This window comes from Gossypium hirsutum, chromosome A10 (assembly GCF_007990345.1).
Source record: "Gossypium hirsutum isolate 1008001.06 chromosome A10, Gossypium_hirsutum_v2.1, whole genome shotgun sequence".
Lineage (NCBI taxonomy): Eukaryota > Viridiplantae > Streptophyta > Magnoliopsida > Malvales > Malvaceae > Gossypium > Gossypium hirsutum.
Window position 1 is genome coordinate 11,502,066 of NC_053433.1, and position 72,089 is coordinate 11,574,154.

General features: G+C 32.6%; 3 protein-coding genes and 2 long non-coding RNA genes across 5 annotated transcripts; 2 read left to right on the forward strand and 3 right to left on the reverse strand.

Moving 5' to 3' along the window:
• Nucleotides 1-18,820: 18,820 nt before the first annotated feature.
• LOC107897275 (uncharacterized) lies at nt 18,821-19,756 on the reverse strand. The gene is made up of 2 exons (XR_001684096.2): nt 19,543-19,756; nt 18,821-19,456 (listed from the first exon to the last, which is right to left on the reverse strand). It is a non-coding gene; the product is annotated as an uncharacterized lncRNA (long non-coding RNA).
• Nucleotides 19,757-23,787: 4,031 nt separating this feature from the next.
• On the forward strand, nt 23,788-24,312 carry LOC107896092 (uncharacterized). The gene has a single exon (XM_016821231.2). It carries the CDS (start codon nt 23,904-23,906, stop codon nt 24,114-24,116), a length of 213 nt encoding a protein of 70 aa, XP_016676720.1. The 5' UTR covers nt 23,788-23,903; the 3' UTR covers nt 24,117-24,312.
• Nucleotides 24,313-33,967: 9,655 nt separating this feature from the next.
• On the reverse strand, nt 33,968-34,774 carry LOC107895699 (uncharacterized). Its single transcript, XM_016820935.1, has one exon. The coding sequence runs from the start codon at nt 34,772-34,774 to the stop codon at nt 33,968-33,970; it is 807 nt and encodes a 268-aa protein (XP_016676424.1).
• A 5,517-nt stretch (nt 34,775-40,291) lies between these two features.
• LOC107895698 (interactor of constitutive active ROPs 4-like) lies at nt 40,292-40,897 on the reverse strand. Its single transcript, XM_016820934.1, has one exon. It carries the CDS (start codon nt 40,895-40,897, stop codon nt 40,292-40,294), a length of 606 nt encoding a protein of 201 aa, XP_016676423.1.
• A 3,508-nt stretch (nt 40,898-44,405) lies between these two features.
• Nucleotides 44,406-45,308, forward strand: LOC107897274 (uncharacterized). Its single transcript, XR_001684095.2, has 2 exons — nt 44,406-44,791; nt 45,041-45,308. It is a non-coding gene; the product is annotated as an uncharacterized lncRNA (long non-coding RNA).
• The last annotated feature ends 26,781 nt before the right edge of the window (nt 45,309-72,089 follow it).

A 72,089-nucleotide genomic window follows, 5' to 3' on the forward strand; every position in this document is an offset into this window, starting at 1 on the left:
CAAGGTTTTGATGAAATTAATTTGATAATTTGAAAGTTTAAAAGCTTTTAAACAAAGTTCACGTTGAAGAAAAAGAAGAATTAGGGATTTAATTGAATGAATTTTAAGTTAGAAATTGAAAAAGGGATTAAATTGTAAAAGAAGCTATAAGTTTTGTGTTTTAGGAAATTAAATTGAAATAAAATTTAAATTGGGGTTTTATAATGAACATTAGATTGTTAGGGTGAACATGGAAGGAAATTGAGTAGAAATGAAGTATAAATTAAGTTAAACAAATAAAGAGTTAATTAGGATTAAATGAGAATTAGGGAATAAATTGAATAAAAATTCAATTAATTATTAAATTAATGCTGTAATTAATAATGTAAATTGTTATTATTATTTTTTTCGTAGCTAACAAGGAAAACGAGGCATCGGCATCCAAAGGAAAAGAAAAGATCGTTGAGGAGTAAACTCATGTTTCGGCTTTGTATTACTATAACTCAAACTATTTATTAAATGTATATTGAATTTATAGTTATGGAATAATTAAGATAAAGTAAGTATTATATTTAAATTTAAATATAAGTATGTGTGAAAATTAATTTGTATATGAATTAAGATAATAGATATTTGAATTGATTGAGTATTGAAAATTTTTATGTAAATGAAATTGAAATTAGAAAAAGTAAAATAATACCCTATTAACTTGTCGGACTAGATTTGATATAAATGGCATGCCATTGGATTTGTGATGTGATGAGGAGATTGTAGTTCGGCCGAGAAGATGTTTTTGTTATTATATACTTCGGTTTATCCGAAAAGGTGCTTAATGCCTTACTGGTGTGTTATGGAGGATTTATAATATTCTGGGTATGTTTGGGTTGGACATTCTGGTGTGTTTGGGTGAAATCCGCGTATCTGTCAGAGTCCGAGCCTTGTTAATAGGGTAAATAATTGAAATGAAATTTTGAAAATAAGATTATTTGTTTTGCCACTATTGAAAAGTATGAGAAAGAATGTATGAACTAAAATATGAATTGAGTTGGTATGAGAAAAATGAATTATGAATTTAAGATTTATGAAGTAAAATATTATATATAAATTAGTTTAAATAATTATAAAATTTATGGTTGATGTTTGTAATTTATTAATGTTAAATAGTCTTGATTTATAGTAATACAATTGAGTATGAAATACTCAGCGTACGGTTATTTTCATGCGCAGGTTATTAGAGTTTCAGATTCGGTCTAGCATCCAAAACAAACCCGACTCCAACAAAAAGATTTTGGTGATGTATTTCTTCCTTTGGTTAAGTGACATGTACTAGGTAGTTGCATATAAATTATATGTATACATTAAGTTAAAAAAATTATGTTAATGATATAAATATTAGTTATATGAATGTGAAACATTGGTGTTGGTTGTTTTGGTTTGAATTTGCAGGGGGTTTTAGGTAAAAATAAGCAGAAATGTTGCCGAAATGTTTATAAAAAAAAATTTCGAAACACTCGAACAAGTCCCGTTTTACTTTTAATACGTGTTTGAACTTCGAGAGTCCAATATAGGGACTTAATTATTATATTATACTATGAAAGTTGTATTAATTGTAAATTATTCGTAAGTTGTTTGATATGTCCAGTAATGCCTCATAACCTCGTTCCGGCGACGGTTTGGGGTTAGGGGTGTTATAGTTGTTGGTATTAGAGCTATCAGGTTTAGCCGATTCTCGGGCTAAATTGGGCTCAGAAGTGAGTTTAGAAGTACATGCCACTATCGAGTCGAAATTGAGTCGGGATTTTTGGATGCTAATATATTTATTTGATTTTGTTTTATAGATAAAATGTCAGATGAAAGAATAGATAATGTTGAACAGTAAATATATATTGGAAGTCGAGAATTAGAAGAAACTAAATCTGCTACACATAGTGTGAATCCGTTAGATAATCAACCTCCGAACGTAGGGAGAGAAAGAAATGCCTCACAACTATTGAGAGATATAGCTGATGCATTACAACATATAGTGAGAACTATACTTGCTACTACATCTGTACCTACTGTCAGACAGGCCCCGATTAAAGAGCTACGAAAATATGGTGCCACGAAATTTCAGGGATTAAAAGGAGATGATCCGTCCGCTGTTGAAAATTGGATGGAAACAACAAAAAGAGTTTTACAACAATTAGACTGCACCCCCCGAGAGAGTCTGATATGTACTGTATCACTGTTACAATGAGAAGCGTATCTTTGGAGGGAATCTGTGGTTAGACATTTGCCGGATGATCAGGTAACTTGGGACTTGTTTCAAAAAAAATTTCAGAAGAAGTATATTGGGGAATTGTACATCGAAGAGAAAAAGTAAGAGTTTTTAGTGTTGAAACAGGGGAATATGTCAGTACTGGATTATGAGCGAGAGTTCTCTAGATTGAACAGGTATGCTTTAGAATATGTTCCAACCAAGGCTGATAGTTGTAAACGATTTCTACGGGGACTGCGAGATGAAATCAAGATTCAATTGGTAAGTCTCAGAATTACTGAACTTGTTGATCTGGTTGAGCGAGCAAAAATGATAGAACAAGTACTGGGCCTGGATAAAAAATTAGAAATTGGTAAATCAGCTGGGAAACGTATGGGAACTACTAGTTCTAATCCATTACCGAAGAGATTCAGAGAATCAAGAAGTGACTGGAGATCCAGTTTTAATTCAAACAGAGGTGGTAGAAGCAGAGGTAAACAAATGACAATATCTACTGGCAGTGTGAGGGGTCCATCTCGAAGTATAGAAATTCCAGACTGTGAGCACTGTGGAAAGAAACATTTAGGTGAATGTTGGAGGATAACTCGATGATGTTTTCGATGTGGGTCCACAGATCATTTCATCCGAGATTGTCCCGAAGGTGAAAGTGCCACACCTGCAGCATCTCAAAGATCAGTACCTACTATTCGTGGCAGAGGATCTAGTAAGGGTGGTTCGGGTTCTGTGTCTAAAGGTGGAGGTGTCAGAAGAAACAGTGATATAGTTACACAACAGTCAGAGGCCAGAGCGCCGGCCAGAGCGTACGTAGTCCAGACCCGTTAGGAGGGTGATGCACATGATGTTGTTACAGGTATGTTTCTATTGTATTCTGAGCCTATTTATGCTTTAACTGATCCGGGTTCGTCACACTTATATATAAATTCAAAACTAGTTGAATCAGGGAAGTTAGAATCTGAAATGTCTAGAGTTTCTATAGAAGTGTCTAGCCCTTTGGGACAAACGGTGTTAGTAGATAGAGTATGTCGAAGGTGCCCGTTAATAATACATGATAAAATGTTTCTTGTGGACTTGTTAATCATGCCTTTTGGTGATTTTGATATCATTTTAGCTATGGACTGGCTATATGAACATGGGGTAGTTTTGGATTGCTATAAAAAGAGGTTTAGTATTCAGACAGAAAATGGGGATAGAATTGAAGTGAATGGCATTCGTACCAGTGGTTCGACACGCATTATTTCAGCAATGAAGGCTAATAAATTACTGCAGCAGGGTTGTCCAGCATACTTGGCATACGTTATTAATTCTGATTCAGTTGGGAGTCAGTGCAGTCAGATTAAGACTGTATACGAGTTTCTAGATGTATTCCCAGAAGAATTACCGGGCTTACCACCTGATAGAGAGGTTGAATTTGTTATTGAGGTGTATCCAGGTACAACACCAATTTCTATACCTCCGTACCGAATTTCGCCCACTGAGTTGAAAGAATTGAAGGTGCAATTACAAGATTTACTAGATCATGGATTTATTAGACCAAGCATTTCACCCTGGGGAGCTCCAGTGTTGCTTGTTAAAAAGAAAGATGGTTCTATGCGGTTATGCATTGATTACCGACAGTTGAACAAGGTGACAATTAAAAATAAGTACTCGTTGCCTCGCATTGATGGTTTATTTGATCAGTTGAGAGGAGCTTCTGTGTTTTCGAAGATTGACTTAAGGTCGGGTTACTATCAGTTGAAGGTAAAAGAAAGTGATGTACCGAAAATAGCTTTTCGTACGAGGTATGACCATTATGAGTTCTTGGTAATGCCATTTGGGTTAACAAATGCCCCATCTGCTTTTATGGATCTCATGAATCGTATCTTTCAGCCGTATTTAGATTAGTTTGTGGTGGTTTTTATTGATGATATATCGGTTTATTCAAAGTCAGAGTCAGGACATGATCGGCATCTGAGGATTGTGCTACAGACTTTACGAGAGAAACAGCTATATGGAAAGCTCAGTAAATGCGAGTTCGGGTTATCAAAAGTGGTATTTCTGGGACATGTAGTATTTATAGATGGAATCCGAGTAAATCCAAAAAAGATTGAAGCAATTATTCAATGGAATGCACCGAGGAATGTATTTGAGGTACGTAGTTTTCTTGGTTTAGCTGGGTATTACAGAAGATTTGTAAATGGATTTTCGAAGATAGCTTTGCCGATGACCAAGTTGTTGCAGAAGAATGTTCCTTTTATTTGGGATGATCAGTGTCAGAAAAGTTTTGAAACATTGAAGCAAATGTTAACTGAGGCACCAGTTCTGACATTGCCAGAATCGGGTAACGATTTTGTAGTGTATAGTGATGCTTCTTTGAGTGGTTTGGGTTGTGTATTGATGCAGGATGGGAAGGTAATAGCCTATGCATCTCGTCAATTGAAACCACATGAAAGGAATTATCCAACTCATGATCTTGAGTTAGCAGCTGTGATTTTCGCATTGAAGATTTGGAGACATTATCTTTATGGTGAAAAATGCTACATTTATACTGATCATAAGATTTTGAAGTATCTTCTTTCTCAGAAAGAATTAAATTTGAGACAAAGGTGTTGGATCGAGCTTCTGAAAGATTATGATTGTGTTATAGACTATCATCCGGGAAGAGCTAATGTTGTAGCTGATGCATTAAGTAGAAAAGCTGTAATTGAATTAAGAGTAATGTTTGCACGGCTTAGTATCAGTGATGATGGGAGTCTTTTGGCCGAATTGAGAGTAAAACAGGTAATGTTTGATCAGATTAGATCAGCTCAGTTGGAAGATGACAAATTATTGAAGAAAAGAGAGATGGTACAGAATGGCACAGCAGAAAATTTTAGTATTGATGATTGTGGATGCTTGAGGTTTCGAAATCGGATTTGTATTCCAAATACTTCTAAGCTTAAAAAGTTGATTCTACGGGAAGCTCATGATAGTTCATTTGCTATGCACCCCGGAGGCACGAAAATGTATCAAGATTTAAGAGAATTATACTGGTGGCCAGGGATGAAAAGAGACATAGTAGAATTTGTAAGTAAATGTTTGACTTGTCAGCGGGTAAAGGCAGAACATCAGGTTCCTACTGGATTGCTTCAGCCTATTAATATTCCTGAATGGAAATGGGATTGCATCACGATGGATTTTATTACGGGATTACCGTTGTCAGCAAGCAAAAAGAATGCTATTTGGGTGATAGTTGATATACTTACCAAGTTAGTACATTTTATAGCAGTCAGGACTGATTGGTCGTTGCAGAAGCTTGCAGACGTGTATATTTGAGAAATTGTTAGATTACATGGCATTCCGATATCAATAATTTCAGATCGAGATCCTCGGTTCACATCGAGATTTTGGAGACAGTTACATGAGTCGTTGGGTACTAGACTTAGTTTCAGTACAGCCTTTCATCCGCAAACCGACGGACAGTCTGAACGGGTAATTCAGATATTAGAAGATACTTCGGGCTTGTATTATTGATTTTGAATTAGGTTGGGAACGTTATTTGCCATTAGCTGAATTTGTCTACAATAATATTTTCAATCTAGTATACAAATGGCCCCGTATGAAGCACTGTATGGTCGAAGGTGTAGATCACCTATATGTTGGATAGAATTGAATGAAAGAAAAGTGATTGGGCCGGAATTGATTCAAGAAACAGAGGAAACAATTAAAAAGATCAAAGACAGATTAAAGGCGGCTTTCGACAGACAAAAGTCTTACGCCGATTTGAAACGTCGAGACATTGAATATTCAGTCAGAGACAAGGTATTTCTTAAAGTTTCCCCATGGAAAAAAGTATTGAAATTTGGTCGGAAAGGTAAATTAAGTCCACGTTTTATTGGGTCGTATGAGATTGTGAAAAGAATTGGGCCTGTTGCCTACCGACTAGCTTTACCTCCAGAATTATAGAAAATTCATGATGTTTTTCATGTTTCGATGCTTCGGAGATATAGATCAGATCCTTTCCATGTTATTCCTACTGAAAATATTGAAATTCGGTCTGATTTGACTTATGAAGAAGAGCCGGTTCAAATTTTAACACGGGAAGTGAAAGAATTAAGAAATAAAAAGGTTCCTTTAGTGAAAGTCCTATGGAGAAATCATAATGTTGAAGAAGCGACTTGGGAACCAGAGGAAACTATGAGAGTACAACATCTTCATCTCTTCTCAGGTAAATTTCGAGGACGAAATTTATTAAGGGGGGAGAAATGTAATGACCCAAAATTCACGGGCATCGGAAAAGTGAGTTATAGGGCCTCCGTCTTAGTGAAATAAGTTCGAAAATAATTATTAAAAATATTTATGAGCCTAGTGGTGTGTCTAATTAGGATTTAATTAGGTGAAATTATCTTAATTTAGATTAATTAGCATAAAGAACTAAATTGAAAAAGGGGTAAAAGTTTAATTCTAAAGTAATAGAAAATAAAAAGGATCAAAATGACAATTAAGCCATTTACATAAATTGAGGCGGCAAATGGAAGAAAAATCAAGATTTTTCTTGAATGTATGTATTATATATATTAAAATTATTATTATGGTTTTATAATTATTATGGTTATTTAATGAATATTATATTTTAAATAAATTAAATAGTTGATAAATATGTGGTAATAAAATATACATGTGCAAAAATTATATTGGTACATTTGTAATTTAAATACTAAATTACTTATAATTTAAGTAAAAGATATTTGTTAATTAAATAATTAAATTATTAAATAATTGTGTGAAAAAAAATATTAAAAAAATAAATGGTGACAAATGTATGGTATTGATGGTGTACACTTGTGTATATAATTAAATGCGTAATAGATATTTAAAATAAATATATTATAATATATGTTAATTAAAAAAATAAAGTAAATGAAAGAATGAAAGAATGAAATAAAAAGAAACAAAAAGAATAAGAAACAGAAAGCATTCGAAAAACAGGGGAAGAAAAGGGAAAGAAAAGAAAAGGGGAAAATTGAATTTTGAAGCTTCAAACTTGTTTGGTAAGCTAAATTTAGTCCTTTTCTCTTAAATTTGATGTTTTAGAAGTCTTAAAACAAGGTTTTGATGAAATTAATTTGATAGTTTGAAAGTTTAAAAGCTTTTAAACAAAGTTCATGTTGAAGAAAAAGAAGAATTAGGGATTTAATTGAATGAATTTTAAGTTAGAAATTGAAAAAGGGATTAAATTGTAAAAGAAGCTATAAGTTTTGTGTTTTAGGAAATTAAATTGAAATAAAATTTAAATTGGGGTTTTATAATGAACATTAGATTGTTAGGGTGAACATGGAAGGAAATTGAGTAGAAATGAAGTATAAATTAAGTTAAACAGATAAAGAGTTAATTAGGATTAAATGAGAATTAGGGAATAAATTGAATAAAAATTTAATTAATTATTAAATTAATGCTGTAATTAATAATGTAAATTGTTATTATTATTTTTTCGTAGCTAACAAGGAAAACGAGGCATCGGCATCCAAAGGAAAAGAAAAGATCGTTGAGGAGTAAACTCGTGTTTCGGGTTTGTATTACTATAACTCAAACTATTTATTAAATGTATATTGAATTTATAGTTATGGAATAATTAAGATAAAGTAAGTATTATATTTAAATTTAAATATAAGTATGTGTGAAAATTAATTTGTATATGAATTAAGATAATAGATATTTGAATTGATTGAGTATTGAAAATTTTTGTGTAAATGAAATTGAAATTAGAAAAAGTAAAATAATACCCTATTAACTTGTCGGACTAGATTTGATACAAATGGCATGCCATTGGATTTGTGATGTGATGAGGAGATTGTAGTTCGACCGAGAAGATGTTTCTGTTATTATATACTTCAGTTTATCCGAAGAGGCACTTAATGCCTTACTGGTGTGTTATGGAGGATTTATAATATTCTGGGTGTGTTTGGGTTGGACAGTCTGGTGTGTTTGGGTGGAATCCGCGTATCTGTCAGAGTCCGAGCCTTGTTAATAGGGTAAATAATTGAAATGAAATTTTGAAAATAAGATTATTTGTTTTGGCACTATTGAAAAGTATGAGAAAGAATGTATGAACTAAAATATGAATTGAGTTGGTATGAGAAAAATGAATTATGAATTTAAGATTTATGAAGTAAAATATTATATATAAATTAGTTTAAATAATTATAAAATTTTATGGTTGATGTTTGTAATTTATTAATGTTAAATAGTCTTGATTTATAGTAATACAATTGAGTATGAAATACTCAGCGTACGGTTGTTTCCGTGCGCAGGTTATTAGAGTTTCGGATCCGGTCTAGCATCCAAAACAAACCCGACTCCAACAAAAAGATTTTGGTGATGTATTTCTTCCTTTGGTTAAGTGGCATGTACTAGGTTATATGTATACATTAAGTTAAAAAATTATGTTAATGATATAAATATTAGTTATATGAATGTGAAACATTGCTGTTGGTTATTTTGGTTTGGATTTGTAGGGGGTTTTGGGTAAAAATAAGTAGAAATGTTGCCGAAATTTTTATAAAAAAAAATTCGGAACACTCGAACTGTAACACCCTGAAAATTTCTACAGTAAGATATTATCCTTAATATAGTAAAATAAGGAAATAAAGTGACAAGAAGAGGAAAAATTGAGTTATGTCACTGGAAGTATATTATGATATACTGATTTAAGAAAGGACTAAATTGTAAAAGTGAGAAAAGTTTTGTGGCCCAAAAGTAAATACTCAAAATTTGAGGGATTAAAATGTAAATATGAAAATTTAAAGGACTAATAGTGCAAATATTTAAGGGTGGAATGATCTAGAAACCAAGGAAAATTGATGAATTAGGACCAAATTGAATAGGTGAAGAATTATGAGGGACTAAATTGTAATTTTACCAAATTAAGTGATGACTAAAGAATGGAATTTTAAAAGATCACTAAGGGCAAAATGGTCAATTGGAAGAGAGAGAAATCTAGAGACAATGATGATGTTGGAGATATTTTAGATAAATTAAATAAATAAATATTAGTTTATTAATACTTTAAATTAATTTTTAAATGATATTTTATTATTTTATTATTATTTTATTTAGTATATATAAGGAAAGAAAGATGAAGAATCATCATCTTTTCTTTCCCATGCAAACCAACGTGAGAGAGAGGAAGAAAAAAAAAGTTTTTTTTACAATTTGGTCCTTCCACCAAAAATTTACCATTTTCACCTAGAAATCAAAAGAATTTCAATAGCTACTAAGAGAGAAAAATGTTAAGGAGACCATGAGGAGTTAGAATATCAAGTTGGATTCAAGAAATAGAAGCTGGAGGAGAGAGAAAATCAAGTTAAAGATTAGTATCAATAGAACAAGGTAAGTACATCAAGATTTCAATATGTTTTTAAGTTTGTTATTATTGACAAAGTATGGAAATAATGTAATAGTAGAGTTTTCTTACATAAGGTCCTATATTCTTGATATGTTAGTGAAGAGAAAATAAGAGAAAGTGATGAGAAATGGTGTAGAAAAATAAGATAAGGGTGTTATAACATGGTAATTAATATCTTGAACTAAAATAGTTTTAGACAGCAGCAGTAGTCTAACTTTGAAAAATCATAAAAAAATTGTATAAATCTAATTATAGGATGAATAAAATATGAAATTAAATATTATTAAGTATAGTTTCTTATAGAAGAAATGCTATAAGTAATGGAATTGTAAATCATGAGATATGATGAATTTTGTGAGACAAGGTCAGAATGATTTCGGGTTCCCCTGTTCTGACTTTGTAAAATCATAAAAAATTGGATAAAAATAATTATGGACTTAAATTTGTATATTTATAATCCTGAATGAGTCTATTTTCAATAGAAACAAATGGGAACATCATTCGAATTCTGTATGAGGAGATAATTAATTTTTAGTGAAGAAGTGTCACAACTGTCAGACAGCAGAATAAGGGTGACTTTAAAGAATATACTGTACTTATTGGCTAAACCAAAAATTCTAAAAATTTTATGGAAAGAAGATATATGAGTCTAGTTTTAGGGAAAATTATCAGATCTTAATTTGAAGTTCTATATCTCTAGATATAAATAATTTAGTGATTATGACGTAGATAGACAACTTGAATATTCATAAAAGTAAATAATAAAAATTATAGATAATGTTACTTACAAGTGTGTATATACATTAAGGATGTGGAATGGAGAGGAGGAGGAAAAATATGTATGAATATTCATCTAGCATTGTAATACCCCATACCCGTACCTGAGACCGGGATAGGATACGAGGCATTACCGAAATTTTCAGAATAATCTCAATTAATTTATATTATTTAGTATTCATTTCATGTTTCATGTAACATCCTTTTCATATATTCAATTCAAAATATCATATAAAATACGATACAATACTTAAATTGTCATATTTACTTGCTCATTCAGGGTATCCGAACCTACCTGACTAAATTGCAGAAATACCAAGATTTAGGGGCATATTGGTAATTTACTATTTTTTTCAAATTTCACCCAATCTTAAATTGATAATTTCATTTAATTTATTAATTTAGATAATAAAACAATTTATTCCCTTCAATTTAGTCATTTTTGACATTTTTACAAAATTGCCCCCTAAAGTTTTACTTTTATTCAATTTAGTCAATGAGCTTAAAACATGCAAATTAGCCATGCTAACTGAATATTCATATATATTTTTTCCTCCTCCTCCTCTCCATTCCACATCCTTAATGTATATAACATTCTTGTAAGTACGATTTCACAATTTACTTATTAATGCTCACATCAATCTGTTCACACGAGTCATAGTCACTCAATTATTTATAATTTGAGCTACAGAGCTCAAAATTAAGATCCGTAAATTTTCCCTAAAACTAAACTCACATATCATTCCACCTTAAAATTTTAAGAATTTTTTATTTAGCCAATTAGTACATTTTATTCATTTAAGTTTCCCCTGTTTCACTATCCAACAGTTCTGACCTCTCTTCACTAAAAATTAATTATATCACAGTACAAAACTCGGATAATGTTCCCATTGATTTCTATTGAAATTAGACTCATTAAGGATTATAAGAATATAAATTTGAGACTCTAATTAATTTTCTCCAATATTTGGTGATTTTCCAAAGTCAAAACAGGGAACCCGAATTCATTCTAATATTGTCTCACAAAATTCATTATATCTCATAATTTTCAAATCCATTGCTTACACTCTTTCTTCTATGAAAAACTAGACTCAATAAGCTTTAATTTCATATTTTATTCATCTTCTAATTCGATTTATACAATTTATGGTGATTTTTAAATGTTAATCTACTTCTGCTGTCCAATATTGTTTTAGTTCAAGATGTTTATTACCATTTTTCCTCTAAATTTCAAAGGTCATACAATTCAGTCCTTGCTCAATTAGCCCATCTATTAAGCTAATTTTTCTCAATTAACATTTTATTTCATCATTCTAAACTATTACACAATCTTTAAAAATCATAATTTTAACACTAAACCTTAATTCACAACTTTTTCACAATTAGGTCCTAAAATCAATTTCTATTGAAATTACTTGATAAAATCATCAAACAACAAAATCAAAGCTTCAAATTCATTTTATTTCATCATAAACAGCTAACACTTATCAATGATAGCTTTTAATTTTGTTCATAAAATCAAAAACTAATGAATTAAACACTTGGACCTAATTGTAAAAGTCTCAAAAACATAAAAATCTCAAAGAAAAGGGTAAGAATTGAACTCACATATGTCAAAGTATGAAAAACCAGCAGCTTTCAGACCTCCCATGGCGTTTTTTCTGAAGAAAAAATGATGATATCTCTAGATTTTTCAAATTTGTCTTGTTTTATATGTTTAATTTGCAAAATTTCCCATTTTGCCCTTATTTCTCCTTGTCTTTTTTGCTGATTTTCTTGCCCAACCGTCCAGCCCATACAATTTGGGTCCAATTTCCTTTTAAATCCCTCCTTTTTAATCACTTAAACTATTTAATCATAATTTAATAAATTTCACACTATTTTCAATTTAGTCCTTTTTAATTAATTGACTAACCAAACGTTAAAATTTTCTAACGAAACTTTAATACTAACTTAATAACACTCCATAAATATTTATAAAAATATTTATGGCTCGGTTTATAAATCCGAGGTCTCGATACCTCGTTTTCAACCAAATTTACCTGATTAATTCTTTTAAAATCGCAAAATTCACTAATTAAAAACAATTTTTTTAAGTTCGCACTTGGCCTATAATTATTATTTGTTAAAATTTCTAAACATACTCGTCGGATTTAGTGATCTCGAATCACTGTTTTCGACACCACTGAAAAATTTGGCTGTTACAAGCATGGCTAATTTGCATATTTTAGGCTCAGGGACTAAATTGAATAAAAGTAAAACTTTATGGGCAATTTTATAAAAATGTCAGAAATGACCAAATTGCATGAAATGGATTATTTTATTATTTAAATTATAAAATTGAATGAAATTATTAATTTAGTTCAAGATCGGGGGAAAACATGTTTTAGGGATTAAATTGAAAAGAGTTGAAATTATGGAAAATTCTAATATTTTTATAGAATTCATGGACTGTTATCAATATGTATGAGAATAATAGCTGGAAATAATGATTAAATTGCAAGAATTTTATTTTCCTGACCCTAAGGATGAAATCGTCATTAATTAAAAGTTTAGGAGCAAAATGGTAATTTTGCCTAGGGCATTAATTAAATGCATTAGAATATGAAATGAATGAAAATGATGATCAAATTTATTTATAAAGATCCGGACGACTCAAATACGAGACTTGATCGTGGAAAAGAAAAGATATCGGATTAATGAAATTATAAACACAAACAAGCAATGAGGTAAGTTTGTGTAACTTGAATTGTATTTTTAAATACTTGAAATATGTGGTTATGTGATGAAAATATGATTTGAATGTTCAATTCATGATAATTGATGAAATATTGATAATATTCGATATAAATTGAAAATAAATCCCGGTTGAATGGAATGAAATTCAATGGATCATTGGAAAAGGAATTGACGATAAAAAGGATCTAGCCCGAACGGGTGATCCTATTCTGAAATAGCTCTCCCGAAGAATACGTGTAAAATGGATTTAGCCCGGATGGGTAATCCGAATTAGGGTCTGAATTTAGCCTGGACTGGTAATTCAGATCCAAGCTCATTAGAGTAATTGTCGTTGCAGGGGATTTAGCCTAGACTGGTAATCCCGACAATACTCTATGAGTTTATATTACAGGGGATTTAGCCTGGACTGGTAATCCCACTGTAAGGATGAGGTTCGCGGGAGTGTGCTTTTTGAAATGAAATGTGTAAGACCATGGTTGAAAGACACCATGGCAACATGATATAAAATGTGTAAGACCATGGTTGAAAGATACCATGGCAACATGATATGAAATGTGTAAGACCATGGTTGAAAGATACCATGGCAACAGGATATAAAATGTGTAAGACCATGGTTGAAAGATACCATGGCAACATGATATGAAATGTGTAAGACCATGGTTGAAAGATACCATGGCAACAGGATATAAAATGTGTAAGACCATGGTTGAAAGATACCATGGCAACATGGCGGGAATGAATAAGACCATGGTTGAAAGATACTATGGCAATGTAACATGAAATGAACAAGACCGTGGTTGAAAGATACCATGGCAACCTGACAGAAAATGAGTAAGACTATAGTCGAAAGACACTATGGCATCATGTCAAAGATAAATAAGACCGTGGATGGGAGACGCGATGACATCTATTGAACAATTGATATTCAGGTAATATGTATCAGATGACGAATGGTTATATGAAATGGTTGTGTGAAATGTTTACAAGAACTGGTCATATGGAAATGTATGTACAAAATAGTTGTATGAAATAATTATGAAGATAGATAAACGAAATAAGAATAAGTACATGGAATATAATTTATGTTAAGTTCGATATAAACTTTACCGGAACAAATATACATAAAATAAATGGAAATGATGGAGCATGAAATATTGATATAATGAAATGATTGATATATACTTATGAAGAAACGGTAAGAGAATGATATGTTTCTTGACATGTACATATATGATTATTTTTGATATGTTGATACAAGGAAATTATGTAAGTAAAGATAATTATTAAACTCAAGCATGACATGTCGAGAAAATAAGTATATCAATGTTGAATTTATATGAAATATGTGCAAGTATACTAACAATGATGTTGTTTGACGCTTAAGCAAGTGTCAAGCTATTGATTGAATGGTAACATGTTTAATTATAAGAAGCATTGAAATGATAAGTACTTAGATGAAAATATTTAAGATTTTGCGAAATTTTTTATGATCCCGATTTAATTCCGGTTGGTTTTTAATGTATGTTTGGGGCTTCAAGGGCCCAATAGAGAGACGTTATGATTAATTTCAAAATATGAATAATAAATGACTTAGAATTATCTGAAAATGTTTAATAAACTTCGGTAATCCTCGTACCTATTCCAGCAATGGATACGGGTAGGGGGTGTTACACGAACAAGTCCCGCTTTACTTTTAATACGTGTTTGAACTTCGAGAGTCCAATATAGGGACTTAATTATTATATTATACTATGAAAGTTATATTAATTGTAAATTATTCGTAAGTTGTATGATATGTCCGGTAATGCCTCATAACCACGTTTCGGCGACGGTTTGGGGTTAGGGGGTGTTACAGTGTCGCCCAAAAGTGAACGGTTCAGTCAAGCAGCCAAAGAGAACATTAAGAAGATCGTAGGAAAAATGACTGAGACTTACAAAGATTGGCATGAGAAGTCTAACATCGATCAAAACCTCTACTGGGGGAACGCATTTCTCTTTAGTTTATGGCAGTTTTTCCCATTGAAGTCAAAATTCCTTCTCTTCGAGTGTTGGCTAAGCCGAAGATGGATGAAGTAGAAAGGATCAGATCTCGATATGATCAAGTGAATCTGATTGAAGAGAAGAGATTAAGATCCATCCGTCATGATCAAATATACCAAAAAAAAGTAAGAAAAAAGAAGACGTGAGATTACCAAAAAATTCGCCTTCGAGAAATCCATGATAAGGACCTTGTAAAGAAGCCTTATCTGGGAAAGCATCAATTTTTGACCAGGAGGGATAACAAGGATTTCCCTAATCCTATGAGTTCAAATAAAGAAATATTTCATTTAAAAAAATAAAAAGAAAAGAAAAAAGAAGAAAAAGGAGAGGCCAAGGCAAAAACCCGTAAAAGGGCGCCTTGTGACCAAAGGGGATTTTGAGTTGAAAACCTAAGAATGGGAAAATCAAATTTTGATCGAAGGTGGGGCATGCGGTAGTCTTACTATGCCTAAATTAACAATGAGGAGGGATGCTACATCTTGGGGCATCAACAAAGCATTCTGGATCTTCGAAACACATATCAAGTTCAAAGGGGTCATCAAGAAGTTTTGTGCATAGAAACTTATGCTGCGATATCTGGGGCACCTATTTTCATCTTATTCATTTTGTATCTTAGCAAAATTTGCTATCTTGATTAATTTATTCATTTCAAGCTTTTCTCTCAATAAATTCCAGTCTGTTCATTTTATAATCTTTTTCAAGCATTTTTACATTGAAATAACGATTAATGGACTAATGACATTCAAAAATGAGTTCTGCATGTTGCTCTGAAATACTTATAAATAATACAAGGAATTGGACCAATTAGTTTGAACTACCCAAATTCAAGGGTTAGAAACGTTGGGGAAAGAATAGCCCAAATTGGGATTATTCTTCAGATTTTCTGTCAGGGATACCAGCTGAAGGAAAAGACAGAGTAATACGTCAGTTATAAACCTCGATGAACAACGAGTAATATCAAATTAAGCATTAAAAATGACATTTTTTGCATTCATGCAAACATTATCCATACACATCTAGTTAGGAGCATTTGATTCATTCATGACATCCTAATCATTTGGCATAAGCCTAGGCTCAAGAAATCGATTCTACAAGTCATGCCCCTCGAAGGACAGTGTAGCAAGATCGATTGAAGCTATGAATTATGGCGAATCTTATCTCCCTGAAGTTGCATTGGAGCAGGCTAAAGTTACAAGTCTTATCCCCCTAAAATTGTAGTGGGGCAGACTGAAGATAGCAAATCTTATCTCTCTGAAGTTGCAGTAGAGCGGATTAAAGCTATAAATCCCGTACCTCTAAAGTTGCAGTAGGTCGGATCAAATCTACCATGGCGAATCTTATCTCCTTGAAGTTGCAGTGGAGCAGATCGAAGCCACTAACTTTATCTCCCTGAAGTTGCAAGGAATAGGTTAAAGTTACAAGTCTTATCCCCTGAAATTACAACGGGACAGACTGAAGATAGCAAATCTTATTTCCTTGAAGTTGCAAGGAATAGGTTAAAGTTACAAGTCTTATCCCCTTGAAATTACAAAGGGACAGGTTAAAGCTAAGAGTTACAAGTCCTATACCTCTGAAGTTGCAGTGGGTCGGATCAAATCTATCATGGCAAATCTTATCTCCTTAAAGTTGCAGTGGAGCAGATGGAAGCCATTAACCTTATCTCTCTGAAGTTGCAGTGGAGCAGGTTGAAGATACAAGTCTTATCTCCCTGAAGTTATAGTAGAATAGATTAAAGCCACAAACCTTATCTCCCTGAAGTTGCAGTGGAGTGGATCAAAGCAACAATTCCTATACCCCTAAAGATGCAATGGGATGGAATGAAGCTACTCGAAGAACAGAAGCACCAAAGAAGTCAAGATTCGACGAGACTAGGCAAAATTGGCCCTTTTAAAATCTTTGCTCCATTCTCGTTACATGACAATGAGCAAAGAGGGGCAGCTGTAATAGCCAATTGTGACCCAATCTTTAAACCCAATTCCCAACTAAAACCCATTACATATTAAACCAAACAACCCAAAATTTGAAGGCCAAAGTGGCCCAGAATGTTTAAACATTTGGAAACCCTAACCCTAGCCCCAACTTTCAGCCGCCGCTCCTCATCAGTAGAGCCACCACGCTCGTTGCTTCGTCGCACGCCTTTGATGCCTCTCTGACACCTGTAGACAAAACCTACACACAACAACAAAGGAACAAGCAGAAACGACAAAAAAATAGCAGTAAACAGTCTTGTAAATCGATTATAAAAACCTGAAATTTACCTTTGTATTTTTTTTTAGCCACAAACAAAATGCAGAGACTATTAACCTAAAAGAACCTTTGAAGGTGATTGTTGTTTTTTTATTTACAAGGGTTTTTCATCTAGTTCTTTGTTTTGATTTTATTTATTTTTTTTTATATACGAAAATAAATAAAAAGGTAAAGAGAAAGGTAACCTCACCTTGATCTTCCCACGGACTCATCGCCGGATATCTTTTCTCCAATTGCCGAAGTCGAGCCAAAGGGGGAGGGAGGACCTTTCTTTCAATTTCTTTGGGGTTGAGAAGGCACGGCCTTCGAGTGTGCCTCAAAACAAGGCTAAAAAACCCATCTTAGAGCTTTGTCGCAACCGAGTACGGTGGTGTTGCGACGGGCGGTGGAGAACCCGATCGATGGAGAGCCAAAGGGGGGAGAGGATATTTGGAAGCTATCATTTTTTAAAAGAAACAGTAGACTGATTTTTTTAAAATTTTTTTTCTTTTATGGAACATGCGAAACGGCGTCGTTTAGGGCCGTTTCAGTGGCCTTAAAAAGGCACCGTATAGGGCCATCCATGCGCAACCCGCGACCCGACCCGAATGGAAGATCTGCGTGTTTTGTAGCCTTGGGGCTATTTATGCGGCGAGTCCCTCCGTATTTTTGCGTCTTTTAATTCAGTCCATTCCTTACTTTTACACTTCTTTTAATTTATCCATACAGTTTTTGTTTTAATTCATTTTGGCCCTAAAAAAGGGCGGCGTATAGACGGGTCTGGGGCATTTGCAATTTCGCCCCTTTATGTTTTCGGTTTGTTGCGAATCGGCCCTCTATATTTCTTAAAATTGATTTTTATATATTGCTTATTTTAAATTGTTTTACATACCTTATTTTTAACTCTATTTATTTATTTTCAAATGTTTTATTATTATTTACTTTAATTTTTTATACATTATTTCATACTTTTGTGTGTGTATATACATATATATATTATCTATTTTAAAGTCCTTCATACATATATCATTCTTTCTTTCAAAAACGAATCGTTTTGTATATTGTCGATTTTGACTTTCTTTTTTTTCACATTATTTATTTTAAATTCATTCACTATCATTTTAAAATCTATCTTGCAATTGTTTTATTTTAGTTTGCTTTCAACTATTTGTTTTTAAATTGTCTTATTTAATTCATTTGTCCTTGATTATTAATGATTAGTATTTAAATGGTGCATATTGTGAAATTATTGCCATTGCATGTACTTTAATTCGCTTATACGTGTTCATATTATTGTCATTCGCGTGTGTAATATTTTATTCATGTATCATCGTTCCATGTTGCACTATATTTTTATTTCATATCATCACCTCATGAATCAAGCCTCGTTACATTTATCAAATAAATCATTTTATTTTAATCCAAACAAATAATGCAAGTCATTTAAATATCGTACTTGCTATTATTCAAAAACAAAAATTTCGAAATAAGGCAATGTTTCGTGTTTTGGAACATCGAGGAATTGTGCCTTAACTTATGGGTGTAAAGCCCAATTTTGGCCCGGGCCTGTACAAAAAATAAAAACAAAAATAAGTGGAAGTCCAAATATTATTTACAGTCCATTTTAAACAGTCCAGGGCCCAAAATTATAACCTAAATTACAAATGGTCCATAGCCCAAACCCAATACAAGCCCAAATAAACCTAGACCCAAAATTATATCAGCCCAAACGGCCCAAAATACTTTAGAAACAGAAACCCTAGGGTTTCTACCCCTAGCGCCGCAGCCAAGCTCCAGCCCACAGCACCGTACGACTCCCTGGCGCCACAGCCAGGCCCACGCCTCCGTACGCCAGCCTACAGCTGGCCCCGTACCTTCGTACCTGCAGACCAAAGAAGACAAACGCACAGCGAAACGAAACAAAAAAAAAAGAATGTTGTATTTTTTTATCATTTTATTATTCCTTCGGCTATAAAGCCCGGAAAAGAATCATCTGTAAGGTTACGTACACAGAATAGAGAAAAAGCAATCAAAAATAGCAGAGGTGATTTCTTTGTTCCCCGAATCGCTTTAGCTTTCTGTGAATCATTTCGTTTTCTTCTTCAGTTATTCGTTGTTGTTTTTGTTAAAAAATAAAAAGAACAAGATAATAGCAGGATCATACCTTGCGAATCGGCCATTGGTTCTTCTTTGCTTCGTCGGAATCGAAGGCGAAGAGGAATCTCGAGGCCGTATAGCATTTCAAAGGGGCAAATATTCCTGTTGTTGGCTGCGAAGGAGTCAAGGCCAAGTGATTAGGGACTATGGGTCGGCTGAAAGTTTGAGAGAGCAACATAGGGTTTCATTTATTTGTAAATGGCTGTAAACTTTTTTAGGGTCTGTTTTGCGATTATAAGGACCCTTTAGACGTTACCGTTTTAGGCCAATATTAATGGCCTCAAAACGTCATTGTTCAAGGAGCTACAACCCGATGACCCGACCCGCACATGGTCAAGATCCGCGTGTTTGGTCATTGAGGGATATTTGTGATATAAGTCCTTCCCCTTTCGCACCGCATTTCAATCAGCTCATATTGGTGTTTCATTTGTTTTTAAACTTTTCCTATAATTTGCGCATGAACTCTATTTGGTCCGCACTTCGATGCTGCGTTTTAGGGTCGGAATATTTCCAGATTTGGTCCCTGCGCATTAGCGCACGTTGCGCGCTGGTCCTTTTTTTTATTTTCACAGTTCATTTTGTTTATAATTTGTCCCTTTCATTTTAATTCTATTTTAATTGAGTTTTTTTATTTTTATTTTTTATTATCTGATAATTCATTATTATTTTTAAAAGATCACTTAACGTTCATTTTTAATTCCTGTTCATTTATTTGTATATTTTGAGCTATTTTGATAATTTTATTTTGTCTTTAAAAAACATTTTTGTAAGTTTTTTTTTCATATAATTTTAAAATTTTGCATAATATTTAATTCAAATCATTTTATATACTATATTATTTTGATTGAGTCTCCTATTCATCATGATTTTGAAAATTCATCTAGTTTTTTTTGTGTGCGTTAACCCTTTTGAATAACTTTATTTTATTTTATAAAATCATTATTTTGAAATTTATTTTTATATCAAATTATTTTTACTATTTATATAATATTTTGTTCAAATGTTTTTTTATGTATATTTGTATATATATATATTATTTTAATAGAATTTTCTATTTAAAATACTTCTTACTTTATGACTCGCCTAATGTTTTTATGTATATATGAAACTATTTTAGGAACTTCATCTTTGTGTTTATAAAATTATTAGTTTGGAATGATTCTTTATATTATATTATCCTAGTATTCTACATAGTATCTCTTTTAAATATTTTTATGTATAATGGTACGTATATAATTCATAGACCAACTTAATTTTATGTGCATTATTGATTTCATGCTACTTTTCACAAATAATTATTCTAAAATCTATTTATATTTATGTTTGGTAAATCTATTATGCGTAATTATATCATATTATGTATTTTTACTATTCTTTCATATTTTAAGTTATTGTGTATATTTTTGACTTTTAAACAAATGTTCTAACACTTTCCATATTACTTGATTCAAATGTCTTCTTTTTGCAACATCTATTTTTAAAAAAAATTAATTATATATATATATTCTTAGTTTTTCTACAAACTATCTTAAATTCTAACATGTGTTGTTTGCTCATCAATGCATCATTCTTTAGAAGTTGTTTTGTATCATATTAATTTTATATTGTTTGGTATTTCATGGGTTAATTATTTTTATATTATTTTATCTATATTTGTTATATTGTTGTTCTCCATCCATGTTTAGAACTTCGATTACATTTGGCTTGGATTAATTATACTTAATTATTAGTTTTGTTAATTTGTTAATTATTAGTTTGTTAATTGGCATTGTATTTTATGAATGCTTATTAACCCATGTTTTCATTTTTCCTTTAGTCTACAAATGTTGCATTATAATTTTCAACTTTTTTTAAAAACTAGGTACTCCATTTTATTTCAAGTCAAATTAATGCGTTGTAAGCTGGTTTTACAATTATTTGTCTGAAATTTCCTTAAAAAAAAGGCAATGTTTAATGTTTGGAAATTCGGGGAATCGTGCCCTATCGTGCTGGGTTTCGATTTCCCGTTTGTTCAAAATAATCGAATGTTCCTTTAGAATTTCACTCGTATTTTTTTCAAATTCTGAAACAAGGCAATGTTCAATGTTTGGAAATTCGAGGAATCGTGCCCTATCGTGCTGGGTTTTGATTTTCGGTTTGTTCAAAATAATTGAATATTCCTTTAGAATTTCACTCGTGTTTTATAAATTCTAAAGCAAGGCAATGTTCAATGTTTAGAAATTCGAGGAATCGTGCCCTACCGTGCTGGGTTTCGATTTTTCGTTGGACTAAATAATTGGGCATCCTTTTATAATTTTCAACATATAAACTTCTGGAAGTCAAAATTTATCGTGTTTTCGAGGGTATAAAGGACCGTGTCCTATCGTGCTGGATGTGATGCTGTATACCTTTGAAACAAGAGAATTTTGTTGACCAACTTAAGCCATTCGAATGTTTTAGAAGGAATCATATTTCAAAAAATAGCTTTAAATCTTAGACATAAGGACATCACTTAATCAGTTTGGTACCAATTTTGGGCGTAGTGAGGGTGCTAATCCTTCCTTATACGTAACCGGCTCCCGAACCTGTTTTCTCAAATGTACGTAGGCCAAAATTGATTTAAATGGAATAAAATATTTTATTAGGTGATCCAATCTCACCTAAACAAAAAGGATTGGTGGCGACTCCACAATTCGTTTTAAAAAGTCGATCCCCGTTTTTTTAAATCAATAAAAAATGGTTTCGACAACCGGGTTTCGATTTTCTCGTTGATCCTAAATGGCCAAATATCCTTTTAAGTTCCAAAACACATGAAATTTCAATTAAAATTAAAGATGAACTTGCGCTCGGGAGTTCATGGTATCGTGTCCTAACTTACGGGATGTGATACTCCGATATCTCAAGACGAGGAAATCTTTAGCAACCATTTTGATCTAATTCAAGTGCCTTTTAAAATATGAAAATTGGCAGTGAGTGAGGATGTAAAATTAAAAAAAAATGTGATTTTGGTTATTTTTTCTTTATTTTATATGGGAAGAAATTATTAAAATAAAGAAAAAAAGTAAAAGGCACACTTTTTTTAAGTTTTATATTTTCATTCACCACCAAACTTCATATTTTAAATCAGTCCATATTTTTCTTATTTTTTTAATTTTTTTAGATTTTTCTGAATTTTTTTGACAATTTTTGCAATTTCAATATTTTTTAATTTATATGTATTTTTTAACTAGAAAAATATTTTTTCAAATGTGGAAATCTTATATAACTTTCTATATGTCTTTTATGTATTTGTTAAAATTTTTTGAGATTTTCTGAATTTGTTTGCCAAATTTTTTGTATTTTCTCTCTTTTTGTGTTTTATGTATTTTAAAAAAATAAAAATAAATATTTTTTAACTTCTGGGATATTTATGTAACTCTATATTTTTCTGATTTTTTAAAAAAATTTAGAAATTTTCTGATTTTTTTCCTAATTTTTTATATATCCATTTGTGAGTTTTGTTTTAATGTATTTCAAGAAAATAAAATTTGATGAAACGGTACACTCTCAACAAGTCGCATCATCTTTTTGAATTTTATTAAGGACTAGGACAAATTGTTAACAGAATGAAAATTTCAAGTATCAAAATGCAAAAAATATTTTAGATATCAAATTGATAATTAGATGCAACTTTTTGTGACAAATAATATATTAACCCTTGAAAATTAGATATATTGAAACTTTAAAAGCTATGTTTTATTAATCAATCATGAGACCAATAAATAAATGATTTCTCGACAAAAAAATAATAAATAAATAATTTAAAACATGATATAATACATACACGCATACAAAAGACCTTAACTTTATCGTGCCAACCCCCCACCCTAAAAAAAAAAAAAAAAAAAGTTACCTTTACGCAATCAGCTGCTTTTCATTTCATTTCGTTCATTTTTGTATATACAAGAAAAGACTTGAAGGGATTACAATACTAGGTTTCCAACTCAAACTTGCTATGACAAAAGGGATTGCAAATTTTCAACCTCAAATTTTGAACCCAATTTTATTAAATATCATATATTTTAAGAATTTAACTATATGAAACCAAAAAAAGCTAAACCCCAGATTCATTTCTTTTATCTTTGTTAAAGCAATAAAGCAATGAAATTTTTTCTTTCTTCATGAAGCAACATTTTACAATACCTTACCTCCCTTTTGAACTCAAATCTCTTCTTCCTCGCTAAGTTTAGCATCATATCCCTCTCCTTTGCCAACAAGAAATTTAATTCCATTCATCCCCTACATAATGTATTCCAAACGCCTCTTCATTTTTTCCCATCTGTATTGGAAGAGACCAGAACTCTCAAAGAAAAAAAAAACTAGAGATCCCTTTGCATCGATAGCAAAATCATGAGTGCGGATTGGGGACCTGTGTTTGTGGCGGTAGGGTTGTTCATCCTATTGTCGCCAGGGCTGTTGTTCCAGCTGCCGTCGAGGACTCGAGTGATAGAGTTCGGGAACATGTGCACAAGTGGAATAGCCATCCTCATTCATGCCATAATATACTTCTGCATAATCACCATCTTGGTCATTGCAGTTGGTGTTCACATACACATCGAATGATCTATTAAACCCTCAAACACAAGGCTAGCTTTTTCTTTTTCCTTTGATGTTCTTTTTACTTTCTTTGGAATGACTATTGCCGACGGAAGTTTTCATTTCTAACAATATTATTTCTGATGGAAAATCTCGGCGGTAATAGTTTTTTACCTACAGAAATTCCATAGGAAATAATAATTTCGTCGGGAATATTTTTATCAGATTGATCATTATGATACTAAGGAAGGAATTTTAGTTTTCTTCAATATTTTGTTCATTGTTGTTTGCTAGAGAAGGTGTAATAGTGAAGCTTATTTTCCATTTTTATAAAATATAAATAAGTTGAATAAGGTCTTTTCTACTACTTTCTGTTTGCCACAAACACTAAACTGAGCTGTTAGCTGTAGCATATATTTTCTGGAAAGGCTGTCGTTACTCCCTTCCCACCTGCCTTTTGCGTAGTTAAGCTCTTCAAAAACTTTAGAAGTTCCTCATTAAACCACTTTAAAGAACTGAAAATTTTAATGCTAAAACTGGAGGGATAGAATAATCATGAGGATCAATTTTTCAATAGTTGGGTTAAAATGAAAGGCTAATTCGATGAGATTAATATTTATACTCTATTCTCACCTTTCCTGTAATATTCATTCTTTCATCATATTAAAGAATGAGCTAATCCATGCGGCAAGCAATACATATTTTCATATTTGTCCATCCAAAAAATGAAATGTTGGATATGAATGGCAGAGATAAGAGACAAAAAAAAATTAATTAGTAAAAAGTATTTTTTACAAGAAAATATAAAATATACTCTCTCTTTTTGTTTTTTGTTTTCGTAAATAAAGAGAGAAACAACGAAAGGTCACATATGCACATCTTTGGTATCGTTGTCCTTTACATATCATCATGTAGAACCCGCAAAGCTTCCTCCGGAGGTTGTGTACAAATTCTGAGTCCCAAAGACCGATTAAATGCAGATGACGCCAATGCATCAGTTATTCTATTTCCCTCTCGATATACATGCCTTCACCTTTACCACTTAGTTACGCTTCAACATATTCTGGATGTCCCGAGCCACTGCATTCCTATAGTTGTCAGACGGACTGCACTTTAACAACTGGATAGCCTCGATACTGTCAAGTTTCAGCACCACCTTGCTAAACCCCACATGCCATGCTTGTTTCATGCCATCGTGTGCACCCAAAAGCTCAGTTTCAGTGATTGAACAAACCCTTAGGTCCAATATGTTTAAATAATCAAGAAAACTGCTAAAATAATCTTACATATTTTTAAAAAAATTTAACTTCTGGGATATTTATGTAGTTCTATATTTTTTTTCTGATTTCCATTTTAAAAACTTTAGAATTTCTCTATTTTTCTTTATATTCCCATTTGTGAATTTTCTCGGTGATGTGGTGCACTCTCAGCATGTGACATCAATCACATCACATTTTTTAATGTTGTTAAAGACTAGGGTAAACTGTTCAGCTAAGCTAATACTAAATAATTTTATGTACGTTTTAATTCTTTCAATTCGATGGATCAACGCACTAGCTTTTATTATGATTTTTAATATTTAACATATTTTGGGTAGCTCAAATTGAAATTTTATTATATTTTAAATATTCATTTGCATTTTATTTTTCTTCTAGTATTTTAGAATACCTCTTTTATCATTTAATATGGTCTAATTCTGTTTAGTTTAATTTCCCTTTGGTTACCGGCTCTCGAACCTTGACAAGGCTATGCGGCAAACCTCCTAACCATTGAGGACAAGAGGAAAGCTAGTACTTATTCAAATCCATTTCAATGTCTCCCGCTATAAAATGGATGCAAGAGCCTTAAAATCCAGTACTATTCAAAAATTTAGAGTTTAATCCTTTTACCTTTTAGATTTTAAATTTCAAGTACAACTATTAATCGTGTTAAAACTATTCTGTTAAATTCAACGTTAATTATAGCATCACTTTTCTAATAACATAGTTATCATGTGATTTTTTTTTTAATTTTAAAATGTCACACCAATAAAATTAATAAAATAATTTTAACACTACTGTTAACAAATGGCCCTGGATTTAAAATCTGAAAAATTCATAGAAATAAAAGTATAAGGACTGAAGTCTAAATTTTCTAATAGTACAGTGACTTATGGCATATTTTATCCTTATATATTTTATTATTAGCTATGAAGTTAGGTGAAATTTAAATTATAATTTTTAAGAGATTAACGTTTGTATTATAATTTTTAAGAGGTTAAAGCACAATTTTATTATTATATTAGTTTATTATTTTAAAAATTTTATATAATTTTTTTAAGAAAACAATTTTACCATTATAATAATTACTAAGTAGTAATTGAATGGGAAGATATCAGGAAAAGGTTCATATGTTGAAGAATTAAGCCCATTACATTAGAAAAAAAAATACTGGCCAATAAATAAGAAATAATTGAGTGGGAGAGCCAAATGAATCAAAAAATTCATGTTTGGTTGGGGAAGGGATCATCGAATTTTTTAAATAAATAAAAAAAAAGAATGGAAAAATAATCTACTTTCATTAAGTGATTTTTTAGATAATTGAAAAGAAAGGATCTTGAATACTATTTGAAATTCAAAAGAAAATGAGGGTAGAAATAGCATAAGCTTGGGATAGTCTTTTACTTACTCAAGTAAAAAGGGATTCTGTGTTAATAACCCAATCAATTCTTATATTACCTTCACTAAGTTATTTTAGATTTTGTTAACTATCTCTCAATCCAATGATAAAATTATTATATTGTTAGGCATTAAAATTTAGATTTAATTTCTAATATTTCACTCTTATTAAAATAAAAAAAGTTATTACGTATTTTACGCTTAAAAATGCAAATTTAATTAATTTAAATTCAGATTTGATTATAAATAAACTAACAACTCATATTAATTCAATCTAAATTGGCATGATTCAAGGTATTTTAGAAGACCTCATTTGGTTTGCATTGCATACCCATGTCAAGGTGAAGTGGGAAACACGTAACCATTGGGGACAAGAGAAGAGCCGATAAGACATTCTGCATATTATTTTCAACACATCAGGATTCCACAAATCAATATGGGAATAAGCGAACATGGCAACAATAGTATTTCTTTTTATGTCTTAATTCAAATGTCACCATGGTGGTTGTGTTTAAGAATTAGTCATGCATTTGGACTCAAACGTCAATGTGGTTGGGAGGTGGATGTATTTAAGATTTTAGTATGAAATGGCCCGAATTACTAGACTAATAATTTAATTTAATTAACAGAAAGGCGAGAATTCAATTATGTTTAAATACATATTTCTTTTATAAGCATTTTAATACGTATTATTTATTTCATGTTGTTTCAAGTTTATTATTATTTTTTTAATTAATATTTATAATTAATAAATATATTATTTTCAAGTTTTTTTTTAAATTAATCTTTTTAATTAATAACTCTTTTATTTATAAAATCAAATACTTATTACAAATATCATTATTTTTAGTAAATATTCCAAATACACATATTAAAATGCTTGAAAACAATATTTCAAATACACACATTAAAAGAATTATTAATTAAAAACATAAATTAAAAAAAAACTTGAAAACAATATATTTATTAATTATAAACATTGATTAAAATAATAAAAAGCTTGAAACAACATGAAATAAATAATACATATTAAAATGCTTATGAGAGGAAACAAACTTAAGACTCAAGGATGAAATCATAAATATCTAACCACCTAACCAAAAGAACTAATGTGTCAAAAATATTAATTAAAATAATAATAATAAGTTATAAACAACATGAAATAAAAAAATATAATTGTGAGTAGGAGAGAAATCGAACCCAATACTTAAATGACAAAAACACTAACATTTAACCATCTAACTAAAAGAGCTAAATTATCTTTTCTTAGTGAAAATGCATCTTATAGGACGTGTTTTTAGCTGACATGGCTGAAAACGCGCCCTATAAGACATTTTTTCTTTTCTTCTCTAAAAAAATATAAATCAATAAATTTTAATAAAAAAACACACCCACCAAAATTACTTAATTTTCTTTCTTTTTCAACATATATTGATAATTCACCCGTTATGTAGGCTTATGTTGTTTTGTAATATTAATATAAGTTTTTATTAATTTAAATTTACTTTAAGAATGAGTGACTTAAACTATTTAAGTCTATTTAGTTTAGTAAAAAGTTAATTAATAAGCTAATATATATTCTAATAAACGTGATGGAAAAGTTAATTATTGACGTGACATCTATATGTATATCATATTAACAATTAATTAATTATTTAAATTATTTTTGTCAAAACTATTTTTAAAGTTTGAAAAATGGGGATCGACTTTAAAAACGAATTATGGAGTCGCCACCAATCTTTTTGAGGTGTAATCAGATCACCTTGAGATTGATCATTTTAATAAAACATTTGATTTATTAAAATAATAATTTTAGGTCTTCGAAAATTAAGAGAAAGGGTTCGGGAGTCGGTTACGCACAAGGAAGGGTTAGCACCCTCGTAATGCCCAAAATTGGTACCAATTGATTAATTAATATCCTAATGTTGAAAATTTAGAAAAACATTAAAATACAATCCCTTAAAAATGTGTGAATAACTCGAGTTGGATTTTAAGATTCACTCGTCCCAAAGAAATAAAATACCACATCCAACACGTTAGGACACGATATTTTAAGCCTCCAAAAACTGAGATCACCTCATGATTTCCAAAACGCAACGAAATCTTAAAAGGGTATTCCGTTATTTAGCCAAACGGAAAAATCGAAACCCAGCACGTTAGGGCAGGATTTCCCGAATTTCCAAACACAAAACATTGCCTTGTTTTGAAGAGCTTCCAAATAAGCAATTATGAAACCGGCTCAAAATACATTCGTTTGGTTTACTTTAGGGTAAAAAGCAATTGAAGTTGGGCAAAAATTGGAATTTAAAATCATGATGCAATAATAAGAAATTAAACATAACTACATGCATGAAACAATAAAATGTGAATACAATATGAAAACCAAAAAAATATGACACATAATACACAAAACAATATGAAAACTAGGAATCAATATAGCACAAAACGATTTAAAGAACCATATGAACAATATACAAAGGAATAACACATGTTAAAATTCGAAATAACTTATATGTATATAAAAACTGATAATATAAATGATTATTAAAATATAATATGTAAGAAGAAATAATATACAACACAATTTCAAACAAAACCAATTGATTTAACTAATGATATATATATATATGAAAATAAAAAAATTTAAATAATGTATATACAAAGATACCACTATATTTAAAATAAATAAAATGTACAATTTAAAATAGGATCCTTAAAAGAATGCCAAATTGTACTTAAATAAATTTTAAAGGAAACATATATAATAAATTTAAAAGAAAATATTTGCATAAAATAATTTGAAAACAATATTGTATATAGAATAGAGTTAATTTTATCATAAATTATATATACGTATAATAATAATATATAAAGATATTTTAACTAAATACTATACAAGAATTTTAAAACAATACTACATAAAATAGAATTTTACAATAATATTTTTATAATTTAAACAAATAAAAAAAAGTACAAAATTATTTAGGTAACTTAAAAAGTATATTAAAATGAATTTTTAAAAGTTGAGTGCCAAATAAATTTAAGAAATAATGAATTATACATGGAAAGGAAAAAAACTCAATTGAAATAAAAACAAACTAAAAGGGACAATTAATAAATAAAATAAACTATTAAAACCAAAATCAGGACCCAAATGTAGCGCGCGCAAATTTGCAAAGACGAAAAAAATAAATAAACCATGCCCCAAAACGATTCATTATAGCATGGACTGAAATGAATAAACGTACAAATTCCTAGGACAATTTAAAAAACAAGGAAAATATAAACAGGTTTTAATTACAAGTCAGCGCAAAAGGGAATGGACCAAAAGCGCAAATTAATCATTTAAAGAGAATGTGCGCATAGACCAAGTTAAAATGCCTTCTGTTCCTTTCCCCAATACTGTTTTATTTTATTACTAAAATTTAAAACCTATTTCAAAATCCCTTTTTCTCCTTAAAAAAGCATTTTAACTTTGTTCTTTTTTTAAAAAAAACTTAGAACTTGAAAACTTTCTCCTTCTCCCCTTGTTTCCTGCCGAAAGGCTAATAACCAAGCCTTCAACCGCCGCCAAGACCGACTGTGACGGTCAGAGCAGGGCCTTCCAGTGGCGCGAGCGCGACGTAACTCCGGTAAGACTCCTCTCTTTTATAACTCGTCTTTGTTTTGGTTCGGAAAAAAGGAGAAAAATGGGAAAAAAAGAAGAAGAAATAAATAGAAATAAATTACAGTAAATGAACACCTTCAAAATATTCTTCTAGTTGTTCTCTACTGATTTTGTGTTTCTTTCGTATTAAAAAAACCTCCCAAAACAAAGAATATTCGTGGCTTTTTATAGCCATTTTTACAACGGTTACTTGCTATTTTTTGCTCACGTCGTAGGTCACGAAGACGTGGAGGGAAAACAGGCGTGGGGAGTGCTACACGCGGGCTGGGGCGGACGTGTGAGGTGGAGTGTGTGGTGACTACCGGTAGCTGCGCATGGAGTAGCTTAGGGTTTCTTATTTTCTTTATTTTGCTGGAAAATTTTGAACTTTTGGGCTTGTAATTTTGGGCGAAGGTTTGGGGGTTCTTGTTGGACTTGTTTGGGTTTTATTTTCTATTTATTTATTGGTGGGTCTTGGGCCAAGTAAAAATTGGGTTTTATAGCTGCCCTTCTTTGCTTGTTGTCGTGTAACGAGAATGAAGCAAAGACTACAAAAAGGCCAATTTTGCCCGATCTTGCCACATCTCGACCTCTTTATGCTTATCTTCTTCAAGTAGCCCCATTCCAACCCACTGCATCTTCCAGGGGTATAGGAATTGTGCCTTCAATCCATTCTACATCCTCAGTTTTCTCTATTGCGACCTCAGGGAGATAAAACTTGTAATTTTGAGCCTGCTTTACTGCAACTTCAGGAAGATAAGATCTGTAATTTTCAGTCTGCTTCCTTGCTACCTCAGGAAGATAAGACTTGTACCTTCAACCTGCTCTCTTGCTACCTTAGAGAGATAAGGTTGGTGGTTAAAATCTACTCCATTGTCGATACATAAAGATAAGATTCGCCATCTTCGATCTACTCTACTACTGCTTAGGAAGATAAGATCTGTAACTTAGTCTGCTTCCTGCAACTTCAGGAAGATAAGACTTGCATATTGAGCCTGCTCCACTGCAACTTCAGGGAGATAAGACTTGTCACTTCAACATGCTCCACTGCAACTTCAGGGAGATAAGGTTTACCATAATCTACTCTACTGCAACTTCAGAGAGATAAGATCTGTTTATAGCTTCAATCTGTTCCACTGCAACTTCAGGGAAATAAGATTCACTATCTTCAGTCTGCTCCACTACAACTTCAATGAGATAAGACTTGTCATTTCAACCTGCTCCACTTCAACTTCAGGAAGATAAGGTTCACTTCTTCAATGTTACTACACCGTCCTTTGAGACATGACCTGTAGACTCGGTTTCATATATCTATGCTTATGCCAAATAATTAGGATGCTATGATCGAAATAAATCAAATGCTCCTAACTAGATGTGATGCTTATGTTAAGTAATTAGGATGCTATGATCGAAATGAATCAAATACTCCCAACTATATTTGTTATGAATGATATGAATGTAGAAATGTCATGAAAATGATTCCTTTTTTAAAAAACTTAAAGTGTCATCACTCGTTATTCATCAGAGTTTTATCACTGTCGTATTATGCTGCCTTCTTGCTCAGCCAGCCTTTTCCAATAGAAGACCCGTAGAAACACCCATTTTGCTCAATTGTTTGCCCCATTGCAATTTTAGGGTCCATTTCACTGTACTTCTGGGGCCTAAGGTTCGTACCATCTCCAAACCCTCACCTACAACTCAGGAGTATAGGACCTGAATCTTTCATCAATTCAGTCTATTACACCACCCCTTGGGTGTCATGACCTGATTTGTACACTTGATATTTGCATGAATGAGGAATATTCTTATGCTTAGGTTGACATCGCTTATTTCTGTTATTGACGCAATATCCTTCCTGTTCAACCAATATCTTTAACTAAAAATTCGAAGAGATAATCTCAATTTGGATTCAAATATTTCCTACCCTTAAGTTGGGCAAGTTCTAAATAAAAGTCCAATTCCAGGTTCCTGCACTGTTTAAAGCCTTTTAAAGTAATAGGCAAAACTCCTCTTGTGAAAGTGTTAATAGTCCATTAATCATTATTTCAATATAAGCACTTGAAAAAGATTATAAAGATAGACAAAACTGAAATTTATTAGAAACAGATTCCAAAAAGGAATGGATTAATCAAAGAAACCAAATATTTCCGGAGTATAAAAAATAGGTAAAAGGGAAAAAAAATAAGTGCCCCAGATATCGCAGCCTGAGCTCCTCCGTACGCACTCTATGAGAACCATTTTGTACTATTCACGTGCCTAGAAGATCTAGAATACTTTGTCGATGCCTAAAGATGTAACGTACTTCCTCTTCGTTAATTCTAGCGTAGCAAGACTACCACATGTCTCCCCTCTAGTCAAAATTTGAATTTCCCTTCTCGGGTTTTCAATTCAAAACCCCTTTGATCTCAAGGCGCCCTTTGCAAGTTTTCACATTGGCCTCTCCTTTTTTTTAGGCGCCCTTTGCGGGTTTTCACCTTTTAAGCGAAGTACTTCTTGACTGAATCTAAATTTTTTGGGTTAGGCAGGCTCTTACCATCCATTTCAGTTAATATCAGTGCTCCTCCAGAAGAAGCCTTATTTACCACATAAGGTCCTTCCCAGTTTGGCATCAACTTCCCTCTAAAATTTTTCTGCAAAGGGAGGATCTTTTTTAATACCAAGTCTCCTTCATGGAATACTCTAGGGCGAACCTTTTTGTTGTACGCTCGCATCATTCGCTTCTGGTACATTTGATCATGATGGATAGCCTTTAACCTCTTTTCTTCAATCAAGTTCAGCTGATCATATTGGGACTGGATCCATTCTGCTTCGTCAAGCTTCAACTCTGATAAAACCCGGAGAGAAGGAATCTCGACTTCAATGGGCAAAACTGCCTCCATCTCATAAACCAATGAGTAAGGTGTTGCCCCGGTAGAAGTCCTGATAGATGTTCGATAGGCATAAAGGGCAAATGGTAACTTTTCATGCCAATCCTTGTAAGTCTCAGTCATTTTCCCTTTAATGCCAATCATTGTAAGTCTCAGTCATTTTCCCCACGATTTTCTTGATATTTTTATTGGCTACCTCAACCGCACCATTCATTTTTGGGCGATATGGTGATGAGCTATGGTGCTTAATTTTGAATTCCCTACAGACTTCCACTATCACACTGTTATTCAAATTCAACGCGTTGTCAAATATGATTCTTCCTAGCATGCCATATCGATATATGATCTCCTTATTCAAGAACTTACTGACTGCCAACTTTGTGACATTGGCATATGAAGCAACCTCTACCTACTTGGTGAAGTAATCGATGACCACAAAGATGAATCGATGTCCGTTAGAAGCCTTCGGCGAAATTGGCCCAATGACGTCCATGCCCCACATTGAGAAAGGCCACAAAGAAGTCATAACATGAAGAGGTGAATGAGGCACATGGATCTTGTCTCCATAAATTTGACACTTATGATATTTCTTAGCGTAACTGATGCAATCTCCGTCCATTGTGGACCAGTAATACCCGAACCTCACGATTTTTCTGGCCATTGTGAACCCATTAGCATGCGTATCGCAGACACCTTCATGGATTTCTTCTAGATTTTTTTAGCCTCAACAGCGTCAACACATATTAACAGCACCTGATCTTTCCTCATTTTATACAGAATCTCCCCGTCTAAGACATAATCACTGGCCAGCCTCCTTAATGTTCTCTTATCATTTTTCGTAGTCTGATCAAGGTATTCACGGTTCTTCACATATCGTAGAATATCATGATACCAATGACAATCATCTATCTTCTCTTCTTCATCGATATTGCAGCAATGAGTTGGAGCCTCATAAATACTCATCTGGATCAGCTTTATATCCTCCTGTTTATTTACTTTGATCAATGAAGCTAACGTAGCCAAGGCGTCAGCCATCTGGTTTTCGTCTCGCAGGAGATAAAAGAAAGTGATATCATTAAACACCTTAATTAAATCTAGAACTAGCTCTCGGTAGTTGATCAAATTTGGGTCTCTTGTTTCCCATTCACCTTTGAGCTGATAGATCACCAGCGCAGAACCCCCATACACCTCTGACACCTTGATTTTACGCTCGATGGCTGCAAGGATTCCCATGATACATGCTTCGTACTCTGCTATATTGTTCGTGAAATCAAAATCCAATTTACAAGTGAATGGATAACAATCTCCATTTGGGGATATCAAGACTGCCCCAATTCTATTACCAACAGCGTTTGATGCCCTGTCAAAATTCAGTTTCCAAGAATGATCTTCTGGAATGTCTTCTTCGGTAGTTGCCACATACATTAGATATTCGTTAGGGAAATCAAAATTCAAAGGCTCGTAATCTTCTAAAGTTCTACTGGCCAGAAAGTCTGCTATTGCACTCCCTTTCATAGCCTTCTGGTTCACATAAACTATGTCGAATTCAGAAAGCAGGATTTGCCACCGGGCCATTCTTCCACTTAAAGCAGTCGACTCCATCATGTACTTTAGAGGGTCCAGTTTTGAGATTAACCAAGTCGTGTGGTATAACATGTAGTACCTCAATCTCCGAGTGGTCCAAACTAAGGCACAACATAATTTCTCAATTGACGAGTATATCATTTCACACTCAGTGAATTTCTTACTAAGGTAATATACCGCTCTTTTTTTTCTTTCTCTCATCGTGTTGACGGAACACACATCCCATTAAATTGTCAAATATTGTCAAAAACAGTATCAATGGCCTACTAGGACTAGGTGACATTAGCACAAGGGGATTAGACAAATACTGTTTAAGCTTGTCAAAGGTTTTCTGGCACTCATCATCCCACATGCCTGGGTTGTGTTTCATGATAAGGCGAAATATGAAGTCACATTTCTCAATCAGCTGTGAAATGAACCGAGCGATAATTTAGTCTTTCCAGGAAACTTCGAACTCCCTTCTGAGTGCGCGGCGGAGTCAATTTTTGTATAGCCTTGACTTTGTCAAGGTCGACCTTAAATTTCCTTTTCGCTGACTATAAAACCAAACAGCTTCCCTGAACTGGCTCCAAAAGTACATTTTGTTGTATTGAACTTTAGCTGAAACTTTCTCAACCTCAGGAACAATTTCCTCAAAACCTGTATATGCTCCTTTTCTGTTCGGGATTTTGCGATCATATCGTCGATATAGACTTTAATTTCCTTATGTATCATGTCGTGAAATAAGGTTACTATGGCTCTTTGATACGTTGCTCCTATATTCTTCAACCTGAATGACATCACCCTACAGCAAAAAGTCCCCCATAAGGTTATGAATGTGGTCTTTTCCATATATTCAGGATACATCTTTATCTGATTGTACCCAGAGAAAACATCCATAAAGGAGAACAGCGAGTAACCTGCCGTGTTGTCTACCAAAGTGTCGATGTGAGGCAAGGGGAAGTTGTCCTTTGGGCTGGCCTTGTTTAAGTCCCTATAATATACAGACATCCTCATTTTTCCATCTTTCTTAGGGACGGGGACAACGTTGGCTACCCATTCTGAGTAATTAACAACTTACAAGAACCCAACATCAAATTGCTTCTAGACCTCTTCTCTTATTTTTACTACAACATCAGGTCTCATCCTTCGAAGCTTTTGTTGAACAGGCTTATACTCTTCTTTTATAGGGACGCAATGCACTGCAATATCAGCGCTTAACCCAGGCATGTCCTGATACGACCACGCGAAGATATCCTTGAACTCTTGCAGTAAATCAATGAGGTCCCGTCTTATTTCCTAATTTATGCAAGTTCCAATGTTCACCTCTTTCCCTTCTTCCAAGGTCACATTCTCGATTGTCTCTTTATGGGGTAGAATCTGTTTCTCCCTGTACTCTACTATCCTTAACAAATCTGGAGGTAAGCTACAGTCTTCATCATCTTCAAAATCTTGAGATCCTTCCAGACACATGTCTCGCTCAAAAAAAAACTCTGAGTCCATAACAGCATCACTCATATCATTAATATCTAGAGACCTATTATTGGCATGAAATGATAGCCAAGAAAAATAAAAGAATCTAAGAATAGCGTATTTGTATGGCATGATTAAATATGAAATGCAAGAAAAGAAAGAAATTTTACTCAGAATAGGACATAAAAGCGTATTTGTATTGAAATAAAGATGTTTTGAACACGACCCTATTTCACAAAAGATTTTTATCATTTCTAAGCTTTAAAACAACAAGTGTGTTTTGAACATTACTCTGTATTAGCTCTAAAAACTACAGGAATTTCTTCCATAGTCCAGTTGTTCAGAACACTTCCAGGCTCATAAGGGCGAACGTTTGCCAAGTCTCTTTCCATCACCTTCTTTTCAGATATGACGTTAATGTTCAAGCTTCCCATCAAATCTTCGGCCATTCCTTCTCCTGTTATCTTCGGCTCAGGATAGATAATTCCTCTTGACATAAATGTATTGGAAATATGGGGAAAAGTCATTGATTCCCACTTGACCTTTGCCCTACTCAATTGGGCTCTTCGTCTCTCTTGTCTCCTTTCCATCTCCCTTCTCTTTTGCTTTGCATCTGGCCTATACCTTAAGCCAAAACGATCCTATTTATTAGCCAAAACTGGCACCTCAACTCGTCCATGAAGATACTTTCCAAGTCCCCTTCTAGGCAATGCCCCCTTTCCCACTGTTAGTTGCTAGCTCATCCTCGTAGCCTCAGATATTTTTGGCATTAGAACCCTATCTCCTTCAGTGATGAAAGTTGCGTTTACAAACTCTAATGACTGAAATGAACACTCTATTGCCTCATTATCATTTTTGATATATGGCGCATCACTAGTGATAGATGCAATAATGTCCTCCTCTACGTTTATCGTTATCAGCCGGCCTTCTGTCACCAACTTTAGCTTTTGGTGCAACGATGACGGTACTGCCTCTGCCGAATGAATCCATGGTCTCCCCAATAGGTAATTATAAGAAGGCTTGATAACCATGACTAGGAAATCTACCTTGTATGTGTTCGGTTTGATCAGAAGAGGCACCTCAATCCTTCCCATTACCTTCTTTTCAGTGCCATCAAATGCTCTCACTATGTTTTGGCATGACTTCATATGAGAACTGTCTATTGGCAACCTATTCAATATGGATAGGGGTAAGACATTCAACGCCGATCCATTATCAATTAGTACCCCTAGTAATGTATACCCTTTACAGCGAGTAGTGATGTGCAGAGCTTTGGTGGATCCCATGCCCCTAGGCGGTATCTCATCATCATTGAAAGAGATGAAATTATCGGCACTTATGTTGCTGACAAGACGGTCTAGCTTGTTCACCGAAATGTTTTCAACGACATAGGTTTCGTTCAACACTTTCATCAACGCATTACGGTATACCTCTGAATTTTAGAGCAGAGCTAGTACTGATGTGCGTACTGGCTGCTTGTGCAACTGTTCCACAGTACTATACTCGCTGTGTTTTAGGAACTTCAAAAATTCTTTAGCTTCATCCTTAGTTACCGGTTCATTAACCAGTGGTTTTTTCCTCTCTTCCCCCTGTTCAAACATAAAATATTTCCCTTTTACAGGCTCAGCTTTCGTATCTGGCGTGCTGACCAGACTCCCCTCTCTTGATGATGTCACATTACAGTTATAATTCCAAGGCACCCTTTGCTATCCTTGTAAGGAAAAGCCACGGGCTTCTGAATCACAACTATTGGCGCCATTCTTGCTCCAGCTTCATTGATTCTCGGTCATGAAATGATCACCACTGAGTGATTAACCTCAGAGACCCTCTCTATCAACCCTCCTCCGAGGTGCATACATCTTCCTCCTCAACAAATTCAAAGAACTCTAAGTCTTTGTTGTCCATTAGACCCTGTACCAGGGTTCTGAATTCATTGCATGTTTCAATCTCATGGTCCTCCTCTTCGCAGAACCCACAATAGTTTCCCTCTTCTCAGGATTTACTCCTAAAGTCTCGCATGATTAAACCTCTTTCCACCATCTTCTTCAAAACCTCCCTCGTCGGGGTTTTCACTTTTGCCACATCTAACTTAATTCTCCTCCATCGTGTTTACCCCATTATTAGTATGGTTGGGTAACGAATTTCCTACACTAGGTGCATCATTGAATTTCATAACACCAATTTTGATAAGCCTTTCAACTACCTTTTTGAAAGAGGTGCAGTTCTCTATCGAGTGTCCCGTGATTCCTGCATGATATTCACATTGGGCACTTGCATCGTACCACTTGGGGTATGGGGGTTGCAACAGTCTTAAGTAGAACGGGGATACAATGTGTGCATCGAATAGACTTTTGTACAGCTCCCGATACGTTATTGGAATGGGAGTAAACTGGGGCTTCTCTGTGTTCTGCTTTGTATTGGGCTCTTGCCTTGGCGAAGCTTGCTGACCCGTGGCTACCACTTTCAGCTGGTTTACTGTGATTGGTTTCGTATAACCCATGCTTACATTGCTGATTTCATTTTCTCTCTTTTTTAGGGCTGAACTCTTGGTTCTTTCCCCAGCCTCTATATTTTTGCACCTTATCGCATTCTCTATCATTTCACTGAACATCACTATGTCCGCGAACTCTTAGCCGCACTCCCCAACATGTGATTAATAAAAAGTGTCTTCAAGGTATTAATGAAAAATATGGTTGTTTCTTTTTCCAACAATGACGGTTGGACTTGTGTAGCAACTTCCTTCCATTTCTGAGCGTATTGCCTAAAATTTTCATTCGACTTTTTCTCCATGTTTTGTAACGTGATTCTGTCAGGCGCTAGGCCTGTGCTAAGTCTTTCCACGATTTAACTTAGCTACGATTCAATGGATTATACCATTTGGTCGCAGCTCCAGACAAACTGTCTTGGAAACAGTGAATCAATAACTGATTATTATTGACATGACCAGTCATCCTCCGATAAAACATCATGATATGAGCCTCAAGGCAACTAGTTCTGTTGTATTTTCCAAACTCTGGCATTTTAAACTTCGGAGGGAGTACCAAATCCGGGATTAGGCTCAACTCCTTAGCATCCATTTTGCAATGATAATCAGTACTTTCCAACGCCTTGAATTTCTCCTCCAACCACTTGTATCGGTCTTCCAGCTGCTTTAAGAATTTCGCTCCTACCCTTCCTACTTCCACTACATTATCAAGATCAGGGACTGTAGGATTTGGCTGACTATCTTCAGGGTTAGAACTCGAGGCCATTGGGAAATTTATGGGTGCTGAAGTATCAGTCTGATATTGGGGTTTGATATTGACAGACACCCCTTATGGTGGCATTGGGGTATTTATTGGGGTGAAATCTGGTGGGTAAGCAAGGATCTCACTATCGTCCTCATTATTGATAATGGGACTCTTCCCTTTTTCTGGCCTTCCAGCTAGTAGCTGAGAAAATTGGTTCATCATATTCTTTTGAGATTCCAGCATATGATCCTTCATATCCTACAAAATCTCGGCCAACTGTTCTTGCATTTGTAATTGCAGTTGATCCTGCATCTCTTTCTGCATTTGCTCTAATTTTTCAAATCTTTAATCCATAGCTTTGGTTTTTTTCCATGTGTAGTATTGATGTTCCAGGATAACTATAATACGATTTCGAATTAATTAGTGTTCTTTTTGTAAAATTTAATGCTCATGATGCGATGAAATGAAAATGCATGAGATGAATGCAAAATAAAAAGACGTCAATTCTAATTCAATTCTATTTAAAAAACTTTATTAGAAAGCAAAATCCTTTACATAAAATAGATCATCTATACGACTTTGCCCTAATGCCCAAAGTTTTAACTTTCTTAAGAAGGCTAGCCAGCTCACGACCCCGGTCCGACTCTAACTTATACTTCACACTCAGTACATCAGCTTGAACCATTAAGGTCTGCAAATGATCGGCCAATTCTCAAATTTGAGCCACGACTTCACCCATGATATGATCTCTATCCCTGACCTGGTCCTACGATCGACGGAACTGTTCCTTCCACTGCTCATTATTCGACTCAAGAAATTTTATTCGAAGTTCATAGTTCTGTAATGCAGAATCAAGTTCTTCTAACTTCCTTTTCAAATCCTCAATCCTGCTCAGGCTGGCTCTTAATTCAATGTCGGAGTTACGACTACGGTGCTGATGTAATGCCTTCTCTAGTTTCGCTACTCGAGCTACTAACATCTCCCTCTCATCTTGGCCTTCAACCAAGCTCTTCTTCAAGGCATTTTCACGTGCTCGAGCATCATGAAACCTCTTCTCCCATTGATCAGCCCTAGATTTTTCCCCTTGAACTTCTTGTCGCCACTGCTCTGACGTCTTTTCCAATCCAGCAATTCTCATCGACATACGCAGCTTCTTGTAATTGGTCTTCAAACTGTCCAAGTCTTCTTCAACCTTCCTTTTCCCTTTTCTCAACTTCTCGGTCTCGAGTTTCTGAACGTTGACATCCAACCTCAAATGTATCTTTTCCTCCTCCAATTGTTCTATCTTTTTTCCTAACTCTGAATTTATCTTTTCGAAGTCCTGTTTTATGATTTTTAGCTCAGAGGGGATTACTTGCAAGTATTCTTCCATCGATTAAATGCCCTCTAAATTTGGCACAGGGACATTATCATTGATCCTTTTACTCAACCATCCCTTATATTCAGAAGTCGTCATTGATCCTACAGCCAACCTCTTCCTCCAGCGTATCTGTTTTTAAGCATTAGAAATCTCTCGAACCTTCTTCTAATAATTATTCTCCCTATACGAGAACTCACTCTGGGCTAGTCAATGTGTCATTGGTATAAACTGCCTTGACCTGTATTGTCTTAAAACAAGCAAAAGGGCATATCCAACAGCTCCCAAAATTCCAAGCAGAGGTACCCAATCAAAACTCCCACACCAATAGAGGATCTCATCAGGAACAAACCAATGAGCTCTCCACTCAACGTCCTCTTCCTGAAGATTTCGGAGGAGCGCGATCCAATTCTCTTCTGATATGTCATCTTTCCTGGACATGGCTGTTATTTCCTTTAATAGGGAGTAAATCTTGGAAAAAAAACCCGATAAGAAACCTTATACACATTCTAGAAATGGCTGTGGAACCAAGCCAGCAATAACTGCATACACCCTATAAATCTGCCTTCATCTGCCCTCTGACATGCACTCAAAGATCTGAATATCTCGGCCAGAATTGCAGGTACTGGTGTGACCCGTTTGTTAAGTCGATTAAAAAAGTCAGCAACTGCTTCATCTATATGCCTTAAAGCTTTTGGGAAAATTACCAAACCATAGATGCTCAAGGCGAAAACGTAAACTTTCCTCTTTGTATCTGGATGTGCTACGATTAGGTCCCTCAAACTCACCCAAGGAATGCACTTACCATTACCATTTTGCTGAATTCGGGCTGTAACCCATTGTTCACTCATCCCGGTGATACTCACTAGCTTCTTTACAAAAGCCGGGGCATTAGCAGCCTTGGAATAAATTTTTTCGACTAGAACCTTTGGACAACGAAGCAAAGCTGTATACTCCTCCACAGTAGGCACCAAGTCCACCTTCTCGAAGGTGAAACAACTATACACTGGGTTCCAAAACTGAGCCATAACCCGAAACAAGTACTTGTCTACCTTGATATTGAGCAAGTAGGGCAACTCACTATAACTTTGATAGAACAACTGCTTAGTCTCATCATCCCAACGAGCCTATATATCCCTCAATTCCTAGAACTCGTTTTGGGTCACATTGATGCCAATGAAGTCCAACAACCCCAATGTATACCCCTCAGCTAAACTATTCCCTTTCTCAAGTTGCATCTTCTCTGACCACATACGGACAGCCGCATTATCCTCTACTTTATCAAGAAATTCGCTCTCCATAACAAGCTTTCTAATTTAGCAACAGAACAGAAATCGACACCTCTTTAATATGAAATGACATGCAAACATAACCACAACAAAACACAATAAGTTAGTATCGAAAAATAAAAATCAAAGCAAAATAGAAAATAATCAAACACCTAACTGGGTAATCGCTAGGGTTCAACATAGCTCTATTTAGGGCGGGCTCTTAGAGTTCACTATATGTGGCTTGGTTCTAAGAAAAGGGTACCTGAACCAGCAGATTCCTCAACCCTCACCTGTTATAGGCTCATGTGGATCGAGTTCAGTTCAGGGGAATACATTTCCCTATTGCCATGCAGAGGTGAAAACCTCACGAAGACATAGGTACAGATGTATCCTGGAAGCAGTCCACTAGCCCATACAGAGGTGAAAACCTCACAAAGGCATAGTTTCTCACTCCCACTTAAAAGGTGTGACCACAACGGTTATGCAATGCAATGCGAGAGGACATAAAAATTCCAACACAAAACATGAATAAGATGATGAAAACCATAACACCAATAAAAGGATCGTATGTTAAAAACCAAATTTTAAAATTTTGACAAAAGGACAGAAAATAATCAATTTTACGGCTTGACTCACTTATTGTTCCCCAATGGAGTCGCCAAGCTGTCGAAACCATTTTTAAAGTTTGAAAAACAGGGATCGACTTTAAAAACGAATTATGGAGTCGCCACCGATCTTTTTGAGGTGTAATCGGATCACTTGAGATTGATTATTTTAATAAAACATTTGATTTATTAAAACAATAATTTTAGGTCTTCGAAAATTAAGAGAAAGGGTTCGGGAGTCGATTATGCACAAGGAAAGGTTAGCACCCTCGTAACGCATACCAATTGATTAATTAATATCCTAATATTGAAAATTTGGAAAAACATTAAAATACGATCCCTTACAAATGTGTGAATAACTCGAGTTGAATTTTAAGATTCACTCATTCCGAAGAAATAAAATTCCACATCCAGCACGTTAGGACACGATATTTTAAGCCTCCAAAAACTGAGATCACCTCATGATTTCCAAAACGCAACGAAATCTTAAAAGGGTATTCCGTTATTTAGCCAAACGGAAAAATCGAAACCCAGCACGTTAGGGCAGGATTTCCCGAATTTCCAAACACGAAACATTGCCTTGTTTTGAAGAGCTTTCAAATAAGCAATTATGAAACCGGCTCAAAATACATTCGTTTAGTTTACTTTAGGGTAAAAAGCAAATGAAGTTGGGCAAAAATTGGAATTTAAAATCATGATGCAATAATAAGAAATTAAACATAACTACATGCATGAAACAATAAAATGTAAATACAGTATGAAAACCAAAAAAATATGACACATAATACACAAAACAATATGAAAATTAGGAATCAATATAGCACAAAACGATTTAAAGAACCATATGAACAATATACAAAGGAATAAAACATGTTAAAATTCGAAATAACTTATATGTATATAAAAACTGATAATATAAACGATTATTAAAATATAATATGTAAGAAGAAATAATATACAACACAATTTCAAACAAAACCAATTGATTTAACTAATGATATATATATATATATATATATATGAAAATAATAAAAAAATGTAAATAATGTATATACAAAGATACCACTATATTTAAAATAAATAAAATGTACAATTTAAAATAGGATCCTTAAAAGAATGCCAAATTGTACTTAAATAAATTTTAAAGGAAATATATATATAATAAATTTAAAAGAAAATATTTGCATAAAATAATTTGAAAACAATATTGTATATAGAATAGAGTTAATTTTATCATAAATTATATTTACGTATAATAATAATATATAAAGATATTTTAACTAAATACTATACAAGAATTTTAAAACAATACTGCATAAAATAGAATTTTACAATAATATTTTTATAATTTAAACAAATAAAAACAAAGTACAAAATTATTTAGGTAACTTAAAAAGTATATTAAAATAAATTTTTAAAAGTTGAGTGCCAAATAAATTTAAGAAATAATGAATTATACATGGAAAGGAAAAAAAAACTCAATTAAAATAAAAACAAACTAAAAGGGACAATTAATAAATAAAATAAACTGTTAAAACCAAAATCAGGACCCAAATGTAGCGCGCGCAAATTCGCAAAGAGGAAAAAAAAAGAATAAACCATGCCCCAAAACGATTCATTATAGCGTGGACTGAAATGAATAAACGTGCAAATTCCTAGGACAATTTAGAAAACAAGAAAAATATAAACAGGTTTTAATTATAAGTCAGCGCAAAAGGGAATGGACCAAAAGCGGAAATTAACCATTTAAAGAGAATGTGCGCATAGACCAAGTTAAAATGCCTTCTGTTCCTTTCCCCAATACTGTTTTATTTTATTACTAAATTTTAAAACCTATTTCAAAATCCCTTTTTTTCCTTAAAAAAGCAATTTAACTTTGTTTTTTTTTTTAAAAAAACTTAGAACTTGAAAACTTTCCCCTTCTCCCCTTGTTTCCTGCCGAAAGGCTAATAACCAAGCCTTCAACCGCCGCCGAGACCAACTACGACGGTCGGAGCAGGGCCTTCCAGTGGCGGGAGCGCGACGTAACTCCGGTAAGACTCCTCTCTTTTATAACTCGTCTTTGTTTTGGATCCGAAAAAAGGAGAAAAATGGAAAAAAGAAGAAGAAAAAAACAGAAATAAAATACAATAAATGATCACCTTCAAAATATTCTTCTAGTTGTTCTCTACTGATTTTGTGTTTCTTTCGTATTAAAAAAAACCTCCCAAAACAAAGAATATTCGTGGCTTTTTATAGCCATTTTTACAACGGTTCCTTGCTATTTTTTGCTCACGTCGTAGGTCACGAAGACGTGGAGGGAGAACAGGCGTGGGGAGTGCTACACGCGGGCTGGGGCGGACGTGTGAGGTGGAGTGTGTGGTGACTACCGGTGGCTGCGCATGGAGTAGCCTAGGGTTTCTTATTTTCTTTATTTTGCTGGAAAATTTTAAACTTTTGGGCTTGTAATTTTGGGCTAAGGTTTGGGGGTTTTTTATTGGGCCTATTTGGGTTTTATTTTCTGTTTATTTATTTGTGGGTATTGGGCCAGGCAAAAATTAAGTTTTACAATTTTATTTTTTAATTATTTTAAATATCCTTTTATAAAAAAAAATTAATTATTAATATGACACCTACATTACAATCCACATATATATCACCCAATTAATTAATTATTTAAATTATTTTATATATTTTTATAAAAAAATAATTAATTAAAAGGTATTTTAGAATACCTTATTTCAAGTAAATTATTATCATCATCATTATCATAGTTCCATCATCGCCACCAACCAACCTTGAACCATTGACCTTTAGGTTAAGAAGCATAGAGCGCTACCACAAATGGCAAGGATGTTGGTGGCGTATCGGTTGCACAATTTAATTTTTTAACTCTAAGGAAAAGGAATAATTCATAGGCCACTCAACAGGGAATGGTGGAATCATACACAAAAAATTCAAAGCCCAAATCCATGAATTTTACAAATGGATTGTGCCATTGTGGAAGTGTCAAATTCTAAGTACATTTGTTGTAACAAATAACAATTTTTACAATTATTTATTTTTAGTCTAGAATTTTTATGCTTAAAGGAATATTTTAGTGCCTAAAGCATACTCTTTTTCACCTTTAAAGTTTTTTTTTTCATTTCAATCCTAAACAGTATTAAACATTTATGGTTCAGTCATTTGGATGTTAAAAAAATTAGTTAAGATATCTAACTAATCATAAATTTTCTGTGGCATACATTGATATTGCAATAATGCTATTATTTGGAAAAAAAAAATCGTAAAATATCTTTAAAAGTATAAAAAAAGTTATAAAAAAATTATAAAAATTATAAAAATATATATAAATAAAATTATGTGTAATTTTTTAAAAAATTTTAAAAAAATTATAAAACTATTAGAAATTTTAAAATATTGTAAAAAAATTTTAAAAAATATTAGAAATCATAAAAGATTGTGAAAAATTATTAATTTTTGTTAGATAGTAAAATTTATTGTATCTTGGAGTAAAGTATATCTTCTATAATCACATTTAAAATATTAAAAATTTGATATAAAAATTACATATAGTAATACAATCAATTTTTATAAAAATTGTATTATAAAAATATTTTAATAAAATGAATCATTTTTATATCAAAATTATAATATTCTAAAATACATCAATTTTTAGTAATTTAATAGTGTTACTAACAACATGTTTATTTGACTCGGTAAGTCGTCTAAATTGACTATAACCATGAGTTAGATTAAGGAAATGATTCATGTCAAGACTATTGTGTTGTCAATAAGTTTAATTTGAAAGAGAACTTTTTATGGCTATTAGAGTTGAATTGACTCCCAGAAATATAAGCATAAATGTGACTGTCTAGGCTAACAATATATTGGACAACATCCAAGTTGAATTTATCCTTAATCTATTTATGAATTTATTCACTTGTGACGTATATAATGTGACATACTTAAATCTTGTGTAAGTGAATATCCATGTGTGTAAGACTTATGTGCTTTGATATATTAAAAATATCTGCCCTTAAGGTAATAGTTCGAAAGTTAATATGTTGAGTACATGACTTATCCATGGTATCACTTGACTTACAATAATAAAACCATAACTAATTTAAAGTGTAAATGATATCATCTCGTTGTCATTCTATAAATTATGATGTCTACAAGTCACTTGTTGGATAAATTGTATTAGATACCCTATCCAAGGTAAACTTATACTAATATTCTCAATACTATTATTCAGAGAAACACGAATCTCCCTAATACCTCCATTACAAACAATTGAGGACCAAGTCCTGTACAAATGTACAACCAGCACAAGACAAATTGTAAAAATAAAGCAAAGAGAATACCCAAATGGCCTGAAATCCAATTTCGGGAAAAGAGTAACTTTGAATCAGAAGGAAGCATCGAAACCCTCATCCATATGTTAGTGTTCAACCATTAAGGCGAAAAAGCCACCAGTATAGATAGAGCCCTGTCACGCCCTGACTCTGTTGCAATGGACACACCTCTTATTGTCTTGAAACAGTAAGTGTGAAAAACTCAAATAAATTAAACAACTTTGAGATTCCAGAAAAAACACTCAAATGAGAACGAGGTTCTTCACACAATATCATCATGAAATGTGAAAATGTGAAAACAATTCTAACACTAAGGAAGGTAAAACCCATCACAACCAAAGACACTGCCAACAAGTAACGCATTATTCATCCTAAAAGAGATGCTCACTCTCATCTCGCCGACAACTCAAGGTTGGCAATGAAGCTAGCGTAATCAAAGCCCGACAGGGCAAAGGAAAAGGAAGGAGCAAAGGAGATGAGATATATTTTTAATCCATTGAATTGTATACAATATACAAAATACAGATTGACTCTCTAGCTTTAGTGCGTTCTTTCAAATTGATTTCGCTATTTCCAAAATGTAGCTTACAAATTACAACTATACACTATAGCAGTTATGGCAGGAATTGTTTTTGGTGGAAATTTATTAAATAGTATTTTCTTCAGTGCCTGCAAAACCTGTTTGATTATATTAGTCCCACTGCGGTCGAGTGTTGCCCCAAAATATTTGAGCTTGTGGCATCAAATTAGCCCCTCAAGGCTTGCACACTATTTATTTTACTCCTTTTGTTTTAAAAAAGGAAAAATAAAGGTATTTTAAAGTACCTCAATTGATATTTCATACATTTTCCTTCCATTTCATTTTTCTGTTTACCAGCTCACCTCTCGAACCTCATTGTGGCTTATGGGAAAAGCACACCGGACCACTAAGGACAAGGGAGAGCTAGTGATAGGTTTTGCCTACATTATCTTATCATAATTTCCGGCTCGTTAACATTTCAATACCGAAAAGTAGAATAACCAATAGAAATTAAAATCAATCTAATCCGACTCATTAACAATAATATCATTTTACAAAGTAAATTAGTTATGCATTTTGTGTCCAAATATTAGGCCGTCATTAATCATTCATCAAATTGAATCGACAAATTTCGAGTTAATCAAGTTGATAAATCATATTTTTTTTATTTTAATTCGATTTGAAAATTTTTAATTGAGATAAGTAAAATATAATTTGAGTCGAGTTGAATTAAATAAATTTATTCTAATTAAATTAAAAAAATGAGCCAAATTGGAAATTTGTTGACAATTTGACTAAATTACAAATTAAAGAAGATAAATTTCATATTGTATATATTTGAAACTCATAAAGCAAATTAAGAGAAAAATGAAGAAGTCAAATCAGTATGATAAACTTGGTTTGGTATTTACCTGTTTAAGGCCTCTATTATATCGTTTTGGAATTTTTTTTTTAAATATACAATTCAACATTTTTTTTACACTTATTATATAAAAAAATTCCTTGAAAATAATTTGAGACCTCAATCCACAACAACATTCAATTCAGCTCTTACTTGAAATTAAGCATTCAATTAAACCTTCAAATCAATACTGTCTATGGCAGCCCTAAACAATGTTAACTTTGCCACTTGCCATGCCAGAGTTATACTAAGTGGTGAAATCTGGTAATTTCTTTGAATTTTAAAAAAAAAATTCAGAAATTTAAAAAAATTGAATTTTAAAAATTATAAAAGATGGAAAATATTAATATAATAGAAAATCATTTAAGAATATTTTTTCTCTTTTCATTTTCCTTTTATTTTTTCCTTTCCATTTTCCCCTTTTTCTTTCCAAGTTTCCATAAAACCCGAAGTGGATGTAGCCGCAGGCGGCGATGACAGCTCCAATACGCCTCTTCCGCTTCTCAAAGTCATCGTTTTGGTTGACCTTAATGCCAACCCTCCTAAATCCGACAACCACGATTCTCTACTCATCCCTGCTCCTAACCTTACCAAGTTCTTATGCAAAGTAAGTTGTTACTCCTTTGCATGGATTCGTACTCTATTTTTTGTAATTATTGGAGCAGTTATTGAGCTTTCTTGATTTCCATAACCCTCATATTTTAGTTCCGATTTATTTATTTTCTGGAAATGAAATGTTATGTTTTCGAGTTTATAGCAATTTAATTTCATTTTGGCTTTGCCTAATGAAGCTTTGGTTTTAAACTGCTTCAAACAAAAACTCTGAAAATCCTTACTTTAACAACTCTAATAAACTCATTATATGCTTAGAAGTTCTGTGTTTTTTGAGTTAGGAAGTTGAGGTGAAGTTCGAATATTATTACAATAGGCAATTAATGAAAAATTTTAAATATTTTCTATTATTAAAAAACGGGAAAAAGGAAAATAGAAAAAAATAAAGGAAAAAGGGAAAGATAGAAAAAAGAAAAAAAAATTAAGTTATATTATAGAAAAAAGGAAAAAAATTAAGTTATATTATTTTTAATATTTTTATAAGAGTTTTTTACTTGAATGATATAAAAAAATAAATATGAAAATAGGATAACATGAATAATATTTGCGGGAATAGGCAAAACCAATAGTGGAATACCGGTGCCACCTGAAAAATTGACGACACCACTTTATTTTAAAAGAAAATTCAGGTACTGTCTGATCAATTGGCAACACTTGTATTTAATACTGGAAAATACAATTTTTTAAAAGTATACGAAAAAAGGAAAAAAAATTTATTGGTGTCGTTGATGTGACAGGCAGCACCCAAAATGTTTTAAATTTTTTATTTTTTTAAGCTGAAAAGAAAACAACTGGTGTTTTAAATTTTTTTGGGTATTAAAACACGGACCCATGAGCAACGGGTCACATCTGCATCAACCGTAAAGCTGGTGTCGCCTGACCACCAAAAGCTTGACTCAAAAACCATCTGCAATTGCAAATTGGCAATGGTTAAAGACAACCCCACCATTGTTGTATCGGTGCTGATTACCGAAATGTAAGAATGGTTCCACTACTGAGTTTCATATTGGAAGGCATGGTTGGCTAAATAGATGGTCATGAATCAATTGTACAAAGATTGGGATGCTTCGTACAACAAATTCTAACGGTGGATTACCGCAATGTGAAAGTACGTTCCAGAGATTGTCGTTGAGTTGGATACGTTACCTTATCACGACAGGGGCAACCAACTACATTTGGGGAAAAGAAATTTTCACTAAATGTTTTGGACATTCGGTCCTTGCATTCAGGCCTTTCCCCATTGTAAGCCACTTGTGCAAGTAGATGGACCTGGTTGTATGAGAAATATACGCAGATCGTCCTCATTGCGATTACACAAGATGGGAACAAGAACATTCTACTGATAGCTTTTGCCATCGTCGAAGGAAAGGACTTAGAGTCGTGACAATTTTTCATGGAGAACTTGCAGAGATATGTTGTCACTCAAGTCAACGTTTGCATCATTTCGAATAGATCAAATGGACTAGTTGCCGCAATCAGACGTTCGGGTGTTCTGTGAAGATCTGTTTACTACATCAGGCATATTGCGGTGAACTTCCACAATGAATTCAAAAATGCAGATTGACAAAGACAAGTTGTAAAGATGGGTAATTATCTGTCTCATTTTCCCATATGTTTATAGTTTTCCAAACGACACGTAACATGTTGTAACGGTTTAGGATATGAGGTGGAGTTACATCGATGCAGATAGAGATAGGCTGACCTCGAAGTTGATATGTATGGTCAAACTATTATTACACTACAACAGTGATTTGGGAGTATGGAGCCTTGGCAATGGGCTTAGAGTTTCGATAACGGTTCGAGATATGGTCATATGACCATCAATCTAACGGAGACCGTTAATGTGGTATTTAAGCGTACACAGCATCTCCTAATTGCATTTGTATTCCTAGCTACTTTTTATCTGTTGGCCACATTGATGCCGAAAATAAGGCTCAAACAAATAAATCAAATGAATGCGGGGTTTGTGCACGTTGAGCATGTTAGGAAGGCAATGGCAATCAACAGCCAAAAAATGATAACCATGAATGTTCAATTATATTCTCGACATTATGAAACCTTTTAGGTGATAAAGACTGTCGATTGTCGACTAATATCCCACCAGAGTCATACGGAGTTGATCTCCTAAATAGGCGTTGCGACTGTGAGAAATTTTAGACACTTCATTACTTATGTGCGCACGTCGTTGCAGCATGCACTAAACACTTTATCAATGTCGAACAATATATTGATGAGGTATACACACTAAAATGCACGTTACATATTTGGGGAAATAAGTTCCCAACAATGAGGGATGTGTCAAAGTAGAAAGTTCCCCCCCAATTCTTAAGATGGTCCCAGACCGCAATCTCCGTAGGAAGCCCAAAGGTCGTTCACATATCACTCGGATAAGAAATAACATAGACATAAGGGAAATGGTCGACACTAAACATTGTGGCGTGTGTAGATCAATAGGTCATAATCGAAACAAATGCTCGCATCAAGGGTACCACCCGAGAGAGTCATCTCGGCTGAATAGAATGTGATTTTTGTATTGAAATTTCATTATCTTATCAACTTCAATTATTTATATATATTTGCATTATGTTTCTATTTTTATACAATTTTCATTATTGTATTAACTTAAATTATTTACATATATTTGCATTACGTTTCTGTTTTTTATTGAATTTTCATTATTGTATCAACTTTAATTATTTAGATGAACTTGTAAGATATTTGAATGAACTTTAGCTACTTGATGGCCTCATATATTTACATGAACTTGTTTCAAAAATTTCATTAACATGAGACAAACTTGAGCTTGGAATAAAATGTCAAATTTTAAATAAAAGGAACATTACAATAAATCAAATTATTTGAATTAAAACCATCAAAATCTATGATTTGAGGGGGTTGTCCGTGGAGTGTATCACTACAATAGCCTTTTTTCATGTTGCGGATGCTCCCGGCAATCAATGTCTGTCTAATCGAAACTACAATGTCATCATCCATAGGCGATCCTCTGGGTGTATTGAGAAAACTCGAAAAATCGTTGGTCACAAATGTTTTCTCATAAGGGGTGTAGTAGTGAGGTGGAGATGAGTTAAACATGTCAAACATCATTGGTAAGATCGATTGTTGATAAGAATTGCAACCGTCCATCTTTGGGGAAAAACTGTAACTCCTCATTTTCATGTGATAGGAACTGTCTGTCGAGTGTGTGTATGATAATGAAGGTGTCGGCTTGGATTGGGGCCAACCCCCTATCTCCGGGTGATATAAACTATCGGTCGAGTGTGTATATGATAGCGAAGGTGTCGAATCGGGCTCAGGCTCAAGCGCGGCTAACAAGGATGGGGTTGTAAAGGACCTCGTCGTTCTGTATGTGGGGGGGACTAACATCAATAGACCATCGTATAAGTACGGCAACCCATTCTTTACGTACCACTTCTAATAGCCCCTCAAGTGAGTGAAATCAAGATAACATGAGACTAAATTAGGTCTTCTCTCCAACCGGGTGTTCCACAACACAATATATGGTTGATGATCTAACGCCCAATTCTTTGCATGTTTCCCCTTCTTGTCAATTTCGTGGACATATTGTCTCAATTGTATAGGAACGTTTAGAATATATTGACTACACTCGAATTGATGAAACACCCAATCTCCAGCATACCACTTCACCGTTTGAAAATTTATAATTGTTGCATTGGCACACCACATGGTTGCGCCTGTTTTAGCAGAAGAAGAAATGATGGAAGCAACTTCTGGCGCGATATACCAAATTCACACGAACTGCACAAATAAACACATGATTAGAATATTAATTACAGCATAATTTAATAATTAAACTAATTACATGACATTAATATAATTTAATTTTTTGAAAATAAATTACCCCATCCCCGACATATCCCTCTATCATATGTCAGTATATAATGAGTGTTTCCGACTTCCTGATGTTCAGACAACTATACCATCTAAAAATATAAACCAAACTCGTTAGAAACTAATTTCATGAAAAAGAAAATCTTAACCCAAGTTTAGATTTTTTTTTACCTATTCACAAGTGGAAACATATGTACTTGGTGACCTACTAATGCCAGAAATGACATCCTGTATAGCGCCCAAAATTGTAGCAGTATCGGCCAGCCACCTATATCGATAGTTTTGTGTTTTGTCACCCGAAAAAGCTCACAATATAGCATACCTAGTACTATCGAACACTAACTGTGTGAACAAACACCTTGCAATGAACTAAGTAAGGGCAGGTACATCAAGTGGACTCTATTATTATTGGAATCCGACATAAGTACCCCCTATAAGTTGTAGCATATAGGCCCGAGTAGCATGTATCTTTTCCATCTCGATCGCATAATCCGGTAATGTTTCAAAATTTGCCCTCAGCCACGAAAATTTAAAACTTGTAAATTTTGAGGTACCATTACCAGGAGAGCGTCCAAGGAAGTGGTAATAGAGAACCGCAGGATCTGCTATGCCACTTGTACTGGTTATCGCATCACCATCCACAGGGAACCCTAATTGTATTACGACATCCTCTAATGTGATAGTGCATTCCCCACATGGTAAATGAAATGTGTGCATCTTTGGGCGCCACCGCTCACCTAGTGCCGACATGAAGTTGACCCTCAGCTCAAAGATACAGATTAAGGCCACTGATCCAAATCCCGCGGCATCTAGGGCATAGTCTGTGTGTCCAGCCGGTAGCTTGGACTATGGTCACGTGGCCTTAACACGCAGTATAGACCCTAATCATATTACAAAATTGGTTAAGAATGTGAAATTAAATAAAAAAATCACGTGCAACTATGTTAAAAAATACATACAACATTTTACTGGTAAATGGATCGTCCTAATTGTGTGATCTTCTGCAATAATTAAAGAACTCTTATCGATATCTGCAAAAACTATGGGGAATTTTCTTATTCGACTTAACAAATAACAATATAGAAATAATGTTTTGTACTAATACTTAAAACTATTAATTTTATCTAAACTTGCCTTAAAAATAATATCAACCAATAAAAATGTGAAATATAATATAACTACGTATCTAAAAAAAATTAAACTTTTAACACAATTCTAAATGTTTGTAATATAAAAAAATTAAATATATAAATTAATTAGAACAAAAACATACTAATATAACTAATTATACTAAAAAAATTAATTAACCATAAATTTTATTTGATTTTCGGGGATAATAAATTAAATAGTAACTTCTTAATAAAAAATATAACATATTTTAACAATATTAAAGAACTATTAACAATATACAAAAAAAAACAAAGGAGGGGAATGAAGGAAACATACCTTGATTGTGGTGGGGTGAGGAAACCTTCAACTTAAATTTTTTGTGTGGGGTTGGGGACCAAACCAACCTCAATTTTTAATTCTAAATGTTTGTAACACAATTCTAAATGTTTGTAATATAATATAAAAATTAAATATACAAATTAGTTAGTAAAAAAATCTACTAATATAACTAATTATATTAAAAAATTAACCATATTTTTATTTAATTTTCGGGGATAATAAATTAAATACTAACTTCTTAATAAAAAATGTAACACCCTAAACTCGGCTAAACGTTATGGCTATATTTGAAGATGCTACGTAAAAAAAAAGTTATGTATCCAGTTCCCGACTATTTTGGAAAGCATCATAAACTTATGTTACTTAAAAACCCGTTTTATTAGAAAACATGTTTGTCATACTTATTTAATTGAAACCGTTGTTTGTTTACATTTTCTAAATAAATCGCATATTTTGCAACGAAAATTCTTAGAACGTTATATTTTTGAAAACTAAACTTATTTTCTCAAAATCAGTTGATTGCAGAAAAATAGTAATTTTCGAAAAGTCGTTTTATCAAATGTTACGCCAAAGGTCCAAAATCAAAGTCCAAATAAAAAATAATCTTGAATGTCTAGAGAGTCCAAAATTTAGAAAACTCTCAAACCAGAAGTCCAAATTTAAAATAGATTGAGTTTACGGAAATGTGGACATAACTAAGCTCCCGTCACACCGACCTACCTAAGTTTGAGGGTTACTTGAAAGTGACAGACAGACATAAAGTGAGTTTTTATAATTCAGTGTGTAACTAAAAAAAAACAGAATCACAGATTTAATTTTAAGTTAACTACATAGCAGAACAGATACAGACGAATGTCTCATATAGAATCAGAATCATATGCAAATTTACAATCCTACCCTTATCTGCTACACACCATCTCCGACCATCTCAACACACCATATAGGGTATTAAAGACCTATCCAGCCCTATACACCACTGAGTGCCGACATGACACTTTTTAGAATATTTGTAGTTGTGCTACCAGTATAATGGGCAAGATATCACCTCTCATAAAACACTTCCTCCACATAATATACGTCCTACCCCATAATTAGATATAAATAGAAATAAAAAATTTCATAATTTACATATCATACATGCTCGTATAACAGATGTAACACATGCTTTATTTAGAACAGATCATACATATTGTATCACACCACATGAACATTATACATATTATACACGTATTTATGTCAAGTTTTATACTAACAAATTAAAAAAAATCCATATTTTATGGCATATATAATAACATATTGACCCCACAAGAGCCCCACAATCGATCGAGACAACGTGTAGGGCCCTAGGGAAAAAATTTGAATTTCGAGCCCACACGCCCATATGGCCTACACGGCCCAAAAGTAGTCCACACGGCCCAAAATAGCCTAAACTGTGTGTCACACACAGCCGTGTGGCGTCGACAGTGGCGAATTTTGGCTTTCGTTGTTCACTATTTTTTGGGTTTCTTGTTACACACTTGATTCGATTTTGATACGGAAGCAACTACGAGACCTCCAGTACTTAAAATCAACAATTAACGCTCAAATCAGCCATGATTCCTCAATTTAACCAAAATAATCCACTTAGTCACAATGAAAATAATACTTTACTAAGTTGAAACTTGAAAACCCAAGCGTTCAAACACTTACCCAAAATTCCAGAACAATTTCTAACACAACTAATCAACAAGGGGAGTTTTGATCCTCACGATTCTTCCCTGTCAACAAACCTAAGAATATAATCAACAAAAATGATAATAATGCCGGTTCCAAAATGAACCTTAAAATTACCCTTAAAGCCCAACACACCTGTAAATACAACATTACCTGATGAACACTTGCAATAATCACCACCCAAAAACATGAATAAAATTTAAAAGCCGAAGGAATGGCCAAATATTCCAAGAAATTAAATAAAGGATGAAAACATTAAAAACAGAGGTAGAGATTGAAGAAAGAATGAAACAGAACAATTGAACACAAAGGAACAGACTAGCAAAAAGAATTTGGTAGTGTGAATAACGGGTTTTGGGGGAAAAATCAAACACAAGATTGTTGGGAAAAAGAAAAGAAATTTAGATAAAATAAAATCCCTTAACAACCCTATCCCACAACTTGATAATTACCCAGTATTTTATTTTCAAACAAACTCCACCCCATGCATCTTTGACCGGAAATTGAAAAAACAAAACTGTAACAACTCGTTTTCAGTAAAATCAAAATAGTGGTTTCGGGACCATAAATTTGAAGTCAAAAAAATTATTTTAATATTATATTGAGGTCTACAGCATGATAATATTATAGTATAAAAATTTCGTTAAGAAATTTTACCGTTTGCATGTTCGATTTGATGAAAAGGACTAAATTGCGTAAAGTGCAAAAGTTGTGTTCTATTAGCTAAAGGTATTAAATTGCTATAGAAATTTAAATCAGAGGTCATTATATGGTAATTAGACCATTAAAGGTGATATCAGATGTGCATGGCTTGGTAATTATGAAAATTTTAAAGTTAGGTAAGAGTAATTTGGTAATTAGCCAATTAATGCTAAAAATAAAATAACAAAATGGCCATCTTTTTCACACATGCATGATCCGATTTTTAAAGTTAGAAATAAGCCTTGGAAAGCTTGAATTTTTCAGCCACAAAATCCCTTGCATGTAAGTGATCCTTTGTCTTGTTTTTGTTGATTTTTACGTTTTCAAGATCGTTATAGCTTAACCTAACTAACTAAGGGGCTAATTTGCAAAACTATTGAATAGTTTGAGTTTTTCCATTGATAAAAATGTTACAGTTTTGAAGTTTAATGGAAGAAAATGAATTTTTGTTGTTAGTTAAACAACTTTTGTTAAGTGATTTTTAAGGAAATTGTCAATTAGGAGCTAAATTGAGAAATGTGAAAATTGGGTGTTAAATGTGAGAATTTTAAAATATATGGGCTGCTATAAGTATACAATAAATTCAGCTAGGCTTATATGTGGATGAAATTGCATGAATTTTATTTTACGAGTTTAGGGACTAAATTGTAAAAGGTCAAAAGTATAGGGGCAAAATGGTAATTTTTCCATAATATGAATTTTGGATTGAATTTAGAAAAATGTGAATTTAATTAGTTAAATTTGATTATTTATATCAAGAAAAAGCCACATACATAATTAGATCGAGGCAAAGATAAAGTAGTGGAGTTATCGGTCTATTTCCTTCGTACTAATTCGAGGTAAGTTCGTATGTTAATAAGCATTAAATTATATGTGTTTTAAATGCTTTATTATTATATTCATGATGATATGACTCTACGGAAATACTCAACGAAGTTTCGGTGACTTATGGATCCCGATTGAACCTTAGGAATAGATAGGATACAAATGACATGTCATTAGGGGTAACCGTGTTTTGGGTGCTGGTCTCGTACGTGTAACACCCCTTACCCGTATCCGATGCCGGGACAAGGTACGAGGCATTATCAGGCCTAAACATACACATACATGCAAAAATCGGGCCATAAATTTTTTTAATTCAAACTTTTCAAACACATGCATGTCATCCCTTAATTGAGTCTACGAAGCCCAAAACATACATCGGAATTAATTTGGGACTAAACTGAGAGCTCTGAAAAGATTCGAAAAAACTTAGGAAATTTTCCCAAGAAACAGGGTCACACGCCCGTGTGGACATAAGGACACACCTGTGTGTCTTTGACACGCCCATGTCCTTAGGATGTGTAACTTTCTGTTTATGACGTCAACATGCAAATCGAACCACACGGTCGGGCCACACGCCCGTGTCTCCAAGCCGTGTCCCTCACACGGTTGAGACACACGACCGTGTCTCAGCCCGTGTGGCTAACACTTAGGCTATTTTCCAAGCCATATTTCTCACCCATTTAATCATTTATCTTCACCAACATTTTAATACATTTATGAATCGATTTAAGGTATTCAACCAAGCCTTATAATTATTATCGTTTGTTCATTTCGTAGCCATATCAATCATGATAAAATCATAATAATTTGAATCTCAAACTTACTAAATACAAGCCATACCAATGGTTAGTTACAGTTATATCATTCATAAGCCAACATTGACTAATCAATTAATATATATCAGCCATTTCTCTGTCATTTAAATATATTTTCATAACAACTTATCTTGATTTCATACTATTTCATATTTGAGCTTAAATAACCAAAGTATTTGAAATATCATCTTTATTCAAATAGTACACATGAGATACATAATTCCATAATTATGAATGAACACATTTATCAAATATATTCCATAGTCATATATCAATGTCTCTGTATATCAATAACTGTCATTTTCATGAATTTCGAGTTCAATTTCATAATTATTTGTCTCGTGTTCAGTTTATTCCATGTTGGAACTTTATTCATTAAATCATTTGAAATATCAATACATATGGATAGTACACTCAAGATGAACAATTATATAATCACAAATGAATTCCTTCATCAACCAAGTTCTATACTCATGTCATATCAACTCGTACTTCCTTATATCACATAGTTCTATGAACACTTATCAAACTTTGGCAAATTAGTGAATGTCTAACGGAATTGAGTACTTCGTTTTCTCGACGCCATAGTTCAACTATGGTCTCACACATCTTCACATAATGATGCCATAGCCTAGCTATGGTCTTACACATATTCACATATCGATGCCATAGCCCAACTATGGTCTTACACATAATCACATATCACATATCGATGCCATAGCCCAGCTATGGTCTTACACGAATCACATATCTCACTGATGCCATATCCCAAATATGGTCTTATATAGTAGCATATATCACACCGATGCCATATCCCAGATATGATTTTATACGGAAGCACATAATCACATCTCTCCAATGCCATAGCCTAGCTATGATCTTATACGGAAATAACATATCACATGTTGCCATGGTCCAACCATGGTCTTTTTTGTCAATTCGTCTTAGCCACTGAACGAAAGTACTCAACCCTGCGTTCCACTCAATTTGAACAGTTAGTTCAATTTTCATACTTTTTCAATATTTACAATTTAATAATGAACATATGAAATAAAACATTATATCATTACTAATTCAACGTTTGTTGTTTATAATCGGGCATGTAATCAATTTATACACAAGTCATTCATATATTTTTCCTCCTCCTCCTCTCCATCCACATCCTTAGTATAAATAACACACTTGTAAGTAACCTTATCCATAATTTTCACTAATTACTTATGTGAATATTCAAGCTATCCACCCGTGTCATAGCTACTAAATTATTTTTATCTTGAGCTACAGAACTCCAAATTAAGATTTGCTAATTTTTCCTGAAACTAGACTCATGTATCTTCTTATCATAAAATTTTAATAATTTTTGGTTTTACCAATAAGTACAGTTATTCTTTAAAGTCACCCCTGTTCCGTTGTCTGACAGTTCCAACCATTCTTCACTAAAAAATAATTATCTCCTTGTATAGGATTCGAATGATGTTCTTGTTTGTTTCTCTTGAAAATAAACTCATTCAGGATTCTAAACATATAAATTTAAGCCCCTAATTGTTTTTATACAATTTTTTTATGATTTTCTAAATTCAAAACAGGGGAACCTAAAATCATTCTGACATTATCTCACAAAATTTATTATATCTCATGATTTACAATTCCATTGCTTACATCGTTTCTTCTATAAGAAACTAGACTCAATAAGATTTAATTTCATATTTTATTCATCATCTAATTTGATTTCTACATTTTTTGGTGATTTTTCAAAGTTAGACTACTGCTACTATCCAAAACAGTTTTAGTGCAAAATGTTGATTTCCATTTTGCCCCAAATTTCACAGTTCATACAATTCAGTCCTTGCTCAATTAACCCCTCAATTGAGCTAATTTTTCTCAATTAATACTTTATTCTATCATTTTAATTTACTTCATAACCCTTTAAAATTAGAACTTTAGCACTAAACTTTATTTCCAAACTCTTTCACAATTAGGTCCTAAAATCAATTTCCATCAATTTTACTTGATAAAATCATCATATATCAAAATTAAAGCTTCAATTATATGTTTACTCATCATATGCTTCCAGCACTCATCCATAAAAACTTTAAAAATTATCCATGGAATCAAAAACTAATGAAATAGTAAGTTGGACCCAATTGTAAAAGTCCAAAAACATAAAAATTTCAAGGAGAAAGCAAGAATTAAACTTATATGAAGCTAGAGTATGAAAACTAGCTTGAACCCTCTTCCATGGTCATTTTTTCAGCTGATGAAAATGAAGAGAATTGAAGAGAATTCTATATATTCCCATTTGGTCCCATTTTATTTAGTTAATTTTGGCAATTTTCCAATTTTACCCTTAATTCACCCATTTCCTGATTTTTCTCAGCTATTGCCACCCAAGATATCTCTTATGGGATTATTTGCACTTTATGTCCTTTCTCATTTGACAATTGAGCTATTAAATTCTTTTAGCAACTTTTACACTTTTTTCAATTTAGTCTTTTTTATTTAATTAACCACCCAAACGTTAAAATTTTCTGAAGAAATTTTAATACTACCTTATTGATACTCCGTAAATATTTTTAAATATTTACGGCTCGATTTATAAAATCGAGATCTCGATACCTGTTTTCCTCAATTTCTTGACTTAATAAATCTTTAGAAAACACAAATTACTAATTTAAAAATCTCTCAAAAATCACATCTGGCCCATAATTATTAAATAAATAAACTTACAAGCTTATTTGTCTAATTTAGTGGTCTCAAACCACTATTCCCGACATCATTGAAAGTCAGCTATTACAGTACGTCCTACCGGTGGCTGAGTTTTCGGCATGTGTTGCGGTTACTTTACAACTTGTGTGAGCAGCATCGTGTAGTTACGTCTTGACTGACAGCTTGTGTGAACAAACCTAGTGATGGCTCGAGAGTGAGCATTTATATGAGATATGAGATAGAGGTGGTTTCAACCACATATTGGCACTTAGTGTGCGAGATACTCGAGTATCCGATAGTATTCCAAATGGTTCAACAGGCACAGTTCAGTTATAAGGCTATATGACTTTGATACGAACTACTACAAGTATGTACACGAAGTACGTGGAAATGGTATATATATTTATGATATATGAATACATGGTAAACTTGGTTGATGATTATGTGTTAGGATTTTGGACTAAATTGAGTTGTGATATGCTTTATTTTACTCACTTAAATTGTGGTTCAACGGATATGAGAAAAAGGTAAAGATCGACAAATTCTTCGTTTACAATTGCTATGAAAGCATAGAAAAGTATGAGTTTTTGGATGATTGAAATAAATTTAGCCATATGTTTGATATATGAATGCACAAAAGTAATGTTGTTATAATGTTTTGTAATCATTTTCTAGTTCATATGATATTTAAAATTGAAAAGCTAATGTTGTTTAGGCTAAGGCCAAGGCATGTTGGAGTGACTTAATGGATTATGCTTATAAATTGAAGTTATAAGCTTTATTTCTTTGAATTACAAACTTACTAAGCATTTTATGCTTACTTTGTGTTAATTTCTTTGTGTATCTAGATATCAAAAAAGCTCATTCAGGTAGGAAGGTGTCAGAGACATCATCACACTATCTATCGGCTATTTTGGTACTCATGGTTTTAAAATTTTGGTTATAATGGCAAGTATAGGTCGTTTTGGCTAATGATAGCCCACATGTTTTGTTGTGTTTTAGCCATTTGAATTGGCTTGTAATTTTGAGCATATATTTTGTTATGTAAATATGTAAATAGCCCTTGGTATGTGTTGAATGAATGCCATATGAATGCTTTGGTTGTGAATTGATATTTTGGGTACCAAATAGTTGAGATTTATATGTGGTATACATGTTAAGTTTAGGCATAATGTCTCATATATGAGTATGACCATTTAGGTATATTTTGGAAGCATAATTGGTATGTGTTAAAGTGGTCAATTGATGAGATTATGAGTATCACGTCGTCTGTGTGAAAGTATATGTTATAAACTTGAGATTGGTTGGTTTTGAGTGCCTATTTATGCCATGGTTATATGCAAATTGATGTGTATAGGGTGGTACCAATGTGGGTGAGGAATATGGCTTGGAAAATGACCTATTTTTGTCCACACGGGCAGAGACACAAGCGTGTGTCTCAGCTGTGTATGACACACGGCCAGGTGACACGGCCGTGTATCCCCTGATACTTCTATAGAAATCAAGTCAATAGCTTCACACGGCCTAGCACACAGCCTGGCACACGGGGGTGTGAGGCCATTTTGAAGGGTACATGGTCTGACACACGGGCGTGTGGATTGGCAGTGTGACCCAAGTTCGTGAGTTACAATGGGTCGAACACGAGCTGGGACACGGCCATGTCATCCCATTTCGAATGCCCACACGGCCTGGCCATACAAGCATATGTCCCTTGCACTTTGAAAATTTTCAATGTTTTTTTAAAAATTTTCTTGAGTACTCGATTTAGTCCCGAACCACTTTTAATGTCCATTTAGGGCATCGAGGGCTTGTATTAGGGACTGTATGAATGTATTTGAATGATTTTTATTTGAATGATAATTGATTTTTGAAATGTATGATTGTTTAAGTTATAAGTTTGGTAATACTCTGTAACCCTATTTCGACATCGAATACGGGTTAGGGGTGTTACAAAAACTCTTTTTATTCACGCCAAGATTTGAACCCAAGGCCTCAAACATAGATTAGAGACCCCTAACCATTAAAACAAATATTAATTTATGACAAAATCTAACAAACCAAACACTTGAATTTTTAGGACGTCACAAAAAATATGACATACTTTAACAATATTAAACTACCATTAACAATATTAAATAAAATAAAAAAAACAAAGGAATGGAAGGAAAGGAACATACCATGGTTGTGCTAGGGTGAGGGGACCTTCAATGTTTTTGTTTTCTGTGTGAGGGTTGGGGACTAAACCAACTCCCTTATAAAAAAATAAATTCTTTTAAACTAAAAAGGAAAAAAGTTGGTGTTTTAGTATTAAAACACGGGCCTGTGACTAACTGGTCACATTCGTGTTAGCCGTCAGGCTGGTGCTGCCTGACCCATCGGTCACGGACTCATGTTTTAACACTTGAAAAAAGTTTAAAACTTTTTAGGTGTCGCCTAACATATCGACGACACCAATAAAAAAATATTATTAGTTTTTAGTATACTGTTTAAAAAATAGTATTTTCTAATATAAAATACAGTTGCCGCCAAGATCAAGTTGCACCCAAAAAAATAATATTTTTAGAAATAAAGTGGTGTTGCCGATTAGTCAAGTGGCATCGGTATTCCACTGTTAGTTATAGTTTTTTAAGATGATATTTATAATTTTTAATGTTTTCTTTTTAAAAATTAAGATGAATTATTATATTTCACCACATGGCACAATCTTGGCATGCCACTTGACAAAATTAATGGCAAGTTAACGATGTCAAGGGATGAGGGCTTAATTGAGTACTTAAACTCGACTGAGGGCTCAATTGAGTACTTAAACTATATTGAGGGCTTAATTAGTTATTAAATTATTTTCAAGGAATTATTTTTATATAATAAGCCTTTTATATAATTTTTAAGATTTTTAAAGAATATTATATTATTTATATTCTTATTTTTTAAAATTTTTTATAGAAGTTTAGAAAAAAAATATAAATATTTTGAGTTTTTGAAAATTATTTTGAGAGAGTGACCAATTTTTTATATTTTTAAATTGTTAGGGATCTAAATGTATTTATACTAATTTTTAATTCGAGTTATTTAAATTATTTGAGTTATTCGAGTTATAAAATACAACTGAACTCGAACTCGAAAAACAATATTACTTGTTCAAACTGATTTGAAAAAAATCGAATAATTTGAATAATTTAATTCACTTAACTTGAATTTTTTTTATAAGTGGGTGTGTTTTAAGAATAAAATTATTTACAAACTCGAACATAAACCATAAAATAGATATAGAAAAAAAAAGGGAGAGAAATAAGTTGAATTTAAAGAAGATATTTCAAATCCAAACCAATTACTAAATTAATAATTTTTTTAATATTTTTAAAAAATGCTTTTATATATTAAAATGAATATTTCAAATCTAATTAAGCAAACAATTATTTTTACCATACAAACCTCCTAGTCATACAAACACTACTTTGCACTCCCAAAAGTTAGTTGTGAAAATATAAATTTGTGACGCTGAAATAAAATTAAAGATGGGCTGCTATCAAATCTATACTATTTACAAAATAAGTTTTATTTTTATAAATTAATAAAATTTTACCTATAATGAGATTTCTGCATGTAAAACTTTTTTATTTATCATTCGAATTAAAGTATTTTTTTAGTTTTTATATGAAACTTTAATATTTAAATATATATTTGTTATATAAATTATTATATATTTGTATATTTATGCATTTATACATTATTTAAGTTTTTGAGTGAGTGGTTCATTAGTCAACCGAAAACTAACTTGATTAAGGAAAATGAAAACGTCTTTCTGTAATTAAAATAAGATATATTATTTGAGGGTCTCTTAGCCTTTTTATTTTAAACAAAATCAATAAAAATATACATATAGTGAGATTTGAATTTATACTAATTGCATTAGTAAAACCTTAAATTTACCACTCGACCGTACTTTAATTAAGTGGTAAATTTAAAGTTTTTTTATATATTATCTTAATTTATGTTGCTAATTTTTTTACACCTAATTGCATTAATAAAACCTTAAATTTTAAACTCGACCAAAGTTTTAATTTAATTGACTAGTAAATTTAAAAAAATTTTATATATTATTTTAATTCATGTGAAATGGATAAATAAATATTTCACATATAAAAATTATATTTAATAAAAATAATTATATAATATTAAAATTTACTATCATCACAATGCCAATGAAAAAAATTGATATATGAAAAATATATATAAGAAAAAAATATCAAATGTAGATTGAGTCTTAGCTCAATTGGTATCAGTATTGTTGTCAGTGTAGGAGGATGTGAGTTTAATTACGTTGAAGCATATTATCCTCCTATTTAAAGGTTGGGGAAAGGATATGGGTAGTTTTAAACATTGTATCAAAAAAATCAAAATGATTAGTTTATATTTTTTAAATAATAACATATATTTAACATAATGATATCCATTGAAGAAATATATTTTCATCATATAAACATATATTTATTATTTTGTCTATATAAAAAAGGCTTAAAGGTCAAAAAAGTTCTCACTAAAAAAAAATCAATTGAACCCTCAATGATTCAAAAAGAATTTAATTGGCTTCTTCTATTAATGGAAACCATCAATTAGCCGGCTTGACTGACATTACTAACACGTGATGAATATGAGTTGGGTGTTCCTATATCAACACAAACCCCCTTGAATAATAACATTTTAAAGGCACGTCGACAAACATGAAAATATATCACCATTATACACAAGGGCAGAGTCAAGGGGGCTAGCAGAGGCCCCGCTCTTCCTTAAAATAAAAAATTTCACTTTGTCTTTTATAATTTAATTTTTTAAAATTAGTATATGGTAAAATTACACTTTGGCCTTCTAAGAATAAGAAAAAATTGATTTAATCATTTATAAATTATAAATATATAAGCTATTAAAACAATAAAATTTCACTTTTGATATCATAAAAATATATAACTTTATCCCGACCTCCTTAAAAAATATTTTGGCTCCGTCCTGATTATACAAAAAAGCATGTTGTTGTATAAGTTTGTTTTGTTGCATGATATCCATATTATCCTACATAATTCTAAAAAAGAATAAAGAATAAAGAATAACACACAAGAGGTTTTTCCATGATGTGGATCAAATTTTAAAATCACATATTGCAACTTCCAATTCTTATCCACGCTGCAGTAAAACTATCTCAACATTATGTCCACAACTCACTCCTTCCACAAATTCTATTATACATCTCATCCAAAATAAACTTAAGTTTTTGTTTTCTTTTTTATTTTACGCAATTTCAACCATGTCCACAAAAGTTACAAAATGATCACTGAACTATATAAAAGGGTAAACTACAACAATGTCCTTAAACTATTAGTAAGTTTACATTTTTGTCACTTAACTTCAAAAAGTTACAAAATGATCACTGAACTATATAAAAGTTTTCATTTAAGTCACTACACTATTAAGTTTTTGTTTTTCAAAAGTCTGGCTAGTGAGCTACGAACGACGTTTCAACGATTGGTGGATTAGTACCCATTGACCAACAGAAAAATGTACTTTAGATCCAAGTCGATTTGACAATCAATGTTAGAGATTGAAAAAGAAAATTGTTTGAATTTTAGTCCACAAATTCATGACATTCAAAATTGTTTCGTAAAAAAAAAATTGAATTGTAGAAAAGAAGGGAAAGAGAGCTTTTGATTGGTGTAGGTGGTTTGTGCTTAAAGGGTTGTATAGCAACAATTTTAACAACCAATAGCTTGAATGAAAATTTCTGAATAATTTAACAAACATTTTTTAATTTTTTGAAATTAAATGACCAAAACGTAAATAAAATATGAATCTCCTTAATTCCTTCAAAAAAATTTAGGAACATTGTTTAAAGTCATTTTTATTACAATAAAATTTACTAATAATTTAGTGACATTAAATATAATTTAATCTAGATAAAATACGAATCTTCAAAATAGCCATGATAGATTATAACCTTTGCAAGTATTGCCCAAAACACATGTCGTTGGGCATGAGCGTATGGCGAGATTTGAGAGCCTTCACACACACTTGTATCAAAAATGACTTTTCCTTGAGTTCTCTCATAAATAAATAAAGGAAGGAAAAGAAAAGGTATTTTAGAATACCTCTTATGAAATAAAGGTTAATTGTTTTGCTTCCATTTAGTCCCTGATTTTACCAACTCTCGAACCTTGCCCATGGTTAAGTGATAAATACTAACACCTAACCATTGAGAACAAGGGGTGAGCCAGTGATATGTCTTATATATTTTTATTGCAAAGATAATTTTTGTTACGCATTCTGTGACTGAAATGGTAAGCTGGTTGGCAAAGTTAGAATTAAGTTTTTTGTTTAGTTTATTAATTTCGTTTTAAAATGGGTTGAATTTACATAAACTATTTTTAATGGTAAGCTGGTTAATTAGGTCGGGTTTGGTCTTAGACAATGAATTTAATTGTTCTTGGATTAATGATTTAATTTAAATATAAATATAAATATATATAATTAATATAATATTATTTTATATCATAATATTCGGACTAGACTTGGGTAAAAAAATCTTGTCCAAGGCTCGACCTATATAAAAAACAAGTGTTAAATTTTACTCAAATTCATTTTTCAAGTTTTATATTTTATTCAAACCCTCTCATTTTTTGAACAGACCTTCAAGCCTAGACAGATGTCCTAACCCATAAGTAGATTTAATTATCTATAATATATATATATAAAAGCACTAGCTTTAAAATTTTTTTGAATTCACAGGAAATAAATTCTTACTACCTCACACCAACACCTTCTCATCTCCATCACTATTGCCTTCAACACCTTGCCCCATCTTCAACCCCATAAGCTACCTTCCTTTCACACAATCCCAGGGCCCCTACACAACCACCTCTTTAGGGCGTTGGTACTGGTTGTTGTCGCAACACTCCAGGGTGTTACCAGACACCACTGCTCAGCCACGACCAAACATACCACTGCACTCTCCCCACTACCCTTCCTTGTCCACCTTTGCTCCAGCTTGAGTCCTAATGCTGCCATTATGTTATACTAACTAACACCAGCTGCTCCACCCTTGCTTCTCAAAGTATCAGCAATCACCATAGAGCAACCTACGCCATCGTTTCGGCCCACTGCCGCAACCAAAGCTAGCCACATCGTAGCAAGATCAAGCCTGCATCTCCGACCACCCTCTTAGTCATTACCCTAATAGTTTAAAAATCAAAAGTTTTTATAATTTTTTTATAATAAATTTATAATTTCTTAAAACTTTAATATTTTTTCAATAATTTTTATAATCTTAATGTATATTTATAAATTTTACAAGTTTCTTTTATAATTTTCTATAATTGTATGTTTTAAATAATTTTTATAAGCTTTACAATTTTAGCATATTTTTATAATTTTTATATTAGAAAAATGAAAGATTAAATCTAGAGTTTTTATGTGTTATCTAATGGGCTCATTAGCTGATTTTAATGGTCAACGAGGATAAAGAAAAATTATTAGTAAAGGGGATTAATTAATTTTTTAAGTTAACCATAAGAACTCAATTGGGTGTGAATTAGATTGAGTGGCTTAATTTTTTTAAAAAGAAATTTCTTATAAACTTTTTATATTTACAAAAAATTATTTTTTAATTATTTTAAATAAATCGATTAACCAACGTCACGGATAAAACCAACCAATATTAAATTTGTTTACCCCAAATTTTGATTGAATGGATTATAATAGAATGATGGGGGGTTAAATATAAAAGAATAAATGAACCGATGGAATCAATTATCGGCTCACCCCTGAAAATACTACAGGCCATAGCCCAAATTACATTAGGTTGGGCATGAGCCTATGGCAACAATTTTAGAACCATCAGATTAACACTAAACTTTGACACATTTACTCGTATCAAAATGGATTTTTCCTTGAGTTCTCATAAATGATTTCTTTTTCATATTTTTTGTTTACTTTTTAAAGAAAACAAAATGGATTTTTTACTTCAGTTCATATAAATGATTTTTCTTTTCATTTTCCTTTATTTTTTAAAGAAAATAAAAAAGGTATTTTAGAATACCTCATTTCGTATATTAATTTTGGTTTTGGTTTTCTTTGATTTCCTATGCTTACCGGCTCTCGATCCTTCTCAAGGATAAATGAGAAGCACTTAACCATTGAGGACAAGCGAAGAGCAAGTAACCCATTTTCCCCACTTTACACTTTTATTATTATTTCCATCACATTTAGATTCCGCTATAAAAAAAGAATCCAAGAGCCTGCAGTAAAATTCAATATGGGTTCAAGTCAAAATTGCAGCAACAACAACAACAATAATAATAATAATAATAATAATTCTTTTTTATATTTTTTTACAAAGTAAATTGATTATTACATTTTGTGTTTTAACTCGAATGCTAAGGTGGATGTGTTTAAGAATTAGAGTATTTGTATGATGGTAGTCAGCATTAGTGGTTGACATCATTTTAGTCTTTAATTTAAATATGAGTAATCATTTTGATTGTAATGGTAAAGTTGAAGAGTTTAAGTTTGTAACTCTCTTACCTTCCATCTTTTTGATTTTCATCTTTCTCTTCCTTTTGTCCAAATGGTACTCTAACCTCGGTCGTTCAAAAGGGGTGGTTGTCTTTTTAGTCTTTCCTTTTAGACAAGAGCCAAGTAGGAGTCCTCTCTTGTCAGTTCCTCATGGGAGCTTCCCATGTTTAATGGAACTTTATTTTCTTTCCTTGCCTAGGGCTTATCTGTTGGCATTTTCTGATGATTTCTAGCAAGGCCACACGGGGACGAAGTCAGAAATTTTTTTAGGGGGGATCAAAATTAAATTGTAATTTTTACTATAGTAAAAATGCAAATTTTAAAGGATTGAATCAAAATTTTATCATTTTTAAGAGGGCCAAAGTGAAATTTTACCTTTATTAATTTAAAATTTTAAAAAATTTAAAAGGTCAAAATGTAAAGTTCTCCATTTTAGGGGGGCCTAGGTGTCACGGGCCAGAGTTCAAAGCCCGTGACCATTAAGCCAAATGCATCCGATGGAGGTCTATTACTTAGATGGGGATCATTTGGCCCACGTGAGCTGGCCCGATTCAAGGAACTGTTGGAGAAGCCTGTTAGATTAAAGTCTGGTTGGCCCAATCGGACTGGCCCGTTGCTTGAAGAGATTGAAGGTCCATCTACAAATATGGAAACATGATCTTAAAAGATAAGATTTTATAATCTTAGAGATCTTAGATATGATATGGAATCTTATAAGATATTATATTATAATCTTAGAGATCTTGGATATGATATGATATGATATGATATTATAATCTTAGAGATCTTAGATATGATATGAAATCTTATAAGATATTATTTTATATTCTTAGAGATCTTAGATACGATATGTAATCTTAGAAAATATGATTTTATATTCTTCGAGATTTGATTTGTAGATACCCTTTAATCATAGCCGTTAATGTACTTGATTTGTACTGTTGGATTTGGAGAGGCTCAACTATAAAGAGAGGCCTCTCCCCTCATTTGTAGGGGGACTCCATTCATTGTTTCATTATTCTTTGTGAATAAGAGAATAGAGAGCATTTACTCAAACACTTTGCAAGCATCCCTTTCTGTTGTTCTTTTAAGCTTCTTTTGGCATAAGTTTGCTTCCGCTGTATGAGTTGGTGCCTTGGAGGAGTTCTTAAGGAATCCTCATTCGAGTAAAGGCTGACTTGGGCGAGTTTAGACAAGCAAATTGCCTAAGGCCGCACAGATTGCGAGACGAAAGGTCTAGCCCCGTGACATAGGTGCCTGCTTGCCCCCTAGATTTGCTTCTGAGGCCACATGGTTTCAGTGTTTCCTAAGTCCTATTTGCTACCTTGATTTGTTGCCAAATGGAAAGAGAAGAGACTGTCAATGCACTAGGCCTTTTTTTTGGTAGCAAAATTCTCACATTATGGTTTAACTCCTGTCCTTTTGAAGACTATCTAAATTTCATGGTGATTGCTTTTTGCTAGTGCCTACTCTTCAGGCCATTGCTGTGGTGCGTACTTAAGAGTTGTTTTCTATAATTTCTTGAATTGGACAGTCATAAGTTGGAAAAATTACCATGGAGGCTCCTATATTAGGAGTCAAATTGCATTTTACACTTTTTATTAAAAAATGAACAAATTAGTCCAAGTTCGTAAGATCAAAGAGCTTGGTTTTTCTATTAAAATTTCCTCAATTTGTTTTTTTTGTTAAAAAATGATCCATGTACATTAGCATGAGGTACATGTGGTACATTACTTGTTGTTAGTTATTCTATTAAGCACGACAATTTTTAATAGTATAAATGGATGAAATTTTAATAAAAATGACCAATTCGCTCGTTGACTTATATGTAAGGACTAATTTGCCCATTTATTGATAGAGGAGGTAAAATGAAATTTAACTCAATGTACAAAGGTCTCTATGACCTTTTTACCATCATAAGTTTTATTTACCATGTAATATTTTCTCTCTTTTTCTTAAAAAACCAATATTAATATTATCTATGAATTTTTAAAAAAATATTTTATATAAAGAAAAAAAAGTACTTTAGAACACCTTAAAATTTTCATAAATGATCATCATCACTGTCTACCAACCTTGAACTATCAACTTTGTTGTTAACTTGCATAATGTGCAGTCAAAAAGGTCAATAATCCTTATTTTGCACAATTTAATACTTAACTATGAGCATAAAAAAAAGGCATAGTAAAATTTTGTGATTTATTTCATAATTTCATCCCAACAAACATGGTATGTGATAAGGGAAAAAACAATATTGTCAATTTTATATAAATTTGTTATAGATATGTTTAGAATCTCTATGTCATTGAAGAGTGAAGCCCT

Bases quoted from the DNA above. Each gene is read 5' to 3' on its own strand.
- LOC107895698 (XM_016820934.1), bottom strand. From the start codon at position 40,897: ATGGAAGAATACTTGCAAGTAATCCCCTCTGAGCTAAAAATCATAAAA.
- LOC107896092 (XM_016821231.2), top strand. From the start codon at position 23,904: ATGAGTGCGGATTGGGGACCTGTGTTTGTGGCGGTAGGGTTGTTCATC.
- LOC107895699 (XM_016820935.1), bottom strand. From the start codon at position 34,774: ATGAAAGGGAGTGCAATAGCAGACTTTCTGGCCAGTAGAACTTTAGAA.